A 72,089-nucleotide genomic window follows, 5' to 3' on the forward strand; every position below is an offset into this window, starting at 1 on the left:
TAAAGTGTCTCGATAGCCCTCTGAACTTGCATAAAATGTTCAGTTAATCCCTCGAACTTGCGCAAAATATAATCAATTGATCACTCGGTTGTAAAAAAATGAGTTAAATGCGGAAGATGTATGGTAGGCGTCTTAAAAAAAGTAAAATGATCAAAATCGTAGTATGCAGTTCTAATATAAAAGAAGACAAGTTTTATAGTTGAACAAGTAATAACTTCATTTTTAATCAAATTTTGAATTATGTAATAACATTCTAAGATGCGTGGAATACATTTTCCGCATTTAACTTACTTTTTTGCAACCGAGTGATCAATTGATTACATTTTACGCAAGTTCATGGAGCTAACTGAACATTTATTTCAATAGGTAAATGTCACACTAACATTTAAAACCAAGTGTCTAGTCCCTAAGCAATATTTTTTCTCATGGAAAAGAAAAAAAGGGATGGGCCTCCCGCAGTATCCAATCAAAAGAAGGGTAAATTACACGATGATCATAATTAACAAATTATTTATAACTGTGTCAGATTTTTAAACAAATTTATTTAAATGTCAAACAAATTTATTTAAATGTCATATTTGGTGGTTTTTTTAAAACTGTTTTTATTTCCTGCAACTGAATAACTGAAAATTTGACAAAAATAGAAATAAAATTATGATATTCTGATATTTTAAAATTTAAAATCATATAATGATAAAATACATAAAAGCGATTTTCATAATTGTAAATAGTTTTTAAAATATGAATTTCTGTGTAATTTTCCCTCAAAAGAAACTGCTGCCTGTAATTTGCTACTTCTGCACTAAATTTCTGCAGCTTCCTTTTTTTATTTTATTTTTTTTTAACTTTTTTACCTTTTCTTGAAAATAAAAATATTATATATAATTATTCGAAAAAAAAAATATTATATATAGTTGCACAATAATAAATTGGGTTCCTTACATGAAAATCACAAATGTTAATAATATTATTGTTTTATTAATGTTGGTGATTTAATTATTAATATATCAAAAAATATAAATCTTTATTTTGTAAATGTCAAGTAATTAGTTTAAATTATAAACTGACCGTGTAAAAAATAAAGGGAAATGCTTTGTAACTGCTAGTATTTCTAGAGTGATAAAATTCAAAATAATCATTGATAAAATGGTAGATATTTTTTAAAATTTGAATTTCTATGTAAATTTCCCTAATAAATTAGCATTCACATTTCTCACTTTCCAAATGTTGAATATAAATATCATCAATTCAATTCCCTTGCTACGGGTGGGTAAATTTGGGTTAACCGATTCATTAAGAAATTTTTTAACCTAATCTAATCTATCGGTTTTTAAGATATTAGGATTGAAACTGGTCCATCTATATTCAATTAGGTTTTTCAGTCAACGATTTTTAACCATTAGTTTAATTAAAAATAACGGTTTACTGTAATTTTTATCCAAACCGTCGGAAAATATTATGTTTTGAAAATTGAGCAAAAAAAAATTTATGTTGGAAAATAATTCCAATATTTGGCTATAACACCGAATAAGGATAAGTGATGGGTGACTACTATTTTAAAAATGGTAACAAGGAATTGAATATGATTCCAAAAGTTTAAAAATATGTTTTACTTTTTTAAAAGGGTAACTTTCTTCGTAATATTTCATGTTGACTAATTTAAAATTTTCCATTAACTTATTTTCCTAAACAAACACTGGAAAATAGCAGCAGTTGTTTGAATAAGAAGAAAGACGTGAAAGCAAGTCAAAAAATCAGGGAAAATATCTTACTGCATAATATTTTCCGACAAACAATTAGGACCTTAAAAATAATAACCAAAAGCAATTGTTAACCGTATTTTGATAAATGGATTTCTAAGTTTCTAAATAATAACATTAGATATAATATAAATAATAATATATACGGTTCGGTTAAGCGAAACCGTAAGTTTTTATATATTAAAAACCTAAACTCTTATTATAACCAAAAAAAACCTAAACTCTTATATAAATCTAAACCATAACTATCGATTCGGTTAACCGCCTTTTCCCACCCCTCTTGCTAGTTGTCCGGAAGCTCAAAACCAAATGACAGACCTCAGCTGAGACCACTACAATTTGGCAGCAGTTGCCATAGCTCTTTCTTTTACCATTGTCTTAACATACAACTCCCCTGCCCTATATGAGGATCGAACCTGCAAATATATCATCTTTTCTTGTGAGCAAATCACATCTTTCTTTTCTCCTCTTAACGGATTCACAAACAGGCTACCGTATCATGATCATATTATGTCATTTACATGTTCGACACTATGTTGCATGGATACAAAAACAGACGCGAAAACTGATAATGAAAACACTATTTCTAAAAAATAACCTTCAAAAAATAAACCACAATGTAATACAAGTGGTGGAATACAAGCATTAGGAGTTTGCATGTGTCAGATAATATGGAGTGGACCTTTAACTATCAGCTTGAGTTTTAGTTAAAGTGGTTCCATGACATGGTATCAGAGCCAGTGTGATCAAGTGGTCCAGGGTTGGGCCTGTGTTGTGCACGCTTCAAGTCCAGTGGGCATTCGCGCGTGTGGGGTTGTATCAAATATTAATATGGAGTGGACCTTTAACTATAAGCTCGAGCTTTTAGTTCAATTGGTTCCATGACAGCATGTATATCTAGTAGTAGGAGTAGCAATTCCTTACATGACAACACGATTTTGAAAACAATTCAACTGACAAAATCCAATTGACGCGATTACATTTATGTCGGGTAAATTACATCCATGGCCACTGAACTTTACCAATTTTCACGGTAAGGCCATTAAACTTCAAAATGCAACATTGAAAGCCACTGAACTTTACACTTTGTTACCCCATGGTCACTAAACTGCAATCAATGCCTCAACATGACCATTGACGGCCTCAAAATAAAACGTTTCAAGAATTAATGATATTCTAAACAACTTTAATTCTTGATATTTTGAGATCATTTACGTGTTGTTTGGTTAGGAGAGAAAGTAGATTTTTAGAGAGAGAAAGCTCCAAAAATGATGATTTTGGAAAGAAAAAAATGTGGGTTCATGGTAAATGTCGTTCTGAACGACTTTAGTTCTTGAATATTTTCATTTTGAGGTCTTTAAGGGTCATTTTGAGGAGTTAGTTAAAACTTAGTGGCCACGGATGTAACAAAGTGTAAAGTCAAATCTAACCTTAACGTTTTAAGGGAAGTACAAATTTAGCCTTAACATACATAAATTTATCCTTAAGTTTCCAAGCAAAATCAGTTTTAGTCCTACGTTAATTTTGAAAAGACTGGTTTGACTATTATTTAATAGTCAAGCTCTCAAACAAGTTTGTCGATATTTAATAGCAGTTTTGTACAGTTTTAATTGGTTATTTGTAACTATATTAGTAACACGGTAAATTTTTTAGACTTTTTGATAAAACAAATTGTGAGTAACTTATATGTGGCAAACTTAGTCATTAGAATTTAACAGGTTTTTTGGAATTCGTTAGCAAAACACTAAATATCTTAGACATAATTAAAGTTTGGAAGGTCCGATGCGACAGTTAAATAACAGTCAAACCAGTCAAGATTAATCTCACTTGAAACATTAGATTTAAATTTATACCATTTCGTACGTTAGAGTTAAATCTGTACTTTCCCTAAACGTTAGTTAGGTTAAATTTGGTCTTCCCGTTTAAATTTGGTCTTTATCCCCGAAACATAACATTATTTCAACATGATAACCCGAATGCTACCCCTGCTTTCTAGGGTTCACCTCACTCAAAGACATACACCTTAAAAATAAAATTATTTACACAGTTGAAAGCAAGCTTACCAGAGGTCCACTAGCCACATACTGGAACCCTATGGATTCTCCATATTCTTTCCAGAAAGCAAATTTTTCCGGTGTAACATACTCTTTCACAGTCAAGTGCAATGGGGTTGGCTGCAGAACACACAACCAATCTTACATTACTAATGATCACATAATCAATTTTAGCTAGTAAAATACACATAATAAGATAATCTCATGAACTCTGGTAGTACAGCTAGTAAAAAACACATAATAAGATAATCTCATGAACTCTGGTAGTACAGTTAGTCAGCTTAAGCAACGACAGAATCCACAAAGGTAACAGATTGGACCCTATCAAGCACTGGCAAGGGTGCGGGTGCGAGAGCGGTCGCAACATATGGAATTTTTAAAAAATGTGAGACACGTGTGCGGCTGGACACACTAATTTTTTATATATATTAATTATATAAGTATAAAATTTAAAAATCATAAATAACATTCAAAAGTTATGAAAAATCATAAATAACATTCATAAGTCTTTACGAACCATAAAAACATCCATAAAGTTTTTTATAAGTCATTACAAACCCTATAAAACATCCATAATAACAACTCAGAAAACCCATTGAGTCACACTAACTGAAATTAAAACAAAAACAACTATAAAAAGAGAACAAAACACACTGGAATTGAAAGAGAAAATAATTTTGGAATTGGAAGAGAAGAGAGGAAAGAAAATAAATTGAAGACGAGGGCAACAAACGGATTAGAAAAGAGCAAACAAGAAGGATGGAAACCACCATTTACAGAAGAAGATAGACTTAGTGTGATCGCGGAAGAAAGTTTATGTTTTTCAACATTTATTTTGTTTTATTTGGATTTTTGGCTTCTCGCAAAACTGATAGTCATAGATTTAGATTTGTTTTCTTTTTGTAAAAAGTGTCCCCAAAGTGTCCCGGAGTGTCTCCGAAGTGTTCCCACCGTGCCCCCATTTAAAAAAACAAGAAAAAGAACAGTGGACACTTTTTTGCTGTGTCCCCATGTCCGACACGGATACTCCGAACTCCTAGAAGTGTCGATGCTTCATATTGGAACAGACTAAGCTCTTCAAAACTAGAGCAATAATTCTGGAATGCGACGAGCTAATACAATTTTGAAAAACTTTAGAATACTACATAAGATAATTGGGACAGATTTGCACAGAAGCTACCTGTAAATATTGTCCGAGTGTCAAAATGTCTACATCTATTGCCCTTAAATCAGCCATAGCTTCCTTCAACTCATCATCTGTTTCTCCTAGACCCAACATGATGGAAGTTTTTGTTACCATTCCATTCTTGCTGAGCTTTGCATGTTTCAAAACTGATAAACTCTGTTCATACCTGCATTGTCAAGAGAAAATTTGGAATCACAACTGAGAACTATAAGCAACATTCTCAAGATCAAATTAGTAATCTGGCACATAGTTGTTAAAGGCGCACTAAGACGCTAAAGGGTCCTCGAGCCTAGGCTCAAGGCACAACGCAAGGCGCAGGAAAAAAAGATATACACTATTACTAGTTAAAGCATATCAATATCACTAATACTCTATTACGAGTTAAAGCATAAAAAAGGGCGGCCCGGTCGCATTACGCGTCCCCGCTGAGCGAGGGTCCGGGGAGGGGTCCCACCACAAGGGTGTATTGGGGGCAAGCCTTCCCTTGCCAATTTAATTGGCAAGAGGCCGCTCCTAAGACTCGAACCCGTGACCTCTGGTCACACGGCAACAACGTTTTTACCGTTGCGCCAAGGCTCGCCCTCTTACGAGTTAAAGCATAAACTAAAAAAAAAATATGACCACAAACAAGACAAAACCACATAAAAAAATTACACTAAATGTAAAAAACACCAAGTTAAGTTCATATTTCATAGCAGAGGGATCCAGGATTCGCTAAGAGAGGTGCTTATTGTGATTTATGGGTGCTAAAATTGATACTTTTTAGTGTTTTTACATAAGAAATTAAAGCCTTGTTCACAGTTTCGGCGTTTTCCAGCGACCAGTGGGTGCTCAAGTCCCCCTAAACCCTCCTGGATCCGTTCCTCCTTCATAGAGACATTAACATAAAACAGTAAAAAAAACCTAGTGAAAACAGTATATGTTACTATTCTTAGTTAGATCAAGGATTAAGATTAATATTTAGATTAGATTAGTGGTTGAGATTAATCAACCATTTGTTTTACACAAAACAGTACAAAAACAAAAACCCCAATGAAAATAATATATGTTACTGAGGCGCGCCTTGACTCAGGCTCCGAAGCCGAGGCAAGGCGCACAAGGCGAGAGCCTTTTAAACTGCACCTTGGCTTGTCCAATCAAGGCTCACTACCTTGCCCCTTGCGTAAGGCACGCCTTTAACAACTATGATCTGGCATATGACTAAAGGAGCTTTAATACTTGGTTCTTTCATGCAATGGTCTTGTTTTTAATGCAGATTTCTATGAATCAAATAAACACATTATTGAATACGAGTATTTTACAATCTAATTATGTAACATTTGGCCTAATTCATGAATTCAACTTGGTAAAATTCCACTAAGGTTCCCCTGATTTCAGCCTACCATAACATTTCAACTACGTTTTAGTTTAGATCCCAACATAACAAGCCATTAACAAAATATAAAACAATTTTAACTTCCAAAACGTGTTCCAACCAACAGCATGCTACTTACCCAGCTCTAGGGTCTCTAACAATCCGTTGAAGCCGTTTCACGGTTTCAATATTGTGGGCAAAGACATCTAATCCTGAATGTGCCAAAGTTTCTATAGCCTTTAGGTCACCCCGAAAATCAGAAGTCAAACATTCCACCATGATCTCAGGCTTGAGTTTCTGAAAGAGGAGTCAAAATCTGTTATGCATGCCGGAAAAGCCAAAAATTCTAAGAAACTGTGTACGGGACTCTAATTTTTTTATGTAAAAGATTAGCATCCATAAATCACGGTAAGCACCCCTATCAGTGAATCCTGTATTCATCACTGGTCATTCATGTCCCAATCTGTTCTGCAACTATCTCCATTACCCCTTGAGAACCGTAGAGTAACCGAAAAAAGTGCAATAAGAGAAAAACACACCTTCATAGCTTGAACAGTCTGAGCAAAATGTCCACTTCCACCATCAGGTATATCATCACGATCTACACTTGTTAAAACTATGTAATCCACCCTAATGAATTCAAAAAACACACATCTTAAAGGGAAATTGTACTCAATATAATGAAAATTAAAATAAATAAATAATCCAAATAGAGAATAGAGGTCAAAATAAATTCTCAAGATTGTGTTTGGTTCCATCTGTAAATTAAGGGGAACATTACTTCATAGATAAATTGGATGTTTCCACCGAATATCAGATTCCAGATGAAGCAAAATGCTATGAACTTTCTATGTGCAAAGTCATTTATCACAAAATCAAGGATGAAAACACCGAGGATTAACGGTTATGAACAGTCTAGGATAGCAAGAGATTAGAAGAATGATTCGAAAAGATAAGTTCTCGATGAGAGTAATTCAAAAAAATGTAAGAGTGAAACAAGTACCCCCAGCTTGCAATGGCTTCAGCAGTGTTGTAAGGCTCCATAGGATCAGGCGGAGCAGGATTTCTACTAGTTTTAACAGCACAAAATCTACAACCACGAGTACAAGTATCACCAAGAAGCATAATAGTAGCAGTAGAAATACCATCGCTGCCTCCATTCCAACACTCCCCAATATTAGGGCACTGAGCTTCTTCACAAACAGTATTGAGTTTCAATCGAGAGAGAGAGTTTTTAACCTCTTGAAACCTTTCCCCTTGAGGAGCTCTCTGCCTCAACCACTCAGGCTTCTTCACATTTGGATCTCTACCGGTGTACGGCCCCGTCATTCCACCTGGATATGGACCTTTCTTCGCCGTATCATCATTCCGTTCGGAACTGATTTCAGATTGACATCGAATTGATGAAGGAGAGACATAGTTGGATGAGAAACGGAAGGATTTGGGAATGGAGATTGAGAAGGAGATAGAGTGATTAGAGAGTGCTTGCTCCATTACTCTGTGACAGGGAAAAAAAAAATTGGATTGAATTGGAATTTACAGGGAAAGAATGGGTTTGAATCGGAGACTTTGAATTCTCCGCCTCTTCAAAGTTCAAACCATTTCTTGTTTGTTGGGTCGGGTGGTTGCAGCTGTTAAGGCTACGATAATCTGCTTCCGTTTGTATTACATTTGGCGGCAGCATCAAATGAAATTATTAGAAGTGCAATCAGTAATTTTCACATCTTAATGAGCGAGTGAATTTGCTCATTCACCATCACCGTTAGATCTAGGCTTATTAAATCTAAGTTTTAGGATACTTTGAATCTCCACCTTAGGATTCTAATAAGCCTAGATCTAATGGTGAACGAGTAAATTCTACATATTCATTAAGGTGCATGTGATCAAAACTGGAAGTGCAATTTACCACCCATTTTACAAGTTACTGTCTAGGACTGTAAATGAGCCAAGCCGCTCATGAGCGGTTCGGTGATCCGTTCGATAAAAGTTCGGTTCGATTCGATTTGTCAACAGCCCTTTACTGGCCCCGGTTCATAAATAAGCCGAGTTTGAGTAGACTAAAGCTTGATTCGAAAGCTCGCGAGCAGACTCGATTAGAACATCTATGAATAAGTTTTAGTTTTGTGTTAGTTCATAAATATTTAAACTTAATATTATTTCATTTTCTATTAGTTTACAAAGATAATAAATGAGTAATATACGAACTATTTATAAGCATTTTGTTTATTTATTCACGAACTTTGCTTATGAGTTTGTTTATATACACGATTAAAGAGCTATTTGCAACTAAACTTTGTAAATATAATTAACGATTTACTCACAAACAATTCGTGGTTAGATAATTTTCTTAATGAACCAAGTTCAAAGAGGATATTGGGCTCGAAGCTCGACTCAAGCTCGTTTATTTTCTAATGAGTTGAGCCGAGCTTGAGCAAACCAAAGCTCGGCTCGCGCTCAAACTCGTTAATTTTATAGCGAGCAGAACTTGAGCAGGCCAAAGCTCGGCTCGATTACAGCCCTAAATGAAATTATTAGCCTGTTTGTTTATGAAAAAATAAGGGTGTTTAAAAACCGAATCTAACTGAAATAACCGACCGTGTCGATGAATTTCGGTTTTTCGGTACAGTTTTTTGATCTATTAGATTTGGTTTTAGTTTTAGTTTATGAAATATATTGGTAATATCAATGGGTTCATTTTTTATGATAAAATAATCAAATTAATCGAACTGATCAAATAAATTATATAATACGTGGGGTCACAATATACGTGTCCAAATGTGAATTGGGAGTCCTCCGAGTGACATGGAAGACCGGATGCTTAATATAAGAACTCTTATATAAGCCATCTTTTTATGATTTGAATTTAATAAGTTATTTATAAATTATTATTTTTTTTAATCATATAAATTATTTATTAGTTACTTTTTTGTATAAATTATATCTAAATTATTTATTAATTACTTAAGTTATTTTTTTTCTCGATTTGAATTTACAAGTTACTTTTTTAATTTTGAGTTTTCAATAACCCTAGTTCATTTTATAATGAAATAATAACGTTAATTAGATAAGTTGATATAAAATAATTAGATTTAATAACTTAATATATAATAAATAAGTTGATACACAATAATTTATTAATTCTAAATAATAAGATATTATAATTATATAACATAAAACAAAAAAATTAAAAAAAATAAAAAATTATTTAGTATGTGTTGAAACCGAAAATCAAACCGAATCGAAACATTCAGTTCGGTTTATAAATATTATTCCGTTCGGTTCGGTTCTCATTTTAGGTGTTATTAGGTTTTCGGTTATTTCGATTTGATTTTTAAACTGAATCCACCGATGAACACCCATATGAAAAAATACGAGATAAGGTGCAAAAAATACTCTTAATATGCTAAAATACCCCTAACGTTTAAAATTGTACAATTTTACCCATAATATTAGCAGTTAAGAGCAATTTTACATCTAACGTTGACAGGTTGGATCAATTTCAGACATTATTATAAAACACGGATATTTTGTTCCTTATTTTGTACCAATTGCATATCGGGTTGTTTTAAAAAAAAAAATTTCATATTTTCTATGATTAAGAATTGAAGATTAATATTTTTAAGTTCGGTCAAATATTTGAGTTTTTTTTCCAACTCATACAAAATACAATATTTTTTTATTTTTTTTCACGTTTAATCATATGTTTGTGATCTGATACTAAAAAGTGATAAAATGATGTATATGTGAAGTGTAGATGACAAGATTCATGACTGAGAAGATAATTTGATGAATAATTTCTCCAATTGACTCAACTTGTCAATGTTAGGGTAAAATCGATCTTGGTTGCCAATGTTAAATGTAAAATTAAATTACACAATTTTAGACGTTAGAAGTAAAATTATTTCTATGTATAAAAAAATTGTAGCATTTTTACATCTTATCTCTTAAAAAAAAGTAAATCAACTAAAATTTAAAGTTAGTCAATAGAAAAAATATAAGTGAGAAAATTGTTTTACCAACAACAACAACAAAGTCTTAGTCCCAAAATGATTCGGGGTCGGCTAACATGAACCATCATATAAAACCGTGAAATCAAGTCGTATCAGCGACACAAATTCTCTCCCTCCACTCTGTCCTATCCACTACCATATTTTTCTCAATCCTCAATAAACTCATATCACTTTCGATCACCCTCCTCCACGTTTGCTTAGGTCTTCCCCTACCCCTCACCACTACATCCATTTGCCACTCTTCAGTCCTCCTAACCGGCGCATCAAGCGCTCTTCGTCTTACATGGCCAAACCACCTTAGTCGGTTTTTCCTCATTTTATTCTCAATAGATGTAACCCCTACTTTTGTCCTAATTATTTCATTACTCACCCGATCCTTTCTCGTATGACCACACATCCATCTCAACATACGCATCTCCGCCACCGACATCTTATGAATGTGACAGTGTTTCACTGTCCAACACTCCGTACCATATAACAATGCTGGTCTGATTGCCGTGCGGTAGAATTTTTCCTTCAATCTATTAGACATGCCGGGGTCACAAAGGAAACCCGTAGCACTCTTCCACTTTGCTCACCCAAATTTAATCCTATGAGTAACATCTCCATCTACTTCTCTATCCGTTTGGATAATAGATCTTAAATACCGGAAGCAATCCGATGCCTGAACAACTATCCCATCTAGGGTGATTGTCTTTGCCTCCTTACTCCTATCGCCGCTAAACTTACACTCCAAATATTCCGTCTTACTTCGGCTCAACTTAAAGCCTCTAGATTCTAAAGTTTGTCTCCATAGTTACAACTTCCCCTCCATAAAAAATTGTTTTACCATTAAAAAAATATATATATCTTTTGAAATTTTACTAAATTTTTTATTATTTTTTCCATTTTTCAGTATTATCTTACACAATATTATTTTTTTATTTATAAACAAACAGAGTATTATATTACATGTCAATTCACTCTTCCTGATGGGATTTGGGCCCTTGGGTTTTCTCTAGGCACAATTTATCCATTATGCATATTTTGAGTAGGGATGAGAAAAAAATTGATAATCGAACCAAAATTTTAGTTTGATTCGGTTATTTCTACTTTCTAGTTTGATTGGATTTAATTTGATATTCGGTTATTTTATAAAAAAAATATTGGTTTAATCGAAATGGAACCAAAGTTTATATATAAATAAAAAAAATTATAATCTTGTTTTCTATTTAATAAACCGAAATGTATATACAAGTATATTTGATTTTGAAATGTCAAATCAATGTTCAAAATGAAATTTAAATTTATAAGAAATATAATTATTATTTTTATAAATAAATATATCTTTTTGTATAGAAATTTATAAAACATTTAAATTTAAAAAATTATATATTTTTTATTATTCGATTAATAATCGAACCGAATCGAAAATTTTCCAGTCTAATAATCTTCACTTACTAATTCTATTTGAGTTGGTTCCTTATATTTCGATTTGGTTATCGAGAGTCGCTCACTCCTAATTTTGAGGATAATAGAAGCATTATACCCAAAACCGAAAGGAAACAAAAGTTAAACGATGATAGATACGTATCTCATTAAGAATTAAAATAGGCCTAATACATTACCGACTTCCTAAACTTGTTCATAAAAGTAGATTGGCCCCTTGAACTTTATTAGTGTCTCACCAGCTCCCTAAATTTGCTTATTTCATATCATCAACTCCCTAAACTTGTCCATAAAAATAGATTAGCTCTCTGAACTTCGCAAGTGTCTCACCAGCTTTCTAAACTTGCTTATTCCGTAACAGCTAAATATAAAAACCATAATAGTAACTTTCGATCTTTATCCATTCGATCTCTCAAACCTGCAACACTAACTCCTATAATAGGTTGAAAGGTAGGAGAAGAGAAAAAGTTACATCTCGAATAGATGAAAATATATTTTTAGAATTTAGGTTTAATAATTTTTTCTATTTAGTTGTTACGAAATAAGCAAATTTAGGGAGCTGGTGAGACACTTACAAAGTTTATGGAGCTAATCTATTTTTTTATTGACAATTTTAAAGAGCTGGTGATACGAAACAAGTAAATTTAGAGAGATAGTGAGACGCTAACAAAGTTCAGAAAACCAATCTACTTTATGGATAAGTTCAGGAGTTACTGATTTATTAGGCCATTAAAATACTATTATAATTTTGTTTTATTTCTTATAGTTGGATGACTATGGATATAATTAAGTGATAAAGAGAATAGCTTGATAAATTTAAATTAGGTTTAATTACAAATAACTACCCTATGGTTTGGCCGATTTGCGATGTGGTACCTGTGGTATTTTTTTTGCAAACACAATTTTGTGGTTGTCACCGTTAACAAAATCAAGGAAACGGTAGATTGACTGTTAAATCATAGGGGCACTTTCGGAAACAAATATTTTTGACCTTTTTTTGACTTTGTGGTTGACTTTTCTCTCTCTCCCTTTTGGAAACAAATATTTTTGACCTTTTTTTACTTTTTGGTTGACTTCTCTCTCTCTCTTCTTCTTCTTCTTCTTCTTCTTCTTCTTCTTCTTCTTCTTCTTCTTCTTCTTCTTCTTTATCGATTTCACCATGCCCACTTCTCATTCTTTGTCTTCTTCTTCTTCTTCTTCCTTTCTCTTCTTCTTCTTCCCCATTTCTTCTTCTTCTTCTTCCATGTTTCTTCTTCTTCTTCATTTTTTTTTGTAATTATAGATTTTAATTTTGGAAATTCCAGAATTATGGAATTTCCAAAATTCTGTAAATTTTAGGATTTAAATAAAAAAGAAGAGAGGAAGAAATGCTCATGTGCCACGTCAGCTTTTTAACAGAATTCCGACCATCTCCTTTATTTGTCTAATGGTGACAACCACAGGGTTGTGTTTGCAAAAAAACAACCACAGGTAGCACATCGCAAATCGGCCAAACCACAAAGTAGTTATTTGTAATTAACCCTTTAAATTATACTACTTTTAATAGTTTCAATACATTTTTTTTTTCATCCGAATGTTCAGATCGGCTTAAATGATGATGAATGGTTTGCAGATGCTTTTTTATGGATTTGAAATTACGAGAAGTATATATTTTCTTGTTCTTTTATGTTTTTAATGTCTTTTATAGTTATTTTTGCCCTTTGTAGTCGTTTTAGTGCCTTTATGATTCTTGTAAGGTTTCATTCCTTGTGTTTTTCTTGTTGTATTTGCTTGTTCATCTATTAAAGATATAAGTGTTTCTATAAAAAAAAAATACATTTTCTTTTTTACTTTCAATATATTTTCTTTTTTACGTTAATTTTGTTAGTTTGAAAATCTATATTCTTTATCGAAGTGCTTTTTCCGTTAGATCTACATCTATTAGACATACTTATTTCGTTTATACTTTTTTCGGTCTTAGCAATAGTGGAAAAATTTTATCTTGTCCGTAGATCTATAGATCCGCGTGGTTGCAAACAAAGAAAATATTTAGATCTAAATGCCCGAAAAAGCTTACATGATGAAAAATGGATTGTAATGGTTTTTCAACGGAATTCAATTTTTGAGAAAGATATCATTTAGATTTTGTTTTTTTTATTTGTATCTTTTATGGTTGTTAATGCTATTTATAGTCTTTTTTTCTGCTTGTATGGATGTGGAGCTTTTTTCCTTCTAATCTTCTTGACGTATTTGTTCTGTTTCTTGAATGAAATGATATATGGCTTTTTATATAAAAAAAATTGGCTTAATACATCATTTGCTCCCTGAACTTGTCCAAAATAGTTGATTGGTTCTCTGAACTTTCAAAGTGTCTCGATAGTCTCCTGAACTTGCATAAAATGTTCGGTTAGTCCTCTGAACTTGCGTAAAATGTAATCAATTAATCATTCGGTTGTGAAAAAATAAGTCAAATGCGGAAGATATGTTACACATGCCTTAGAATGTTATTACATACTTCACACAATAGATTAAAACATGTTAAAAAAGAATTTCTTACTTATTCAACTATAAAATATTTTCTTCTCTAATATTATAATCGCATACCCTAATCTTGGTCGTTTTACTTTTTTAAGATGCGTGCAACATATTTTCCGCATTTAACTTACTTTCTTACAACCGAATGATTAATTGATTACATTTTATGCAAGTTCAGGGGGCTAACTGAACATTTTATGTAAGTTCAAGGGACTATCGAGACACTTTGAAAGTCCAGGGGGACAATCAACCATTTTGGATAAATTCAGGAGGAAAATGATGTATTAAGCCAAAAAAATTTGTATACTTCAGCTTATCAACTATTATTATTGTTGCTCCTACTTGTTTAACTGTTAGTGAAATAAAAGAATACTTTTTAAAAAAAAAAATCATGTGGTTTTATATTTTTACAATTAAGTTCGCGTGGTAATTTGGGCTAGGCCTAATACACAAATAACCCCCTGAACTTGTTCAAATATTGCAACTTTCCCCTCCAACTTTCAATTGTAACAACTTACCCTCAAACTTGTCCAATTGTAAAACATAACCCCTCAAACTTGTTCAATTGTAAAACAGAACCCCAAATTGCTGACACGGACTACAATTGAAGAAACATGTGAAATACAAAAGCTGCAAACGCTCGTGGAATGTGATAATCATATCTTTAGACCCCAAAAAATTAGTATTTAAGTAACCAAATCCTCAATTCTTCAACTTCTTCTTCTTCTTTTTGTTATTACTATTCGTTTTTTAGTGATTTCTTGATTCAAAGTTTTGGGATATTATGTGGGTGAAAATGTGTTTATGTAAAGAAATAGCTCCATTGAAAATTTCATAGCGTGATACGAATTCGAGGAAACATTTTTACAGTTGCTTCAAGTACGGGGTAAAAAAATCCCAATTTGGGGTTATGTTTTATAATTGGACAAGTTTGAGGGGTTATATTTTACAATTGGACAAGTTTGAGGGGTAAGTTGTTACAATTGAAAGTTGAGGGGGGCAGTTGCAATATTTGGACAAGTTCAGGGGGTTATTTGTGTATTAGACCTTTGGGCTATGCTCCTCGCCATTAGCAAAATGATGATTGTTGGATGTCAACTATTGAATACCGCCCCCAAATTATAAAACAATAATTATAATTATAAACCCGAACAACAATAATTAAAATTATGAAAACAATTGATGTGTGACAATTCGAACCCCGAAAATGGATGATTACGAGTCAGAAACATTAAGATTTATATCTTTTTATCAAAGAACTCATGAAAATAATACATATTTTTCATGACAATTTTGCATTTTTCGTCACAAAAAATAGGAGAATTTTTCATTTTCGTCACATATTTACGATTTTACATATTTCAAAATTTGGCCTAAACGGATGCGGCATACCACCCGACCCATGGCGGGAACGGATGCGGCATCCGCTCCCGCCATGGATCGAACAGTATGCCGCATCCGTTTAAGCTAAATTTTGAATTTTCTCTCAAAAAAAAAATTCCCAAATTTAAAAAAAAAAATATGCCAAGGGCAAAATTGTCCAATGAATGCGGTGATAAGTAATTTGGGAACGGTAAATAGCAATACCCTTTTTGGATTGACAATATCGATTTACTGACGTGATAAGGTGGCAATCTTCTTTGTAAGAAGAAGAATAGAAGAGGGAAAAAAAGTAAAAAAAGATAGAGAATGAGAGGAAATAATTAAATATAAATTTTTTTATTTCTAATATTTGACATGTTAAAAATGAGAAATAAACTTTGTACGAATATATTTCTTGCCACATCAGCAAACTGATTGTGCCAATGGAAGTTTTTGCGATTTGGTAACGGCGAGGACCAGAATTACCATGCAACGCATTTTTTATTTTCCAAAATTACCATTTCTGAACTTTTCTTTCACTCTCCTAACCAAACAACAATTAAATGACCTCAAAACGAAAAAATCGAAGGATTAAAATTGCTTAGAATATAATTCATTCTTGAATTTTTTTATTTTGGTGTCATAAACGGTCATTTTGATGCGTTTAATGAAATTTAATGGAAATAGTGTTAGAAAGTTTAAAATTGAGCGAATTTTATTGGAAAATTACACCAATGGCCAATAAAATTTGTCCATTTTTACGGTATGACCATAGAACTTCAAAACGTAACTACATAAAAGCTACTAAATAAATTACATTCATGGTCGCAATGACCGTTGACCCACTTTTCAACTCCCTCTTCAACAGGTTAACTACTCTGTATTTCTTCTTCTTTCAGAATTTTATCTCAGCTAAATAAATATAAAAAAAACAATTGGGTAGAGAATTATGAGGCTTGTCTGATGGAGAGATTGTAAAACCCGCCATTTGTGGAGGAATCCGAGTCAAGGGAGGAGAGGAGCGTGTTAGAGTTTGTTTTGTAGATGTTGGGTGTGTAATTTATATTGTAATTAAAATACCATTGATGTGCTTCATCCGGACGAAAATTTGAAACTATTCTTGCAATTGAGATTTCATTCCTCTATGTAATCACAACCACAACCACTGGTAAGGCAAAATTGCAGTTGCATATCTATCGAGATGTTTTCAGTACTCATCTCGGAGAATTCTGAGGTTTGTCTGATGGAGAGATTGTAAAACACGCCGTTTATGGAGGAAACCTAGTCATGGGAGGAGAGGAGCGTGTCAAGGTTTGTTTTGTAGATGTTGGACTTGCAATTTGTAATGTCGTTAAAATACCATTGGGTGCTTCTTCCAGACAAATATTTGAAACTGTTCTTGCAATTGAGATTTCATTCCTCTATGTAATCACAACCACAACCACTGGTAAGGCAAAATTGCAGTTGCATATCTATCGAGATGTTTTCAGTACTCATCTCGGAGAATTCTGAGGTTTGTCTGATGGAGAGATTGTAAAACACGCCGTTTATGGAGGAAACCTAGTCATGGGAGGAGAGGAGCGTGTCGAGGTTTGTTTTGTAGATGTTGGACTTGCAATTTGTAATGTCGTTAAAATACCATTGGGTGCTTCTTCCAGACAAATATTTGAAACTGTTCTTGCAATTGAGATTTCATTCCTCTATGTAATCACAACCACAACCACTGGTAAGGCAAAATTGCAGTTGCATATTTATCAAGATGTTTTTAGTACTCATCTCGGACAATGTACTGTTGTTGTTTTCACTATTCAATATAGATATGCAATTGCAATTTTGCCTTACCAGTGAAAGTACTAGCGGTTGTGGTTGTGATTACATGGAGAAATGAAATCTCAATTGCAGGAATAGAGTGCAAATTTTTGCCCGGGCGAAGCACATCAATGATATTTTAACGGCAAAGGAAATTACACATCCATCATCTACAAAACAAAACTCGACACACTTCTCCCCTCTCGACTCTGATTCGGACTCTTCCACGCAGGTTTTACAATCTCTCCATCGAACAAGTCTCGAAATTCTCTACACAATTGTTCTTTATATTTTTTTAGAAGTGAGAGAAAAATACAAGCTTAATAGGCACCCAACCCCCTAAACTTGTAACTTTTTTTTCACCTGGCCCCTTCAACTTAGGGGACAACCTCTCAACCCCCTCAACTCTCCAAAAAGATTACATACAGCCCTTTACACCCCTATGTTCGGTCAAAATATTGACCCATATAGAAAACGCGCTTGACTATTGACCACACCAATACCACGTATCACTTTTTTATTAAATTTTTCCAAGTGATTTCACCTCGACGACCACTATCGCCAACCTCAGCACCTCGCTGCGACGACAAACAGCGACAACACCTCGCATACAATAATCACTTGGAAAAATTTAATAAAAAAAATGACACGTGGCATTGGTGTAGTCAACAGTCAAGCGCATTTTCTATACGGGTCAATATTTTGACTGAACATAAGGGTGTAAGAGGTTGTATGTGATGTTTTTGGAAAGTTGAGGGGGTTGAGAGGTTGTCCCCTAAGTTGAGGGGGCCAGGTGAAAAAAAGTTACAAGTTTAGGGGGTTGGGTATCTATTAAGCCAAAAATATATAGAGAGAAAGAGATGAAGTTGCGAAAGAAGGAATGTAAGGGTAAAATAGGGAGAGAGAGAAGTTAATCCGTTGAAGAAGGAGTCGAATGTCAAAAAGATGAGTCAATGATAATAATGACAATGGATGTAATTTAGTGTAAAGTTCAGTGATCATACCATGAAGATGGGTAAAGTTCAATAGTCATGGATATAACTTACCTGATTTTTATGTTATGTTTTGAAATAAGTAAAGTTCAGTGGGCATAAGTGTAATTTACCCTCAAATTGCATATAACCAAAATGCAGACAGACAGACATGTGAAATGAGTGCCCCAATAAAGTTATCATATAACTGCAATAAAGTTATCATATAACTGCAGCCTAAAGTATCCATAATTAGGGCTGTAAATGAGCCAAGTCGCTCATAAGCGGCTCGGTAGCCGGCTTGATAAAAGCTCGGCTCGATTTGTAAACGAACTACTCGTGAGGACGATTTACTGGCTCGGTTCATAAACGAGTCGACCTTGAACAGGTCAAAGCTCGCGAGCAGGCACGATTAGGGATGGCAACGGGTAGGGTACCCGCAGATAATGTCATTCCCAAACCCTTACCCTTTTATTTTTTAATTATCCGTACCCGTCCCATTTAATTCGCGGGTACCCGCACGTACCCTTACCCGTTAAGAATCAATAAATAAAATAAAAAATATTACAAATTTAACAAACTATAAATTTGATAAATCATCTATCTGAAAATTAAACAAATTGAGCATTAATTAATAAGAATAAAATAGCTTAGTGGTATCACTCAATTATTGAAAAATAAAAAATTGGGTTCAAATCTCACGTCTTACATATAAAAAACAATGATATTTATTAATATAAAAAAAAATTATGACGGGTAACGAGTACCCTATGAGGTATTCCCATACTCGTCCCATTACCCTAACGGGTAATGGTTTTGATCTCATACCCGTCTCATACCCTTTTATACAGGGTACGGGTAGTGCCGGGTACTCGCAGGTACACTACATGTTGCCATCCCTAAGCTCGATTAGAACATTTATAAACAAATTTTAGTTTTGTTTTAGTTCACAAATATCTAAACTTAATATCATTTCATTTGTTATTAGATGAGTTCGTTCACAAACATAATAAATGAGTAATAGACAAACTATTTGTAAGCATCTTGTTTATTTATTCACGAATCTGAACTTCTTTATGTACACAATTAAAGAGTTATTTGCGAGCAAACTTCACAAATATAATTAACGATTTACTCAGAAACAATTCATGGTTAGATAATTTTCTTAAGGGAAAAGTACAACAATAAACCTTGTGGTTACACCTGTTTTCGATCAACACCCATATGGTTTAAAAGTTTGTAAAATGGTACATTGAGGTTCATTCCATTAGCAAACACATACCAAATTGACTAACGGTGTTAAAATTCAAAGGGAAAAGAGTTAATTTGATCCTTATATTTATTTTATAAATTAACCTCCCTTATTATCTAATTATCACAAACAAACCCCAAAATAAAAAATAAAAATAAAATACACCATCTCTCTTTTATTTTTTATTTTTCTTTCTCTCTCTCCTCTTTGTTAATTTATCTCTCTAAAATCAATTGAATTTCCATCTCTTTCTAAATCTAACAAAGAGGGAAAATTAAATGTTGTTTGGTGAACTAGTAGTGCTAAAGTCTCCACAGTTCGAGAATCGGACAAAATTTAGGTTCTAAAAGATGTGTCAGGATTGCAGGTTCTAAAAGATGGGTAGATTATAGAGATATTTTATCATGATTTAAAATGTCCGATTCTCGAACTGTGGAGACTTTAGCACTACCCGTTCACCAAACAACATTTAATTTCTCCTCTTTGTTAGATTTAGAAAGAAATTGAAATTCAATTGATTTTAGAGAGATAAATTAACAAAGGGGAGGGAGAGAAAGAAGAAAGAAAAATAAAAAATTATAAAGAGATGGGGAAAATGGTGTATTTGATTTTTATTTTTTATTTTGGGGTTTGATTGTGATATAATTAAATAATAAGGGAGACTAATTTATAAAATAAATAAAGATAAGGACCAAATTAACTCTTTTCCCTTTGACTTTTAACACCGGTATGTGTTTGCTAACGAAATGAACCTCAATGTACCATTTTGCAAACTTTTAAATCACATGGGTGTTGATCGAAAATAGATGTAACCATAAGGTTTATTTTTGTATTTTTCCCTTTTCTTAATGAACCAAGTCTAAAGAGGATTTTGGACTCGAAACAATCTCGAAACTCGGCTCGAGCTCGTTGAGCAAGCCAAAGCTCAGCTCGGGCTCATTAATTTTATAGCAAGCTCGACTCGGGCTCGAGCTCGTTAATTTTATAGCGAGCCGAGCTTGAGCAGGTCAAAGCTCGACTCGTCTTGGCTTGATTACAACCCTGTCCATAATGAATAGATCAGCTCCTATGGTGCCTTCAATAATGTTATGCTACAAATTTTTCCAATTTTTATGACTGTTTTCATAGTCGGGCAGCTTAATACATCAGCCGTGAACTTGTCCAAAAAGCTTGATTAGCATCCTGAACTTTCATGATATCTCATTAACCCCTAAACTTATTTAAAGTGTCACGATTAAGTCCTTAAATGTATAAAAACGTCATAAAGATGTACAAAACAGAAAGTTAATTTGATTTAAAGACTTAGAATCACGAATTAGGCCTTTAGTTTTTAAGTTTTGAATTTTTTTACAGATTTAAACAAATTGCAATTTATATCACTTTAAACAAGTTAAGGGGGTGAACATAGTTATTAAAGGCGCAAGGCACACTAAGGTGCAAGGGGGGTCCTGGAGCCTTGGCGCAAGGCGCAACTTAAGGCGCGCGCCCGAGCGACTCGAGGCGCACACACAAAAAAAATATCATAAATTCATAATACTAGTCACAGATAATCACAAATAGTCAAATAACAACAATAAAACCATAAAATGCATGAGTTAAGTTCTAGTTAACTACTAAGGCATTAGTTAACTGTTACGATATGTGGAGTAAAAACTGTCGATCTTTGCCTATCCCGGCTTTTCTTTTATTTTTTGAACTTAAAAAACCCTAAAATACCCTAACCCTAAAATACCCTCAAAACCCTAAATACCCTCAACCCTAAGGTAGTTGAGGCGTGCCATGGTGCGCGCCTTGCGCCTGGCTTAAGGCGCACCAAGGCACGCGCCTGACTGACCGTGCCAGCCTTTGGGCTCTAGAGGCGTTAAGGCTGGAGCCTTAGCCGAGGCGCACCTTTAATTACTATGGGGGTGAATATGTCACTTTAAACAAATTCAGATGGTCAATAGATTATTTTAAGCAAGTTGAAGGGGCTAACAAGACATCATGTAAGTTCAGAAAGCCAACCAAGCTTTTTGACAAATTGGGGGAGTTTTGATGTATTAAGCCTAGTCGGGTACTCCCATTACATGTGCTTCAAAATTTCAATAAGATGAAAGTTAAAGTAACAAACAAGCTCTACGATGTATATATAGAGGCACAAGTAGCAAACATGGTTTTTATATCGACATCAAATCTGATAGGGTGTAAACGAGTCAAGCTGCTCATGAGCACTAAACTCTAAATCAAAAGCTCACGAGCAAATTCGATTATATGTTCATGAACAAGCTTATCAAACGGCTCGATTATAATGTTCATGAAAATACTTGTTGGTTCGAATTTTTTTTAAAAATAATACGTAGTATTTTTATAAGGGAGAAATATAAAACTACGTAGTCTTGTGTTAAAGAAATTTCAAATGAACAATTCACAAGTAAAGTTTATGAACAAAATTAACGAGCTGCTTCTGAACAAATAAATGAGCAGCTCGTGAAAACTTGAGCTCGCCAATTTTCTGACAAGCCGAACATGAACTAACCAAAGATCGGCTCGACTCAGAACGATTACAGCCCTAAAATACGAGAACCATCAAACAAATGTCATGTTAGCTAAGGTCATTTTCTTTGTTACTTAATTTCAGTATCAATCAGTTCAATAGCATTCAATTCAGTAACTTATTATAATTATTAGAACTATTATTATTTTTATACGCCTTTTATTTTAATTATTCCTATTTTTAAAGAATTATATTATTATTTCAGTAGAATTCAGTTAAGTTTTTTTCAATAAAAAAGAATAGAGCCTAACTACCTTCTAAAATTATCAAACTTCCACTATGCAAATGCTAAAGATACTGCAATGGATACATATTTTCTACATGATAAATTTAGTGAGTGAATTACTAAACCAAGCCACCATTTCCTACCTCTAGCCCCGTGAACAGACGGAAATACCCTTTGGACAATTTTCAAAAATCCCAAAACCTCTCGAACACCCTAAACTCTATTGGATCAAATCCGGACTAATTTCTCAACCAAACCATGGATCGTGACAGGGGCGGTAAAGGGAAAGCAAAAATGGTACGATTTACGGTTTTATTTTGTTGATTTGTGCTTCGTTTTTGAATCTGTGAGGGTTTTTGAGAAATTACAGAATTCAAATAGTTTACGAAATTTAGCAGTATAACCGTTGATTCACCTATTTTACTTCTCTGCAACTGGTTAACTTATCTATCCCCCTATTTTACCCCTTCTTCTTTCACAGTTTTATCTCTATGTTTTCTCTCTCTCTTCTCTGCTAAAAAAGATAAAAAGAACAATTGGCTATAGAATTTCGGAGCTTGTCTGACAGAAAGATTGTAAAACCCCTTACCGATGGAGGAGTCCAAATCGGAGTCCAGAGAGGAGAGCACCGAGGTTTATTTTATAGATGATGTAATTTCCTCTATCTCCAAAACACCATTGACGTGCTTCGTCCGGGTAAAAATTTGCACTCTATTCCTGCAATTCAGATTTCATTCCTCCATGTAATCACGACCAAAACCATTATACTTTCGCTAATAAGGCAGAATTGCAGTTGCATCACATATGCTTTCGTTGCTCAGCTCCAACAATGTACTGTTGCTGTTTTCACTATTCAAAAGTTGATCATATAGTGTGTTTCAGCAATCGTATTGCTAAAACATACTACATGATCAACGTATCGAGTAGTGAAAATAGCATCCGTACATTGTTGGAGCTGAGCAACGAAAACATCTTGACAAGTATGCAAATGCAATTTTGCCTTACTGGCAAAAGTACTAGTGGTTATGATTACATGTATGAATGAAATCTTAATTGTAGGAATAGAGTACAAATTTTCGTCCGAACGAAGCATATCAACAATGTTTTATGAACAAGCACGATTATAATGTTCATGAAAGGGCTTGTTGGTTCGATTATTTTTTTAATAATAATACTTCTATAAAGGTGGAAATGTAAGACTACGTAATTTTTTTTTTTTATCTTTAGTTTTGTGTTAAAGAAATTTCAAATAAACAATAATTAATGAGCAATTCATGAACAAAATTAATGATCGATTACAGTCCTAAAATCCGAAAACCATCGGGGTTAAAAACAAATGTCATGTTAGCTAACTAAATTTTAAAATTATCAAACTTCCACAATGCAAATGCTCAAGATAATGCACTGACTTTTTATGGAGTAAATTACACACATCACCACTGAACTTTGTCTGTTTTCATGTTATGACCACTGAACTTCAAAATGTAACATAAAAGCCACTAAATAAATTACATACATGGTCACTATTACAGTTGACCCGCCTTTTTTACTCTCCCTATTTTACCCTCGTTCCTTCAGAGCTTCATCTCTCTATGTTTTTTTCTCTCTGCTAAATAAATATAAAGAACAATTGGGTAGAGAATCATGCGGCTTGTCCGACAATGAGATTGTAAAACCCGCAGCCGGTGAAGGAGTCTGAATCAGAGTCGATAGAGGAAAAGAGAGCATCGAGGTTTATTTTGTAGATGTTGAATATGTAATTTCCTGTGTCCGTTAAAACACCATTAATGTACTCCGTCCAGGCGAAAGTTTGCACTCTATTCCCACAATTAAGATTTCATTCGTCCATGTAGTCACAACCACAATCACTAGTAAGGCAAAATTGCAGTTGCATACCTGTTAATATGCTTTCGTTGCTCAGCTCCAATCATGTACTACTGTTGTTTTCATATTCAATATGTTGATCATGCGTATTGAATAGTGAAAACATCAGCAATCAATTGTTGGAGCTGAGCAACAAAAACATCTCGACAGGTGTGCAACTAAAATAGAAGTACTAGTGGTTGTGGTTATGATTACATGGACGAATGAAATCTTAATTGTAGGAATAGAGTGCAAATTTTTGTTCGGACGAAGCACATCAATGGTGTTTTAACGACAGAGGAAATTACATATTCAACAACATCTGCAAAATAAACCTCGACGCTCTCCTCTCCTCTCTCGACTCTAACTCTGACTCTACCGACAGCGAGTTTTACAATCTCTCCGTCGGACAAGCCGCAGAATTCTCTACCCAGTTGTTCTTGATATTTTTTTAGAATAGAAGAGAGAGAATAAAAATAATAAAAATATAAAGAGAGAAAGAGATGAAGCTATGAAAGAAAAAGGAAGGGAGAGGTAAAATAGGAAGTGAGAGAAGTTAACCTATCGAAAAGGGGGTCAAATGTCAAAAAGGTAGGTCAACAATAATAGTGGCCACGAATGTAATTTAGTGTAAAGTTCATTGACTTTTATGTTACGTTTTGAAGTTCAATGGTCATACCGTGAAAATGGGCAAAATTCATTGGTCATGGGTGTAATTTCTCCAACTCTTATGTTACATTTTGAAGTTCAGCGACCATACTGAGTAAAGTTCAGTGGCCATGAGTGTAATATAATTGCAATCCTAATAAAACTAAATCACAAATTGAACTCTGATTAATAACCTAGTAGAGATAGAAAGTTTGAGTTTCTGACTCCATTTTTTTTTGCCTTGTTGTCAACTTGATAATGATGGATTGGAATTAGTTTGAGTTGATAACTTGATAAATAACAATGAGACTAGAGGAGAGTGAGTTTAGTAGTTAGTGTTGTTAAAGTTTTTGATGAACGATGATGAAGATCCGGCTCGAATAGAATCATATGATTTGAATCGCGAATCAGTAAAATTCTGTTATAATTTAGATTTGACCTATAGATATGGCTCAAAATAGAGCTTAATCAACTTGAATTGTACGAATAGAATCGTAAGATTCTAATAACAATGACACTGATAAATATTTTCTACTCGACAAATTTACAGAATTCAAATGATTTAGGAGATTTAGCAGTCTAATCCATCCAGGCAAAACTGACGTTATATTTGCTAGTTACTTCACAAATATGCAACATTGACAAGCAGATGCTAAAAGAGCACAGACATTTTATACTGCAAGATAGTTAACAATCTAGAACTCAGTAAATGTAAGTAATTACATTTTAATCATGATTAGTTCAAGCTACTTCTTTCTCTTGTGTACCTGTAAGGATGAAATTGGGGTACCCGTTCTCTTCTTCACAAATGCTCTGGTTCTGCTTTCTGGTTCCTCACTGCTATCGTCGTCGTCGTCATTTTTAAGGGATTCCTCGATACTTTTTGCCAACTTTCTTTTTCCGGCTTCCAATTTGGCATGCAACTTTCTTTCAATAGGATCATTAGAGGATCCACTAATTTTGGATTGGCGCACAACTTTCGCACCGAGGCCAAGCCTAGAAAAAATGCAGACACTCTTATGACAAGCTTAAGATTGCATAAATATAGCTATAAACTGGAGATTGAAATATGGTTATACTGACCTAGCAGGACGGCCCTCTGGTTCTGCTTCTGTTTGATCTTCCACAGTTTTACTCATATTATTAACCCACAGTTCAGCCTGTAAATCAGCATATTCAAACATAAATGAAATGGGAATTTATTAGAAAAACAGTCGGTCTCTTATTATCATTTAGGTAAGCAATGAAATAAATCATATTTAAGTAATCTAAGAATCTATGTTGCATGGAAACAGAAATGGATACCAGAAAACATTATTTCTAAAAAAATATAGCTAGGAACTGGTAATGAAAACGGAAACAGAAACGCAACATAGGTAAGAATTAGAAAGTAAAGGTAAAGAAAGTGATATACCAGTTTAAATGCCTTGTCCAATCTAACAATTTGAGAAGGTTTAGTTTTTTGCTGAGTCTCCATGCTCATTGTTACTTCTTTCACTGCCCAAAAGTTCCAAAGTACCATAGTTAACATATAGTCAGAAATGTAAGTGGCTAATTGTATTGAAAGAGGAAGAGAAAAAAAAACAAGTCAGTTATCCAAAGTTGTTTCAAAGTTACTACGCTAAATCTTATCAATAACTTCTATAATATTTGAGAAAATGAAATCATGATCAACTTGAATAATGAATTTCAGTCTTCACAGAAACCAACCATTCTATCACATGAAATAATACCCAGTAAGGGTTTTCAGATTTTACAGTCAAAACCCTCAAAAACTCAACCCCATTATAGTCAGGCATCAGCCCTTTTGGATACTGCACAGAGTCAAACTCAAAGACTAGCACTAAAGAAAGGCAAGACTCAACTTTTAAAATCTAACATCAGACTGAGGCTTTCAGGTCCATTTTTATTTATGCCTAACTACTTTCTTGTCAAGGATCGGGTGACTGATATATTAAACAAAACAAGCCTCTTTCAAGTGCTCATTTTCAGGTTCTTCGTGATCGCTTAAAGCTTGCATCTCGCCATTGGCTTGACGGGGTGTTTGAGATAATTATCAAACATTATCTCCTAACGGGGTGTTTGTTAGAAGGGATATAGGAGGTGGGATAGGGACAAAAAACACGAGATAAGTTATCCCGTGTTTGTTTGGGAGATAGAAGAGTAAGACAGATAAGGGATAAGCCTCTTATCCCTCAAATCCTATACCCAAGAGGAAGGTGGGATAAGCTCCTGCGATTTTAATAGGATGGAAAAATCCATCTTATCCCTCAAATTAATGTTATATAGTTTAAATAAGGTTAAAGTAGTAAACTGTATTATTTTATCCTATCCTTATCCCGCATACCAAACATTGAATAATAATTCTTGACTATCATATAGTCCCCGTAAAGAGTCTAGCATAAACACTACCACTATCCTAGTCTTTGGATTAGGATTCTAATTTCTCATATAATCCCTTTAGGACTATATCTCTTACACATATCTCAATTACTATTTCTCTCTGTTATTCTTCAATCTAACACATACCTCTTACAGCTTTTTATTTATTTATTTTATTAGTTGCAAATAAGATCTACGCAGGCATAAAGAAGCCTAAATTCGATAATAGGGCAGGGAAATTTATTTGATTTCGCAACCAAAATCGAAACAAAACGTAATTGAAAAATGACACTGAGCTTGAAAAGCTTTTGTCAATCAAAAAGCACAAGTCAATTACAACTAAGCTTTCCATTTGCCTATGACATAAAAATCATATATCTAATGGAAACGGATGCTAAGCTCACTCTATTCTTTCTCTATTAAAACTTAAAAACAGAGGCATAAATCTAATAATTTATTCTACCTGAGTGCTTTGTTCAATCTTGATGGTGAAGACAAGGAGGCGATGAACCGGAAACAACCGTGATAGGTTGATTGAAGGTCCGCTCTTGATCCTTTAAGACCGCAACTATTGAAGGGGGTCGTAGTAGAGGAGTGTCAAAGCTTGACAGCTATACTGAAGATGCAAATGGAGCTCCGGACTTCAAAACTGGAAATATCGGCGCCGGAGCTGAAGACAGGGAGTGGACGAGAAAATGAGGGACGATGGAGGTAGATCGAGAGAGAAGAAGCACAAATAGAATTAGGGATTTTTTCTATGGCGTACGAAATTGAAGAACCCTAAAAATTGGATTCAATTGTGAGGTAAAAATTGGAATATTTCTCAATATTTTTCTCCCAATTGTGTAAAATGGGAGACTATTTATAACATAAAATAGGTCTTTACCCATTAGGCCTTGTTTGGATGGAGGTATCTTAAAGTAAGTGAAGGTAAGTGAGGATAGCTAATTTTGTTTGTTTTGAGGTGTAATTGAATGTAATAGTAAGTGAGGGTAGGTGAGGTGAAATTTGGCTTATTTTCTTTAGATTTTTCTTTTCCAAAATTACCCTCTATATTTTATTTTAAAATAAGACATTGTTTGGATATAAAAGTAAGTTTATATATAACCTACCTTATCTTACTTTACTTTACCATCAAACCAAACATAATTACATTATTAAATCATCACTTACCCTACCTTCAATCCAAACACAATAAGTTATTTCATACACTTCACTTACCTTACCTTACATTACCTTACTTTAAAATACCTCCATCTAAACAAGACCTTAGTAAAAAAAAAAATCTAATTAGAACACAATCTTTATTTTTTAAAGATTTCCTTAATTTTTTTTTTTTTGAATGAGATTTCCTTAATTTTGATTAGGAAAATTTCCCTAATTATTAGGAAAATATTTCCTACTTTAATGGGCTCCCTTAAATCAAAGCATAAAGATCGTGAATGCCCAACTTGCGAAGAACAAATTTAAATCGTACATTGCTAAGATCTTGCTAAAAAGATCCGTCAATTACAACTTTGTAGAAACATAAAAAAAAACAATGAGACCATCAATATTTACATCTCGCACAAATTGATAATCAACTTCAGTGTATTTTGTCCTCTAATGAAACATAAGTTATGTGTTATATACAAAACGAATCGACTATACAATTGCATCTCCTTTTTATGTTGTACTCTAAGATCACCGAGCAACTATCTTAACCACTTCAATTCACAGGTGATGGTGGCCATATAATGATATTCAGCTTATGGTGAAGAACGAGAAATTGTATGTTGTTTCTACGTTTTCCAAGACACGAGGGAATAACCAAACAACACAAGCCATCCACTCAAAGAACACCCAGTAAAAGGACAACTGGCTTAGTCCGAATCACACCGGCCTTCAAGCTTTAGATCACTATCAGAACGCAACAGAAAACCTTGTCCTGGATTCTTCTTCAAATACCAAACAATATGGAGAGCTGCTTCCCAATGTTCTTCTCTCGAATGTTGCATAAACTAAGACAGAATATGTACTGCATAAGCTAGCATCAAGCGCCCTACAAACCTTCGATATTTCTCCACATCTTGTAACACCTTTTCATATGCTAAGGCTAATTTGTAATTATGCTCTATAGGGAATGATGCGGGCTTTGCTCCCAACAAGCCTGAATTTTTTTTTCTTATCAAGTAAGATATTCAAAATATATTTTCGTTGACACATAAAGATTCTTTATGCATTATGGGCTACCTTTAACCCCATGAAATATTTTAGTTACCCCAAATCTTTCATCTTGAATCATCTCCCCAAATATACTTTGAAATGAGTAAATGCTCCTTTGACATCCGGGGTGGGCTCTTGTGCCAGAAGATGTGATCTAATAGATGCATAAGTATTGTTAAGTAGGGGTGCACGTGGTCGGTTAACCAATCCATTAAAGGAAATTCGGTCGATTAACCATATTTTCGGTTTTTAGAAAATACTAACCGTACATCAGTGAATTAAATTCGGTTAACCACTAATCAGTTAACCAGTTATTTCAGTCGGTTAACCTTATATTTCGGTTTTAACTATTAATAAATAGACAATAAAAAAATAATAAGATAATTCAAATTTTAACAGATTAAGGCAAGAATTAAGGTAAGTATTATTTTCTAATTGAATTATATGAAAGATAATATTATTTTCTTGCCACGAAAAATCTGATTGTGTAGATAAAAAAAGGATTTCAAAGCAAGTCGAGCATCAAGCTAGCCAATCAATTACTCTTGAAAAGTTTAAGAAGTATATTTATTGTTGTGTCAAAGTACTAATTTGATACCGATTTATCTAAAAAAATTTCATTTTGCTCCTAATTTGTTCAAAATTTTATCATTTTGTTTCTAATTTATTATTTTATCACATTTAGCACCTAATCTATTTTAATTGATAAAATTTCACCCAATTTATATAAAGACTAACAGAATCGTTGTCTCATTGATAAATAATGATATTTTAACACTTGAATTTAATGGATTTTACTTTAGCATTTGTTTTCTTATTTTTTTTTAATCTAATTAATTATTTCCACATAATGTGGTAAAAACGTTTTAAGAAATATCACATAAGTTCATGTGTCAAAATATCATCTCGTGTTAAGGGGCTAAATACTAATTTAATCCTGTATTGTCCAACTAAAAGTTTCTAGAAAATCCTATAATATCCAATGTTGTGAAAACCGGACCGGCCAGTTCGACCGCGAACCGGTCAGGTGTCTGGTCCGATTGAGACTGGTTATTAGGAGACTGAATAAACCGGACTGAACCGTGTGAAGGAGGGATTCGAACCTAGACCATTAGCTATGACAATAAGCACCTTATCACTAAGCTAGCTTTCAACTTATGTTTAATAACAACACTATATACTTATATATTATACTAATACTAAAAGTTTAAAACTTAAAATATTATTTACTATTTATTTTTTTAATAAATATTATTAAAAATTTAATTGATCTTTACAATATAAACAAAATTTACTTGGTATTTAAATTTTAAATATACATAAAATAAAATTTAAAGCTCTTAATAAATTTAATAATTTAAATTAAATTAAAATATATATATTTATTTATTTATTATATCATCCGGTCCGACCAATCCGAGCCATCCGATCCGACCAAATGACCCGTGACCCAGTTACAAATCCAATTTGATGTCCAGTTCGGTTCTGATAACATTGATAATATCTCATTATTGTTATATGCATAGATTATAAACCTTTGACCATGCTCTCAGCACAATATCCCATAGGTTCAACAACACATAAATTCCGAACTAAACAGCAATTAGCATTGTTATATATACAGCATAACTGCAGTATTTAGCAAGAAATAAATTATAATTTAAATGATAAATGTACTATTTAATCTAATAATTATATATTTGTTTTTTTAAATTCAATTCGGTCGGTTAACTGAAACCAGTGGTTATTAGAATACCGAAATTGAAAACCGAAATTTCTAAAATTAAAAACCATACACTTGTCCATCGGTTTTGGTTAACATTCTTTTCGGTCTAATTTCGGTTTGGTTTTTCGGTTTTATGGTTTTTTGTGTGCACCCCTATTATCAAGGCCGATAAGAAAGTGATGCACATAATCTTTCTCCTTCGGTTTCTCTACTTGAGTCGCAATGTTACATTTGCAACCAAGGTTGTAAAAGACGGTAGACGCTAGTAGGACGGACAGGACCCTTACTGATTAATCGGGGATTAATCGGATTTGTATTTTTTGTATTTATTTATTTATTATTAAATAAAATATTATATAAATACAATTAATATATGAATTATACTATGTAAAAATAACAATAGAAAATATTTAGGATAGAAAAATATACATATTTAAATATTATTTACATTAATATCCTTAAAAAAATAACAAATAGATCAATAAAATAACATTTATAATAAAATGTGTCAAAGTAAAATAAAATTAATATTCTTAAAAATACATTTGATAGTTTAAGGTTTTTTTTAGTTTTTTTGTTATTTAATATTTTTTTTAAAATTAAAAAAATTGACATAAAATTTAAAGGCCAGTTTTTCAAAAAAGCCGTCTAGAACCGCCTAGAAGGTCAAAAATCGGTCAACCGATTTATACCGCGATTAGTAGAAATCGGAACGGTGTTCTAAAATCGCCGCCTAAACGGATTTTTAGAACACTGTTTGCAACCCCCATACTTGCAAATAGGAACTTTGACATATTTTACCAATTCTTTCCATATTTTGGATAAACGACCAAAATAAGTAGACACAGATTCAATTTTATCTTGATTGCATTCACCCAAGGTCAACTTTCAATTGACAAATATGAGTTCCCCTCACCACACAAACCTTTTTTTAAGGTTTTTCCGCATCAATTGAGCATCATCATAGTCCCCGAGAGTTAGGTGTGGACAAATAAACCGATCAAACCGGTAACTGAACCGAAAATCGGTAATCCGAATCGAAAAAATCGGTTAACCGAACCAGCGGTTTCAGTTTAGAGTTGAAAAATAAAATAGTTTCGGTTTTGGTTTCGGTTTCAGTTCAAAATATTAAAAAACCGATGGTTTTCGGTTAACCGAAACATTTACATATATTTATATATATTTTTTATGTTATATATTATATCAAACCAAAACCCTAAATCTAACATGGTATGTATATAATAGAGTAAAATAAACTGTCTCTGGAATGTGGAAAACACCCCCAAGTTCTCTTTTTTCACGTTTTGGGTGCCTCTGTTTGTAGTCCGGTGAAGCTTCCTCGTTTGGATTTTCTTTTCTTCCTAATTATTTTACAGAGATATGGGTTTCCACTTCTAATCATGCATTTTTTTTTGGGGGATTTTCACTTATTTAACGAAATTGATTTAATAATTAAATCAAGTGACTAGTTTAGTTGATGGTTTTTTTTACAATGTGAACTTATGGTTAACCATTAATTTTGCTTAATCATTTTAACCATTTTGAAAAAACAATGGTTAAATGGTTAAAAACCGATAACCGAAAAACCTAACCGAAAATATTGGTTAACCATTAGTACGGTTAACCGATGTTAATGGACCAGTTTCGGTTTTAATAAATTAAAAACCGATAGTTTCGGTTCGGTTAATAAAATAATCTAATATATCGGTTAACCGAACCGTGCCTACCCCTATCAAGAGTAGAACGTACGGATGAGTCAAGAGTGTTACTGATCCACAATACCAATATGGAGTGAATTGCATCCCAAGTTTATCTTTAGGCTTAATGCATCATTTGCACCCTGAACTTGTCCAAAATGGTTGATTGGCTCTCTGAACTTTCAAACTGTCCTGAACTTGTATAAAATATTCAGTTAGCCCCCTGAACTTGCATAAAATGTAGACTTAATGCTTCTCCAGCCTCCTTAACTTATCCAAATTGATCATTTTACCCCTCCAACTCATTGAATGTCCTATTTACCTCATTAACTCCATAAAAATAGTATTTCTCATCCACTTAACTTGTCTAAATTGGTCATTTTTGTTGGTCCCGTGTGATTAGTTTCAAGGGGGGGTTGGGAACTAATATAACTTTTTCATTAATTATTTATACTGACTTAACAGTTTTGGTAAGTTTGTCAACTCAGCTTTGGTCAGCTTGGCCGAATTTATCGTAAGACAGCTTTAGTCAGATATTGACTAGAACTGTTTTACTTGTGAGTTGAGAATTGACACTCACAGAGGTCAGCTTTCAACTTAGCACTCTAATTTACTCAGAGTCAGCTTAATCAGTTTAGATGCTGAGTAAATTTACCATACAACACATACAGATATATATATATATATATATATATATATATATATAGAGAGAGAGAGAGAGAGTTAGAGATTACTCAGTATCACTTATCCTGGTTCGGCCTCTCTGCCTACGTCCAGTCCCCCAGAGTCATCCGGGCTTTTAGAATCCAATACTGAGCTCTTTAAAGGTAGAGCACAAACCGTTTACAAGGCAGTTGAATATGAAAGAGTATCTTCCTCTATTCGTCTACTCAACTCCTACTGAATGTTATAACCGAACACCCAGATTTTCTCTACCACTAAGTACTCAACACCGAGCACTCAGCATCGCTCTCAATATTACAATTGATAAGAACTTGTTCCCTTTCAAACAAAGAACACTTTAGATGATTACAAACAATCAATCTAGCATTTACACAAAGAATGGAAGTTTGGTGTAAGATCGTTTTCTTGTTTTTGAGTGCTTTGGATTTGTATCTTTCTCACTTCTAATTTTCTGTAAGTCGGCAATCTTCCAAATGAAACCTTTGTCCCTTTTATAGTTGAAATGTAGGAAACAAATCATTTGAAATTGATTTGTCCGTTGAGTCCAAAACGGCTCTTTTAGGGGACAAATCTCTGGTCAGCTTCAGATGTGCAGGCCAATCCTGAATCCTGAATTCTTCAGACGTCAGGCTTGTCTTCTTCCTGCAGACTTTGTCTTTTTGCGGCAGTTCGTCTTTTAGCCACAGACAGTTGACCCATTCATTTTGGAAATTGGCTTTTGCGTAATCCCGAGATTTCTATTATTGGCGCAGAGGGTTGGCAGTCTTTGTCTTCTAGCCAACGGACTTTTCATGCTGTCCTGAAGATAACTCAGTTTGACTTCGTTATCCACTGCCTTTGATTGTTTGTCAGATTTCATACCGAGTTCTTCTTTACTCAGCTTCCAAGGTCAGCTTCGTTCTGTAAGACTTCGTTCTGAAGCAGACATTTCTTCTTTCATGCTGAGTTCCGTTTTACTCAGCTTCTCAGATCATCTTCATTCTTGCCCTGTTGTTCTGAAGATAACTTATCTTTTTGATGCTGAGTTGCTCTTTACTCAGCTTATGCTGTGTCTTCATTCTGACTTCGTCCTGTCTTAATTTTATTTCCTTTTGCATCTATATTTATACTCAATATTGAACAAACGGATTAGTACAATTAAATCAAAGCACTTAAATTTAATTGTCTCTTAATCATGGATGATTTTGTCAAATCAAAATCTTGTGGAAAGGTGTTTCAACAAACTCCCCCATTTTGATGTTGGCAAAATACATAATTATGGAACTCAATTTTGAAATTTCCCATGATTGATTTATTTTTCATATTCCTGGCATTGCTCCCCCGTAAGGGTTGCATCTTTTAACTTAACTCTAAACCTTCCAAGATTTAATTGAGAGAAATTAAAGATATTTGTACTGACTAAGTTCAATCCTAGACCTTCTAAGATCTAATAGGTCAGTTTTCAGAAATGGTCCTTTTTAGAAACATTTTATTACTTCAGTTTACTTATGTGTGAAGATGTATACTGAGTATGTTTCATTATGATTTGTTTGTTCAATTTGGACAGATCAGTATATGTTGGGGTTTAGTGTCCTATAGTCAATTGTTGCAGGATACAAACTTAATGTAAATGAATTGTTCTTTATATCATTTGTTTTAATGAGATATATGTTTTATAACTATATAAAGGCAATCCCTTTTAAGCACTAAATAAAGTCTAATAAAAGGAAATCCGTAAGTTTGTTTAAAGTGATTATAAAGTGTTCATACAAGCATGAAGTGAGACAAAACTTTATAATAAACTAATAAACTTAAAACCACCCCAAGTCAAGTGATATATTTAGGATTGATATATCACGGTTGAGACTTGTATGTAACAATGTCTTCTGTCCGACAGAAAGCTGATCTCACAAGCTTCATATATATAGATATCTGGACAGTTACATAGATCCGGTGAAACGTTGTTCATTAGGATTGGGGATCCGATTTGAGATAACAGGATGGGTAGATTCATCCTTGTCAACTGTTCATCTCATTGGTATTAATAGGTATAACTAATCCTCAGACTCAAAGGAATGTTAATTGGTCATCCTGAATTACTAAATGTGAGACTTTGATCATGTGGTCCCACGATCCTTAACAGAGATGACTCTGGGGTGTGAACTGCAAAGGTTGGGTGTCACAGGAAGTAATTTCAGGGTAGTTATACATTGGATTGAGCATTTATCACTCCCGATTAATGGGAGATACATCCAAGGATCGCTTGTGGAAGACTTGACTCTAAACCCTTGCAAGGTGATAGCTTAAGAGTAGAAATACAGATTTCACTTAACCTATCTTTTTGAGTTGACTCGGGCAATAACAAGTAAAACGAACGTCTCGCTATATGTGACTTGACATTACCCATAGTCATAAGATTCAGTTCAAGGATGTAGTTGATAAAGGATCGTATTATACCGTAACTAATACGGAAGGGTTAACGACAGAATCAACCTGTCTTCTTAACGGACTCTGGGGGAATGATTACGGACTTGCCAATAACATACTCTGTACATCATTCCGTTATGCAAGGGATTAAATATAATTCTTGAAGAAATTAATTTAATAGGTTGCATACGACCAGAAGTAGTAAGGACCTAATGGATCACACATAAGACTTGGAACCAAAAGAGAGATGGATATGATTAATAGATAGAAGCCCAATTGAGCCCAGTAAGGCCCAAATACAAGGAGGGGGCTGAAATTTATATGTATTAGTAAGGAATTAATTTTATTCCATTAATCCTAATTTGATTAGGATTATGAATTAAATTAATTAAGAGATAATTTAATTAGGAGTTTTAATTAGATTAATATTCTCCTATTATTATCCAATTAGGTTATTTATTATTATCCTAAATATATTAGATATATAGTGAGATAATAATTACGAATCCTTTTCCGAATTGGATTCCTATTAAGTAACCTATTCCTATCTAACTAGGATTTAGATACAAGCTAATATATATACCCCTCCTCCTAATGAATTTCGACTAAGCCTATACCCTCCCCTCTTGGTGATTTTCGAAATACTCCTTTAGAGAGAGAAAGTGAATTCGCATCCCCTAGTTCGTGGACAATAATTCATACGGCTTCCATCGATTGATTAATTTTCATTCATCTCCTTTTCTCTTTGATCTTGTGTTGGTTAATTAGAGGCAATCTATTTTGGTTGCATCTCATAAGGGTTGATTCTAACTTAATCTCACCGTGTTCACGAAAGAAGGAAAAACAATCAAAAGGGAGAAATTCGTTTTTTCTTCGCCTACATTAGGTCAGTTCACTATTTCGCGGATTCCCGGAGATTGAACCGTCGGATCGTCGTGATTTTTGGACAGTAGCTTCTAGACATATTCTTCCACGTTTCCACCGAAGGGATTGTCGTTCGGAGGTCTAGAAGGTCTGTTTCGGATAAGGGCAGATTGGTAAACAGTTTACATCTCCTTTGAAGTTGTGGGCACTTCGTTTGCAACGGTAGATTGATCATCGAAAGGTATTTCTTCTTACCCCTCTTTATATGAAATAACGATTAACGGATCCTATGGTTAAAAGGAAGTAGGCTAAAATTTTTATATTTCCGCTGCTATACCTTAGCCTTAATTTCCTTCAGTGGTATCAGAGCCATCGTTAAATCCGTTATTTCATATATGAAAATTTAGAAGTTTTTCAATAGGATTGAATAAATATTTATGGTTAGGATTAATTAAACAAATTGTTTGATTAATTAATTCTAAAGATAAATAAATTTTAGTTAATTGTTAATTAAAATTGATTATGCGTATGTTCCTAATTATTTCGGTTGATAATCATTATAACAAAATCTATTAGTTTTATAGTTAGGTTAATAAAATTAGTTTTATTAATTCTAAATGATAAAACGGAAATCTATTGTAGTTTTTCCTATTTCTGAAAATCATTTTTAAAACCGTTTTAAAATCTGATATATATATATATATATATATATATATGTTTCGGAAATTAATAATTTTCTGTTTTGATTATCGAATGAAAATTCGTTTAAAAGTTTGTTTTTACCAAGTTGTAAATCAAAGTGTTAAATGAATTGAAATCAAAATAATTGGGACATACATAATCGACGTTTTATATGGTTATATTAATCTAAGGGTTAATATAAAGATACGAAACGATAAGATGTAAAATTGGATGAAAGTTAATTTGATGAGTTAATATGATTAACCTAAATATTACATAAGACGGTTATGTAATCAACCAATTAAATTTATTTAATTGAGTCTTTGCATGTTTGGAGTTATGGACATATTTGGACCCTCTTTTAGTCTTTTGGTATTTTTGAAATAGGGCCTGCGCGTCCTGCCTTTCTACTATCTATTGTAATTTCTCCTCTCATCTAATTCCCTTCAATTCAGTTGAAGTTTTCTTATAGTAGTATAGAAATTAATATGTAATTTCAAGGTGCCATGGAGAAGACGGAGGACCTAAAGAGAAATATGTAAGAGTTAGTATTTCCTTAGGTTTGGCCTTTTTATTCCGTCTCTGGCTCGATGGAATAATTTAGATGATATGTCCATAACGCCAATGTATGTGAATGTATGTATGTCTGGTGTATGCTAAAGCAAATCAAGACTAAGTTAGATTATGAGACTTAAATAAAAATCCCTCATTAAAAAGTTAAGTAAATAAGCAAGTTATTAAAATCGGTTGCCCCTCCCTAATATTATAATTCAGCCGGCAGTATTGGGGGCCTTTGGGTTGTTGGCTAAAGTCAAGCTCGGGGTCTTATGGTAACACCTGGATTATCGAAAATCGTTCTTTCATGAATATGGGGTAGTACTTAAATTAGATTATGATAATTGGATGAGCAAACTCATGTTGTCATAAACTAATGGGCAAGATGGTTGGGATTAATGTGAATGATATATTAGTTACTAATGTGGTTAGTAACCCAATAACCTAGGAATCACATTCGAGATGTGATTGATTGCATGAATCTACCTAACGAATGAGACTAGCTTGTTGGCTAAAGTCAAGGCGAAATCTCAGGAGTTAGGATCCTAGCTCACTAAAGGATTTGAGAAATTCTTCGAATTAATATGGAGGGTTATTAATTTGGCAAAATAGTGGGAGCAATCTGAAATAAATTAAAAGGCCTATAATTTTAGATTGTTATACTTTAAAGCAAATGAATAACATACGTTTACTCTTTCTCACTCTCAGTTTAATTAAACACTCTTAAAATCATGACTAACACCAATCTGCAAAATACATTTACCGATAATAAGTTGAATAGTTCAAACTTCACCGACTGGTATCGCAACCTCAAAATTGTTTTGAAGTTCGATAAAATAGGGTATGTATTTGATACATCGATACCCCCTATCCCTGAGGATGATGCTCCCAATCGATGCTTATCAGAAGTACAAGGCTGATGACGATCATGCGACATCATACTTGCATCGATGACATCGGAATTACAAAGGCAACTATGCCTGTTCCATCATCATGCACCTAAAGGAACTGTTTGGGAAACAGACTAGGTGCGAATGCTATGAGATATCCAAGTTGCTATATCGTTGCAAGATGCAAGAGGGCACATCTGAAATGACACATTGTGTCAAGATGATTGGCTACATTACCAAATTTTCTAGTATTGGATTCGCGATGGATAACGAACTAAGTGTAGACTTAATTCTTCAATCCTTCCCAAAGAGTTATTCATAGTTCATCATGAACTATCAGATGAATGACTTGCAAACCTCTCTTGAAGAGCTTGCAAATATGCTCAAGTCAGTTGAGCCCAATATGAAGAAAGACAAGGCAATACCGGCTATTGTCATAGAGGGATCAAACAAGTGGAAAGGGAATTCTCCCAATCCTAAACATCCCAAGAAAGGTAAGAAAGCCATGCCCACTAAAGTTAAGGGAAAGGAAGTGAAGAAGCCTAAAAGAAAGTGCCACTATTATGGTGACGTGGGGCATTGGAAGAGAAATTGTTCTTTGTACCGAGCTACCCTCCAGAAGGGAAAAGCCGGTACTCCAACATATGGTATGTTCTGTAAAGAACAAATATTGCAATTTTTATAGAGATTCGATTTTCTATTTCTCAGGAATATCACAAAATGGGATTTATGTGTTGATTTCTGTTTTTCACAATTGATACCAAAAGACATAAGCTAGATAATTCAACTTACTTATGGCATTGTCATATAAACAAGAGACGCATGCTAAAGCTACATTCAGATGGGCTTATAGATCCAATCGATTTCGAATCATTGGAAACATGCGAATCATGTTTAAAAGGTAAAATGACAAAGACACCCTTTAGCAATAAAGGTGAGCGTGTATCAGACACTCTAGGACTCATTCATTCAGATGTATGCGGCCTTATGTCAGTCCAAGCAAGAGGAGGATTCAGATACTTCATAAGCTTCATAGATGACCATACTCGATATGGTTACATCTACTTGATGATGCACAAATTAGAAGCTTTTGACAAGTTCAAATGCTTCAAGAATGAAGTGGAAAATCAATTAGGAAAGAAAATAAAGACGCTTCGATCCGATCGAGGTGGCGAATATCTTTCAGATGATTTTCTGAATTATCTAACTGAATATGGGATATGCTCACAATGGACACCTTCCTATACACCACAACACAATGGTGTATCCGAGAGGAGAAACCGTACCCTATTAGATATGGTACGATCCATGATGAGCATGGCCTTACTTCCAAAGTCATTTTGGGGCTATGCCTTATAAACTGCCCTCTTCACCCTGAATCGAGTACCAACTAAATCCGCTAGTTCCACACCATATGAATTGTTCGTTGGTAGGAAACCTGTGTTCTCATTTATGAGAGTATGGGGTTGTTCAGCATATGTCAAACGCATAGCGTCCGACAAATTAGATTCTAAATCTGATAAATGTTTCTTCATTGGATATCTCAAAGAAACCATGGGGTATTACTTCTATCATCCAGATGATCAGAAAGTAATAGTATCCAGATACGCAACCTTCTTAGAGAAAGAGTTTCTCGAAGAAACACAAAAGGGAAGCGTGATTGAACTCGACGAAGTTCAAGAGGAAGAAACGTCGACTGAAACAACAGAAGCGGTTGAGGTACCCGAAGAAGTCCCATTAGATGAGACTCCAGTGGCACCTATTCGTAGATCACGAAGAGTTCGTGAACTCCTAGTTAGATATGGTTTTCTAGTGGGAGATGATGACGAGATTCCCGTGTTAGACGACGAACCCGAAAACTACGAAGAGGCTCTTACTAGTCCAGATTCTAAAGCATGGATTGAGGCCATGGATTCTGAAATGGATTCCATGTATACTAACCAAGTTTGGACTTTGGTTGATCCACCCGAAGGGATAAAACCCATAGGGTGCAGATGGATCTTCAAAAAGAAGACTGACATGGATGGAAAGGTTAGCACCTACAAGGCTAGGTTGGTAGCGAAAGGATATCGTCAGAAACAAGGTGTTGATTATGATGAAACCTTCTCTCCCGTCGCTATGTCCAAATCAATCAGAATCATGCTTGCAATTGCCGCTCATTTTGATTATGAGATTTGGCAAATGGATGTGAAAACAGCTTTCCTAAACGGAAACCTGCATGAGGATGTATACATGATGCAACCTGAAGGTTTCATATCAAAGGATGCAAATAAAGTTTGCAAACTTTAGAGATCCATTTATGGACTCAAGCAAGCATCTAGAAGCTGGAACAAGCGTTTTGACGAAACCATAAAACAATTTGGTTTCGAACAAAATTGCGAAGAAGCTTGCATTTACAAGAAAGCAAGTGGGAGCTCTATAGCATTTCTCATACTATATGTGGATGATATACTGTTAATGGGAAATGACATTGCTCTATTAGAGTCATTGAAAATATGGTTATCCGGTAACTTCTCAATGAAAGACCTTGGTGAAGCAGCCTATATACTTGGTATAAAGATCTACAGGGATAGATCGCGTAGACTGTTTGGTCTTTCACAGGCTACATACATTGAAAAGGTGCTAAATCGGTTTAGCATGCTTGAATCAAAACGAGGTAACTTACCCATGGTACATGGAGTAAAGTTAAACAATCATCAATGTCCTAAAACTGATGATGACAAACGACGCATGGCTGTAGTCCCGTACGCCAGCGCGATCGGTTCGATTATGTATGCTATGCTATGCACTAGACCTGATGTAGCATTCGCGTTATCTGTAACGAGTCGTTACCAAGGGAATCCGGGAGACGAGCATTGGATTGCCGTCAAAAACATTCTTAAGTACTTGAGAAGGACTAAAGATATGTTCCTAGTGTACGAAGAAGGAGATCTGAAAATTGAAGGATTTTCAGACGCTAGTCATCTCACAGATGAGAATGATTTTAAATCCCAATCAGGATACCTGTTTATCTTGAATGGGGGCGCGGTCAGTTGGAAAAGTTTCAAGCAGGGAAGCGTAGCTTTCTCTACGACCGAGTCAGAGTACATCGCTGCTGCGGAAGGAGCAAAGGAAGCAGTTTGGATTAGAAAGTTCATTACAGAACTAGGTGTGGTGCCTGACATTGTCAATCCCATTACTCTGTACTGTGATAACAATGGAGCCATTGCGCAAGCAAAGGAACCACGGTCTCATAATGCATCCAAGCACTACCTAAAGCGATACCACATCATTAGAGAGATTATGGCTAGAGGAGATGTGAGAATAGAAAGAGTACCTACAGAGGACAACGTTGCAGATCCTTTGACAAAGCCTTTAACCCAAAAAGTACATGATCGTCATTTAACTTCTACTGGGATAAGTTTTAGAAACAATTGGCTTTAGTCCAAGTGGGAGTATGTTGGGGTTTAGTGTCCTATAGTCAATTGTTGCAGGATACAAACTTAATGTAAATGAATTGTTCTTTATATCATTTGTTTTAATGAGATATATGTTTTATAACTATATAAAGGCAATCCCTTTTAAGCACTAAATAAAGTCTAATAAAAGGAAATCCGTAAGTTTGTTTAAAGTGATTATAAAGTGTTCATACAAGCATGAAGTGAGACAAAACTTTATAATAAACTTAAAACCACCCCAAGTCAAGTGATATATTTAGGATTGATATATCACGGTTGAGACTTGTATGTAACAATGTCTTCTGTCCGATAGAAAGCTGATCTCACAAGCTTCATATATATAGATATCTGGACAGTTACATAGATCCGGTGAAACGTTGTTCATTAGGATTGGGGATCCGATTTGAGATAACAGGATGGGTAGATTCATCCATGTCAACTGTTCATCTCATTGGTATTAATAGGTATAACTAATCCTCAGACTCAAAGGAATGTTAATTGGTCATCCTGAATTACTGAATGTGAGACTTTGATCCTGTGGTTCCACGATCCTTAACAGAGATGACTCTGGGGTGTGAACTGCAAAGGTTGGGTGTCACAGGAAGTAATTTCAGGGTAGTTATACATTGGATTGAGCATTTATCACTCCTGATTAATGGGAGATACATCCAAGGATCGCTTGTGGAAGACTTGACTCTAAACCCTTGCAAGGTGATAGCTTAAGAGTAGAAATACAGATTTCACTTAACCTATCTTTTTGAGTTGACTCGGCCAATAACAAGTAAAACGAACGCCTCGCTATATGTGACTTGACATTACCCATAGTCATAAGATTCAGTTCAAGGATGTAGTTGATAAATGATCGTATTATACCGTAACTAATACGAAAGGGTTAACGACAGAATCAACCTGTCTTCTTAACGGACTCTGGGGGAATGATTACGGACTTGCCAATAACATACTCTGTACATCATTCCGTTATGCAAGGGATTAAATATAATTCTTGAAGAAATTAATTTAATAGGTTGTATACGGCCAGAAGTAGTAAGGACCTAATGGATCACACATAAGACTTGGAACCAAAAGAGAGATGGATATGATTAATAGATGGAAGCCCAATTGAGCCCAGTAAGGCCCAAATACAAGGAGGGGGCCAAAATTTATATGTATTAGTAAGGAATTAATTTTATTCCATTAATCCTAATTTGATTAGGATTATGAATTAAATTAATTAAGAGATAATTTAATTAGGAGTTTTAATTAGATTAATATTCTCCTATTATTATCCAATTAGGTTATTTATTATTATCCTAAATATATTAGATATATAGTGAGATAATAATTACGAATCCTTTTCCGAATTGGATTCCTATTAAGTAACCTATTCCTATCTAACTAGGGTTTAGATACATGCTAATATATATACCCCTCCCCCTAATGAATTTCGACTAAGCCCTAAGCCTTCCCCCTTTGTGATTTTCAAAATTGCTTAGAGAGAGAGAGAAAAGAATTCTATTCCCAAGTTCGTGAACAAGAATTCATACGGCATTCCATCGATTGATTAATCTTATTCATCCCTCTTTCTCTTTGATCTTGTGTTGGTTTATTAGAGGCAATCTATTTTGGTTGCATCTCATAAGGGTTGATTCTAACTTAATCTCACCGTGTTCACGAAAGAAGGAAAAACAATCAAAAGGGAGAAATTCGTTTTTCTTCGCCTACATCAGGTCAGTTCACTATTTCGAGGATTTCCGGAGATTGAACCGTCAGATCGTCGCGATTTTTGGACAATAGCTTCTAGACATATTCTTCCACATTTCCACCGAAGGGATTGTCGTTCGGAGGTCTGGAAGGTCTGTTTCGGATAGGGGCAGATTGGTAAACTGTTTACATCTCCTTTGAAGTTGTGGGCACTTCGTTTGCAACGGTAGATTGATCATCGAAAGGTATTTCTTCTTATCCCTCTTTATATGAAATAACGATTAACGGATCCTATGGTTAAAAGGAAGTAGGCTAAAATTTTTATATTTCCGCTGCTATACCTTAGCCTTAATTTTCTTCAGTGGTATCAGAGCCATCGTTAAATCCGTTATTTCATATATGAAAATATAGAAGTTTTCAATAGGATTGAATAAATATTTATGGTTAGGATTAATTGACAAATAGTATTGATTGATTAATTCTAAAAGATAAATAAAGTTTTGATTAATTGTTAATTAAAACTGATTATGCTTATGTTCCTAATTATTTCGGTTGATAATCATTATAACAAAATCTATTAGTTTTATAGTTAGGTTGATAAAATTAGTTTTATTAATTCTAAATGATAAAACGGAAATCTATTGTAGATTATCCTATTTCTGAAAACCGTTTTAAAATTGTTTTAGAATGTTTTCAGAAATTAATAGTTTTCTGTTTTGATTATCGAATGAATAATTCGTTTAAATGTTTGTTTTTACCAATATGTAAATCAAAGTGTTAAATGAATTAAAATCAAAATAAATGGGACGAGCATAATCAACGTTTTATATGGTTATATTAATCTAAGGATTAATATAAAGATACAAAACGATTAGAAGTAAAATTTGATGAAAGTTAATTTGACGAGTTAATGTGATTAACCTAAATATTACATAAGCTGATTATGTAATCAACCAATTAAATTTATTTAATTGAGTCTATGCATTTTGGAGTTATGGACATATTTGGACCCTCTTTTAGTCTTTTGGTATTTTTGAAATAGGGCCTGCGCGTCCTGCCTTTCTACTATCTATTGTAATTTCTCCTCTCATCTGATTCCCTTCAATTCAATTGAAGTTTTCTTATAGTAGTATAGAAATTAATATGTAATTTCAAGGCGCCATGGAGAAGACGGAGGACCTAAAGAGAAATATGTAATAGTTGGTATTTCCTTAGGTTTGGCCCTTTTATTCCGTCTCTGGCTCGACGGAATAATTTAGATGATATGTCCATAACGCCAATGTATGTATGTATGTGTGTCTGATGTATGCTAAAGCAAATCAAGACTAAGTTAGATTATGAGACTTAAATAAAAATCCCTCCTTAAAAAGTTAAGTAAATAAGCAAGTTATTAAAATCGGTTGCCCCTCCCTAATATTATAATTCAGCCGGCAGTACTGGGGGCCTTTGGGTTGTTGGCTAAAGTCAAGCTCGGGGTCTTATGGTAACACCTGGATTATCGAAAATCGTTCTTTCATGAATATGGGGTAGTACTTAAATTAGATTATGATAATTGGATGAGCAAACTCATGTTGTCATAAACTAATGGGCAAGATGGTTGGGATTAATATGAATGACATATTAGTTACTAATGTGGTTAGTAACCCAATAACCTAGGAATCACATTCGAGATGTGATTGATTGCATGAATCTACCTAACGAATGGGACTAGCTTGTTGGCTAAAGTCAAGGCGAAATCTCAGGAGTTAGGATCCTAGCTCACTAAAAAATTTGTGAAATTCTTCGAATTAATATGGAGGTTTATTAATTTGGCAAAATAGTGGGAGCAATCTGAAATAAATTAAAAGGCCTATAATTTTAGATTGTTATACTTTAAAACAAATGAATAACATACGTCTACTCTTTCTCACTCTCAAGTTTAATTAAACACTCTTAAAATCATGACTAACACCAATCTGCAAAATATACTTACCGATAACAAGTTGAATAGTTCAAAATTCACCGACTGGTTTCGTAACCTCAAAATCGTTTTGAAGTTCGATAAAAATAGGGTATGTATTTGATACATCGATACCCCCTATCCCTGAGGATGATGCTCCCAATCGATGCTTATCAGAAGTACAAGGCTGATGATGATCATGCGACATCATACTTGCATCGATGACATCAGAATTACAAAGGCAACTATGCATGTTCCATCATCATGCACCTAAAGGAATTGTTTGGGAAACAGACCAGGTGCGAACGCTACGAGATATCCAAGATTCTATATCGTAGTAGGATGCAAGAGGGCACATCTGTCATGACACATTGTGTCAAGATGATTGGCTACATTACCAAATTTTCTAGTATTGGATTCGCGATGGATAACGAACTAAGTGTAGACTTAATTCTTCAATCCCTCCCAAAGAGTTATTCATAGTTCATCATGAACTATCAGATGAATGACTTGCAACCTCTCCTGAAGAGCTTGGAAATATGCTCAAGTCAGTTGAGCCCAATATGAAGAAAGACAAGGCAATACCGGCTATTGTCATAGAGGGATCAAACAAGTGGAAAGGGAATTCTCCCAATCCTAAACATCCCAAGAAAGGTAAGAAAGTCATGCCCACTAAAGTTAAGGGAAAGGAAGTGAAGAAGCCTAAAAGAAAGTGCCACTATTATGGTGACGTGGGGCATTGGAAGAGAAATTGTTCTTTGTACCGAGCTACCCTCCAGAAGGGAAAAGCCGGTACTCCAACATATGGTATGTTCTGTAAAGAACAAACATTGCAATTTTTATAGAGATTCGATTTTCTATTTTTCAGGAATATCACAAAATGGGATTTATGTGTTAGATTTCTGTTTTCGCAATTGATACCAAAAGACATAAGCTAGATAATTCAACTTGCTTGTGGGATTGTCATATAAACAAGAGACGCATACTAAAAGCTACATTCAGATGGGCTTATAGATCCAATCGATTCCGAATCATTGGAAACATGCGAATCGTATTTAAAAGGTAAGATGACAAAGACACCCTTTAGCAATAAAGGTGAGCGTGTATCAGACACTCTAGGACTCATTCATTCAGATGTATGTGGTCCTATGTCAGTCCAAGCAAGAGGAGGATTCAGATACTTCATTAGCTTCATAGATGATCATACTCGCTATGGTTATATCTACTTGATGAGGCACAAATCAGAAGCCTTTGACAAGTTCAAATGCTTCAAGAATGAAGTGGAAAATCAATTAGGAAAGAAAATAAAAACACTTTGATCTGATCGAGGTGGCGAATATCTTTCTGATGATTTTCTGAATTATCTAACTGAATGTGGGATATGCTCACAATGGACACTTCCCTATACACCACAACACAATGGTGTATCCGAGAGGAGAAACCGTACCCTATTAGATATGGTATGATCTATGATGAGCATGGCCTTACTTCCAAAGACGTTCTGGGGCTATGCCTTAGAAACTGCCCTCTTCACCCTGAACCGAGTACCAACTAAATCCGCTGTTTCCACACCATATGAATTGTTCGTTGGTAAGAAACCCGTGTTCTCGTTCATGAGAGTATGGGGTTGTTCAGCATATGTCAAACGTGTTGCGTCCGACAAATTAGATTCTAAATCTGATAAATGTTTCTTCATTGGATATCCCAGGGAAACCATAGGGTATTACTTCTATCATCTAGATGATCAGAAAGTAATAGTATCCAAACACGCAACCTTCTTAGGGAAAGAGTTTCTCGAAGAAACACAAAAGGGAAGCGTGATTGAACTCGACGAAGTTCAAGAGGAAGAAACAACGACTGAAACAACAGAAGCGGTTGAGGTACCCGAAGAAGTCCCATTAGATGAGACTCCAGTGGCACCTATTCGTAGATCACGAAGAGTTCGTGAACTCCCAGTTAGATATGGTTTTCTAGTGGGAGATGATGACGAGGTTCCCGTGTTAGACGACGAACCCGAAAACTACGAAGAGGCTCTTACTAGTCCAGATTCTAAAGCATGGCTTGAAGCCATGGATTCTGAAATGGATTCCATGTATACTAACCAAGTTTGGACTTTGGTTGATCCACCCGAAGGGATAAAACCCATAGGGTGCAGATGGATCTTCAAAAAGAAGACTGACATGGATGGAAAGGTTAGCACCTACAAGGCTAGGTTGGTAGCGAAAGGATATCGTCAAAAACAAGGTGTTGATTATAACGAAACCTTCTCTCCCGTTGCTATGTCCAAATCAATCAGAATCATGCTTGCAATTGCCGCTCATTTTGATTATGAGATTTGGCAAATGGATGTGAAAACAGCTTTCCTAAACGGAAACCTGCTTGAGGATGTATACATGATGCAACTTGAAGGTTTCATATCAAAGGATGCAAATAAAGTTTGCAAACTTCAGAGATCCATTTATGGACTCAAGCAAGCATCTAGAAGCTGGACCAAGCGTTTTTGACGAAACCATAAAACAATTTGGTTTCGAACAAAATTGCGAAGAAGCTTGCATTTACAAGAAAGCAAGTGGGAGCTCTATAGCATTTCTCATACTATATGTGGACGATATACTGTTAATGGGAAATGACATTGCTCTTTTACAGTCAGTGAAAATATGGTTATCCGGTAACTTCTCAATGAAAGACCTCGGTGAAGCAGCCTATATACTTGGTATAAAGATCTATAGGGATAGATCACGTAGACTGCTTGGTCTTTCACAGGCTACATACATTGAAAATGTGCTAAATCGGTTTAGCATGCTTGAATCGAAACGAGGTAACTTACCCATGGTACATGGAGTAAAGTTAAATAATCATCAATGTCCTAAAACTGATGATGACAAACGACGCATGGTTGTAGTCCCGTACGCCAGCGCGATCGGTTCGATTATGTATGCTATGCTATGCACTAGACCCGACGTAGCATTCGCGTTATCTGTAACGAGTCGTTACCAAGGGAATCCGGGAGACGAGCACTAGATTGCCGTCAAGAACATTCTTAAGTACTTGAGAAGAACTAAAGATATGTTTCTAGTGTACAGAGAAGGAGATCTGAAAATACAAGGATTTTCAGACGCTAGTCATCTCACAGATGAGAATGATTTTAAATCCCAATCAGGATACCTGTTTATCCTAAATGGGGGCGCGGTCAGTTGGAAAAGTTCCAAGCAGGGAAGCGTAGCTTTCTCTACGACCGAGTCAGAGTACATCGCTGCTGCGGAAGCAGCAAAGGAAGCAGTTTGGATTAGAAAGTTCATTACAGAACTAGGTGTGGTGCCTGACATTGTCAATCCCATTACTCTGTACTGTGATAACAATGGAGCCATTGCGCAAGCAAAGGAACCACGGTCTCATAATGCATCCAAGCACTACCTAAAGCGATACCACATCATTAGAGAGATTGTGGCTAGAGGAGATGTGAGAATAGAAAGAGTACCTACAAAGGACAACGTTGCAGATCCGTTGACAAAGCCTTTAACCCAGAAAGTACATGATCGTCATTTAACTTCTACTGGGATAAGTTTTAGAAACAATTGGCTTTAGTCCAAGTGGGAGTATGTTGGGGTTTTGTGTCCTATAGTCAATTGTTGCAGGATACAAACTTATTGTAAATGAATTGTTCTTTATATCATTTGTTTTAATGAGATATATATTTTATAACTATATAAAGGCAATCCCTTTTAAGCACTAAATAAAGTCTAAAAAAAGGAAATCCGTAAGTTTGTTTAAAGTGATTATAAAGTGTTCATACAAGCATGAAGTGAGACAAAACTTTATAATAAACTAATAAACTTAAAACCACCCCAAGTCAAGTGATATATTTAGGATTGATATATCACAGTTGAGACTTGTATGTAACAATGTCTTCTGTCCGACAGAAAGCTGATCTCACAAGCTTCACATATATAGATATCTGGACAGTTACATAGATCCGGTGAAACGTTGTTCATTGGGATTGGGGATCCGACTTGAGATAACAGGATGGGTAGATTCATCCTTGTCAACTGTTCATCTCATTGGTATTAATAGGTATAACTAATCCTCAGACTCAAAGGAATGTTAATTGGTCATCCTGAATTACTGAATGTGAGACTTTGATCCTGTGGTCCCACGATCCTTAACAGAGATGACTCTGGGGTGTGAACTGCAAAGGTTGGGTGTCACAGGAAGTAATTTCAGGGTAGTTATACATTGGATTGAGCATTTATCACTCCTGATTAATGGGAGATACATCCAAGGATCGCTTGTGGAAGACTCGACTGTAAACCCTTGCAAGGTGATAGCTTAAGAGTAGAAATTTGGATTTCACTTAACCTATCTTTTTGAGTTGACTCGGCCAATAACAAGTAAAACGAACGTCTCGCTATATGTGACTTGACATTACCCATATTCATAAGATTCAGTTCAAGGATGTAGTTGATAAAGGATCGTATTATACCGTAACTAATACGGAAGGGTTAACGACAGAATCAACCTGTCTTCTTAACGGACTCTGGGGGAATGATTACGGACTTGCCAATAACATACTCTATACATCATTCCGTTATGCAAGGGATTAAATATAATTCTTGAAGAAATTAATTTAATAGGTTGCATACGGTCAGAAGTAGTAAGGACCTAATGGATCACACATAAGACTTGGAACCAAAAGAGAGATGGATATGATTAATAGATGGAAGCCCAATTGAGCCCAGTAAGGCCCAAATACAAGGAGGGGGCCGAAATTTATATGTATTAGTAAGGAATTAATTTTATTCCATTAATCCTAATTTGATTAGGATTATGAATTAAATTAATTAAGAGATAATATAATTAGGAGTTTTAATTAGATTAATATTCTCCTATTATTATCCAATTAGGTTAATTATTATTATCCTAAATATATTAGATATATAGTGAGATAATAATTACGAATCCTTTTCCGAATTGGATTCCTATTAAGTAATCTATTCCTATCTAACTAGGGTTTAGATACAAGCTAATATATATACCCCTCCCCATGTGAATTTCGACCAAGCCCTAAGCCTTCCCCCTTTGTGATTTTCGAAATTGCTTAGAGAGAGAGAGAGAAAAGAATTCTATTCCCAAGTTCGTGAACAAGAATTCATACGGCATTCCATCGATTGATTAATCTTATTCATCCCTCTTTCTCTTTGATCTTATGTTGGTTTATTAGAGGCAATCTATTTTGGTTGCATCTCATAAGGGTTGATTCTAACTTAATCTCACCGTGTTCACGAAAGAAGGAAAAACAATCAAAAGGGAGAAATTCGTTTTTCTTCGCCTACATCAGGTCAGTTCACTATTTCGAGGATTCCCGGAGATTGAACCATCAGATCGTCGCGATTTTTGGACAGTAGCTTCTAGACATATTTTTCCACGTTTCCACCGAAGGGATTGTCGTTCGGAGGTCTGGAAGGTCTGTTTCGGATAGGGGCAGATTGGTAAACTGTTTACATCTCCTTTGAAGTTGTGGGCACTTCGTTTGCAACGGTAGATTGATCATCGAAAGGTATTTCTTCTTATCCCTCTTTATATGAAATAACGATTAACGGATCCTATGGTTAAAAGGAAGTAGGCTAAAAATTTTATATTTTCGATGCTATACCTTAGCCTTAATTTCCTTCAAGGTCAGAGGTCAACTTGGAGAAATATTGATGTAGCTTAGCAGAAGTGGTATACTCAAGATGAACCGAAGATCCAATGTTGGCCAGATCTGTGGTCAGCTTAGCAAAGTGATCCTTAAGCTCAGTAGAGGTAGCATACCCTGGATTGACTTCAGAGAGACTCTGAGTTTTGCCTTCAAGTGAATTCATGTGGTTTACCATCATGAGTACTAGTTCAGTCAGCTTGGCAATTTGGTCTTGCTTGGGTTGCTGTGTCTGAACCGTGGTCATAACACTTATGATATCTTTGAGACTCCGGATTTCGTTTAGAAGCTGAGTGATGGATGAAATTTGGGAGGACTCATTATTCACAGACCCAGCGGCATCTGTATGAATAGGATTCAAATCCTGAAGAAGAGACTGAGCAGAGGCAATGATTCTACGCCCAGACTCAGTAGCACTCAGATAGGCCAATGTGCCAGCAGGATTTGACTCAGAAGTAGGAATTGAAGTTGAGCTTGATGGTGGTGGAGTTGGCTGCTTATCAGATTGATTTGGTTAGTCAATGGTTGGACCTTGAGGTAGCTCAGTTCGAGGAGCTGAGTGCTCAACATCTTGTGTATTTTGAGTTTGCGGTGAAGGACTTACAGAGATATTGACTTGCTCGATATGAAGTGGAAGTTGAGCAGTTTGTTCCATAGCTTGCTCTCCATCTTGAGCATCTTGTACTTCGAGCTTTTGCTCGGCAGAATTTAGATTTTCTAGAGTCTTGGCTTGTTCCTCAGTACGAGTAACAGAGGCTTGATTTTCCCCAGATTCCTTAGGAGGAGACTGAGTATTTTTGGAAAAGTATCTGAACTGGATATCAGACAGATCAGAGATTGGGTCCCGAAGCGGAGAATCACCTAACAGATCAATAAAAGGTGCTTTGTAGGCTTTCTTCTTTAGCCTTCTGAATGTCTTAGCTTGAAGGGGTGGAGAGTCAGCTTGAATATCCTCACTTGAGTCAGAAGAGGAGTTGTCTCTGAGCTCAGCATTGATCTCATCTTTGGCAATGTCATGTTCGGTGAGCTCAACATTCACTATTTGAAGTGCCATACTTGGATTCTCTTCTTGCTCAGCATTTTCCTCATTCTGTGTTTGCTCAGCATGCTCTTCTTCCTCAATATCAGGCTGAGCGTCATCATGTATCTGTTCTTCCTGTTCTTGCTCAATAGGGGTTTGCTCAAGATCAATCCCAAGACTTTTGACGAAGTGTGACTTTGGAGGGACAACCCAGTCGAGCGGGTCAGCTTCAACAATTTTCAATGCAGAGTTTCTTCTTTTCTTCTGCAAAGGTTGTTCTAGAGTTTCTTCACTTTCTTCTTCAGGCTCATCTTGCCCTTTTCATTTCTTTGCTGACCTAGGTGTTTGGTCAGCATCAACTTTCTTCCCTTTAGAGACAGCTCGTGTCTTCCTTGGGACAACATCAATATCCTTTGAGCATGTTTCAAGTGCTTTTCTCTTCTTCTTTGTCTTTGTTGGCGCAGCAGACTCATCAACAACTTTCTTTCCTTTCTTTGGTTCCTCTTCCTGTTCAGCATCATTTTCTTCTTCATCTTCCTCAACATCTTCAGTCCCCTTCAAAGGCTGATTGAATTTTAACCCTAACAGCAGAGTTGCTGTAATTTCATTTCCCAAACTCTGAGTTTCATTGATCGTTTCTATTTTCTGGTCTTCGAGGATTTTAGTGATTAGGGAGCCCAGTCTGAGTTTCTTACCTCCTCGTTGAAGTGCTCCGACTAGAAATACTGGCATGTTGAGTGGGTTGTAGATTAGCATGTGCCATATGAAGCACTGCTCGAAATTGGAGGCCGACGATACTGAGCTGAGTTTTAGGAAGATGAAGTTGGTCAATAAGTAATGAGCCATCTTTTGATTTTTCCCCATACATGTGCTGGGTATCTCTCCTTTGTGATTCTCTGGTTTGCAGAATCCTTTGACATGGTCAAGCGTTTCTTTGGTTGTCCTAAACTCTTTTCCTTCTTCTGGCAGGTTGAGTAAGGTTACTAGGTAAGATGGGGTGATTGTAATCTTGTGACCCTTGACGGAAGTTTCCAGGTAGTCAGCATCTTCTTCGTCAACATGAAGATTGGAATAGAATTCCCTAACTAACCTAGGATAGGTTTTCCCAGGGAGAGAGAAGAGTCCCACCCATTCATTCTTCTCAATCCACTCACAGAAGGGTTTTTCTGCGGTGATGAAGCTGGAAGAGAACCATTTACATTTCAGAACTTCCAGATTGCTGACTTTCTTGTGGACCTTGACCATAGTCCTTTTCTTGGGCTTCTTTGACGAGCTTGTTGGGTCAGCTTGAGGGTTTTTGTTTGGATTTTGGTTAGGCTGAGGAGATTTTGGATTTTCATCGGTGTGATGTTTGCCTGAATCACCACCGGAGACATTCTGAGGGTTCGACATTTTCTTCTCAGATATTTTTGAGGGATTTTGAAATTCAGAAAGAGAGAAGGATTTGGAATGCCAAAGGATTTAAGCGTAAGGATGATTAAGTGGGAAATCTTCCACTACTTATAGAGATTTGAATCAATCCTATTTGTTGGACTAGTCGTTTTTCCTTGGGATATTCAACCGACAGAGATTCTGTCACTTATGACACGTTCGGCGCATGGGTTTTCCCATTATTGCTTACGTTATCCTAGGTGCTATTTATTACACGTGTTAGCTTTTAATGGTGCAAGTGGGTTTAATTTAGTTTTGCTAGAATTCGGAGCATCTGTGGTACTGAGTACCTAGTTCTATGTAGATGAAATTCTTCTTTTAGTAACTTAGCATAGGATAATCACTTCAACATGTATATTAGCTCAGCATAGAGTGATTTTCTATATTTTAAGCTCAGTATGTAGTAGTTACTAATTTTGAATTAACTCATCATGGCAATCACTCAACGTTCAAATTTTCACATAGAATTATTGAAGAGGATTAGACATGCCGATAGCTTCCCTTAGTATGTTGAATTGTTCACGAGCCAATGTCTTGGTGAAGATATCTGCAAGCTGTTCATCTGTTGGCACATAGATCAGCTTGATCTCACCCTTTAGTACGTGATCTCTAATGAAGTGATGCCTTATGCTGACATGCTTTATCCTGCTGTGTTGGATTGGATTCTTGGACAGATCAATGGCACTTTTGTTGTCACATTTGACCTCTATTGTTTCAGTTTTTACTCCATAATCCTCAAGCTATTGCTTTATCCATAGGACTTGGGCAACACAGCTTCCAGCAGCTACGTACTCAGCTTCAGTTGTAGACAAGGCAACTGATGACTGCTTCTTGCTGAACCATGATACTAGACAGCTTCTAAGAAAATGACATCCTCCCGAAGTACTTTTACGTTCTAGTTTATCTCGTCCATAGTCAGCATCAGTATATCCAATGAGTGTGAAGTCATTTGAGGTTGGATACCATAAACCTGCATCAACTGAGCTCTGCAAATATCTAAAGATTCTTTTTACAGCAATTAAGTGAGATTCCCTGGGGTCAGATTGATATCTTGCACAATAACATACTGAGTACTGAATATCAGGTCTACTAGCCGTGAGATAAAGTAAGGAGCCTATCATGCCTCGATAAAGTTTACTATCTATTGACTTACTTTTCTCATCTTTGCATAGGACAGTATCAGTACCCATAGGGGTTGATATGGGTTTGCAATCTTCCATATCGAACTTCTTTAACATCTCTTTGGTGTACTTGGACTAGCTTATGAAGATGCCATTCTTACCTTGCTTAATTTGAAGTCCAAGGAAGAAGTTGAGTTCACCCATCATGGACATCTCGAACTCAGTTTGCATCTGTTTGATAAATTCTTTACACAAGGATTCATCAGTAGCACCAAATATTATATCATCCACATAGATTTGTGCAAGTAGGGTATGTTTACCCTTTTTCTTAATGAATAAGGTTGTGTCAGCTTTTCCTCTGACATAATTCCTGGTCAGCAGGAAGTTGGTCAACCTCTCATACCAAGCTCTTGGAGCTTGCTTCAGGCCATACATGGCCTTCTTGAGTTTATAAACGTGGTTTGAAAATTTTGGATCTTCAAACCCAGGAGGTTGGTTAACATATACCTCTTCGTTTATAAAGCCATTAAGAAATGCACTTTTAACATCCATTTGATATAATTTAAAGTTCATAAAACTGGCATAGGCACATAATATACGTATAGCTTCTAGCCTAGCAACTGGTGCAAAAGTTTCACCATAGTCAATACCCTCTTGCTGACTATAGCCTTGAGCTACAAGTCGAGCTTTGTTTCTGACTACGTTTCCATGCTCATCTAGTTTGTTTCTAAAGACCCACTTAGTTCCTATGGGCTTTTGATTCCTAGGCTTAGGCACTAAATCCCATACCTCATTCCTGGTGAATTGATCAAGCTCTTCTTGCATAGCATTGATCCAATATTCATCGTGCTCAGCATCAGTGAAATTCTTTGGCTCATGCATTGAGACGAAGGCGACATTGCTGAGGAACTTCCTAAGTTGATCTCTTGTCATCAACTTGTTGTCAGCAGCATCAAGAATGGATTTCTCTGAGTGTCCTTTTGGAATTTTTATTTCCTTGGGTAATGTTGAGTTGTTTGGAACAGGTGTTTCTATAATCTCTACAGGAATAGATTGGTCAGCAAATGTAATTTCAACTTCTTGCTTACCTCTAGTTAGCCCTTGTATTGATGACACAGAGGCTTCTGGTTGATCAGCGGAAGCTGAGCTTGGTTCATCTTCTTTGAGCTGAGCTAACTTTCCTGCAGGGTCAGCTTCATCGAACTCAATATGTACAGACTCTTCTACAACCTGAGTTCTTTTATTATAGACTCTATATGCTTTACTGTTTGTTGAGTACCCTAAAAAGATTGCTTCGTCAGCTTTGGGGTCAAATTTAGCTAGATTGTATTTCGTGTTGAGTATATAACATTTACACCCAAAGGCACGAAAGTAGCCAATGTTGGGCTTTCGTCCTTTCCAAAGTTCATATGGGGTTTTCTTAAGAATAGGTCTAACTAGAGCCCTATTGAGAATATAGCATGCTGTGTGGACAGCTTCACCCCAGAAATACTTTGGAAGCCTATTTTCATTCAGCATGGTTCTAGCAATTTCAACAATTGTTCTGTTCTTCCTTTCAACAACCCCATTCTGTTGAGGTGTTCTAGGAGCAGAGAAATTATGGTCAATATCACTGGTTTCACAGAATTCATCAAACTGCTGGTTTTTGAATTCTCCACCATTGTCGCTTCTAATATGAGCTACTCTTAGGTCTTTGTCAATTTCAAGCTTTTTAATCAATGTGGTAAACATCTCAAAGGTTTCATCCTTGCTACTCAGCAAGATGATCCAAGTATACCGAGAGAAATCATCTACAATGACCAAGGAAAATTTCTTACCTCCCAAGCTGAGTGGCTAGATAGGTCCGAAAAGATCCAAGTGTAGTAATTCCAATGGTCTCTTGGTTGAGACGATGTTTTTACTTTGAAATGACTTCTTAGTTTGTTTGCCTTGCTGACAAGCTTTACACAATTGATCTTTCTCAAATTTGAGTTTGGGCAACCCCTCAACTAGTTGCTTTCTAGCTAATTTGGCAAGGAGGTCCATGCTGACATGCCCAAGTCTTCTATGCCATAGCCAGGAGTTATCCTCTTTAGACACTAAGCATATGTTTTTAGAAAACTGTTTTTCTAAATTTAGCATGTATACATTGTCTACACGAGGGGCAGTTAAAATCAATTCATTTGTATTTCCCTCGAGTATTTGACACTTAGTATCATCAAATACAACCTTTCTGCCGCTCTTGCAAAGCTGAGCTACACTCAGCAGATTGTATTTGAGACCTTTGACTAAGGAGACTGACTCAATAGTTGGGTTACCTCCGATAGTACCTGAGCCGACTATCTTACCCTTCTTATTGTCTCCAAAGCTTACATTACCTCCTCGTTTAAGCTCTAGTGTGATGAATTGTGTTTCATCACCCGTCATGTGCCTTGAGCATGCGCTGTCTATGTACCAAAGTTTTGACTTCTTCACGCATGTCAAGCTGACCTGCATTTTAAACTATTCATCTTTAGGTACCCAATTCTTTTTGGGTCCTTTCTTGTTAGTATAAACAGGTGCAAAGTCATATTTTAGTTTGTGACGGCATACTTTTATAGTGTGGCCATTTTTACCACAGAAGTCACAATAACTTACCCTTTGAGGGTGATGCTGAGTGTGGTCAGTATTGTTATGCTGAGCATGCCAACATACCTTAGTGGTATGTCCTTTTCTTCCGCAGAAGTCACATTGGACAATCCGCTTGTTGAACCAACACACATCTTTTGTGTGTCCCTTTTCCCGCAACAGTCACACTGGGTGAACTGTTTATGCTGACTAGTACTTGCGTACTCGGCATGGGATTTATTTTTATTTGAGCCTTTTACTTGACTCTGTAGGGTTGTAACATCCTTTCTAAGTTTCTTTGACTCAGATTGGACCTCCGTGACAAACTTATGCATTATTTGAATGTTGCTATGTAAATCTGAATTGTCTTGGAGGAGATATCTGAGGTCACTCAGCTTGACCTCTTCAATCTCGTCACACCGCCTGCTGAGTGATTTGATTTTCTTGTTACACTTCTTAGTTAGTGTATATAAATCACCCAGGGCATTTACCATTTCGTTTCTAAGCAAAAGTAAGGATGTTACCTCATTGTTGTGTTCCTCCTGGTCAGTTTCATCAGAGAGGTCAGCTTGCCCAGATTGAGAGTGATCAGCATCATCGGCCATGAAGCATATGTTTGCCGTTTCATTTGCATCAGCTTCGGATGATGTTGACTCATCACTGTCACTCCATGTTGCTACCATTGCTTTCTTGTTTCCCTTTTTATCTTTTTTGAGGTTTGGGCAGCTTGACTTGATGTGCCCAGTTTGGTGGCACTCAAAGCATGTGACAGATTTGGAGCTGTCCTTCTTATATTTGTCACTGGACTCAGCTTTGTACCTATCACCTCTTTTGTATGGCCGTCTGCTGTTTCTGTCATTTCTTCTGAACAGCTTCTTCATCTTTCTAGTGAACATAGCCATTTCCTCATCATCAGTTGACTCAGCTTCTGTTGAGTCAGCTTTCATCACTAGTGATTTCTGCTTCTTATCTTCGGATTTTTCTTTAGCTTCAAAGTTTTTCATGGAGATCTCATGGGTCAGCAAGGATCCGATCAGCTCATCATATTTGTAGGTAGTCAAGTCCTGAGCTTCTTCTACAGCTGTTTTCTTTGCTTGCCAGCTCTTAGGCAAACTTCTCAGGATTTTCTTCACCTGTTCCTCTTCAGTGAAATTCTTTCCAAGTCTTTTGAGCTCATTTATGATGTTTGTAAATCTTGAGTTCATTCCTGAGATGTCTTCATTCTCGTTCATCTCGAACAGCTCGTAGAGTCTCATATGCTGATTGACTTTGGACTCCTTAACCTTACTCGTGCCTTCATAGGTCACTTCCAGCTTCTTCCAAATCTCCTGTGCTGACTCACAACCTGAAATCTTATTGTATTCTGCAGCATCTAAATCACAGTGAAGCATATTTATAGCCGAAGCATTATTTTGTAATTTTTTAAGGTCATCCTCTGTCCACTCAGCTTCGCTCTTAACAACTTTCTCATTGTTAACAGTTTTATATGGCACGTATGGCCCTTGAACAATTGCAAGCCATGCACTCATGTTTGTGGCTTGGATAAAGTTCTTCATCCTATTCTTCCAGAAAGTATAATTAGATCCAAAGAATAGAGGAGGCCGACTAATAGATAATCCCTCGGGGAGTATTTGTGTTGTTTGGTTCCCTGGAAGGAAACGAGTGCTGTTCTCAGCTATTTATGGGGATCCGCTCAAGATAGTTATATCTTAGAGTAGTGAGCTTAGGCTCTGATACCACTTGTTGGTCCCGTGTGATTAGTTCCAAGGGGGGGTTAGGAACTAATATAACTTTTTCGTTAATTATTTATGCTGACTTAACAGTTTTGGTAAGTTTGTCAACTCAGCTTTGGTCAGCTTGGCTGAATTTATCATAAGACAGCTTTAGTCAGATATTGACTAGAACTGTTTTACTTGTGAGTTGAGAATTGACACTCACAGAGGTCAGCTTTCAACTTAGCACTCTAATTTACTCAGAGTCAGCTTAATCAGTTTAGATGCTGAGTAAATTTACCATACAACACATACAGATATATATATATATAGAGTTAGAGATTACTCAGTATCACTTATCCTGGTTCGGCCTCTCTGCCTACGTCCAGTCCCCCAGAGTCATCCGGGCTTTTAGAATCCAATACTGAGCTCTTTAAAGGTAGAGCACAAACCGTTTACAAGGCAGTTGAATATGAAAGAGTATCTTCCTCTATTCGTCTACTCAACTCCTACTGAATGTTATAACCGAACACCCAGATTTTCTCTACCACTAAGTACTCAACACCGAGCACTCAGCATCGCTCTCAATATTACAATTGATAAGAACTTGTTCCCTTTCAAACAAAGAACACTTTAGATGATTACAAACAATCAATCTAGCATTTACACAAAGAATGGAAGTTTGGTGTAAGATCGTTTTCTTGTTTTTGAGTGCTTTGGATTTGTATCTTTCTCACTTCTAATTTTCTGTAAGTCGGCAATCTTCCAAATGAAACCTTTGTCCCTTTGATAGTTGAAATGTAGGAAACAAATCATTTGAAATTGATTTGTCCGTTGAGTCCAAAACAGCTCTTTTAGGGGACCAATCTCTGGTCAGCTTCAGATGTGCAGGCCAATCCTGAATCCTGAATTCTTCAGACGTCAGGCTTGTCTTCTTCCTGCAGACTTTGTCTTTTTGCGGCAGTTCGTCTTTTAGCCACGGACAATTGACCCATTCATCTTGGAAATTGGCTTTTGCGTAATCCCGAGATTTCTACTATTGGCGCAAAGGGTTGGCAGTCTTTGTCTTCTAGCCAACGGACTTTTCATGCTGTCCTGAAGATAACTCAGTTTAACTTCGTTATCCACTGCCTTTGATTGTTTGTCAGATTTCATACTGAGTTCTTCTTTACTCAGCTTCCAAGGTCAGCTTCGTTCTGTAAGACTTCGTTCTGAAGCAGACATTTCTTCTTTTATGCTGAGTTCCGTTTTACTCAGCTTCTCAGATCATCTTCATTCTTGGCCTGTTGTTCTGAGGATAACTTATCTTTTTGATGCTGAGTTGCTCTTTACTCAGCTTATGCCGTGTCTTCATTCTGACTTCGTCCTGTCTTAATTTTATTTCCTTTTGCATTTATATTTATACTCAATATTGAACAAACGGATTAGTACAATTAAATCAAAGCACTTAAATTTAATTGTCTCTTAATCATGGATGATTTTGTCAAATCAAAATCTTGTGGAAAGGTGTTTCAACAATTTTACCCCTCCTCAACTCATCGAATGTCCTATTTACCCCCTTAACTCCATAAAAGTGGTATTTCTCACCCCTTATGATCTTATTTACCCCCTTAACTCCATAAAAATGGTATTTCTTACCCATTTATAGTGCAAAATTAATAGGACTTATTCAAATGAGTTTGAAAATATTTTTTTTTAATATCAACTTTTTATTTTGTTTTAATTTGATAATTATATTGATCCTTCATGTGTTTATTACAATAATATTGTATTACAATAATTAGATAATCAAAATTTAACTAGCCAAAAAAGTTGAAAAGAGAAAGAATGAATAAAAGATACAAATAACAAGAACACTAATATAAACAAGTTCAAGACATTATATATAGGGATAAGGTATCAAAATAGGTCTATGGTTTTTGGGGAAGTATCAATTTAGGTTCCACGTACAAAATCTCATAAATATAGGTTTAACGTTTAAAAAAGCTTATCAATTTAGGCATTAATAACGGATTGTAAGGGGTGAAAAATACCACTTTTATGTAGTTAAAAGGGTAAATAGGACATTCTATGAGTTGAGGGGTTAAATGGACAAGTTGAGGGGGTGAGAAATACCACTTTTATGGAGTTAAGGGGGTAAATAGGACATTCGATAAGTTGAGAGGGTAAAATGACCAATTTGGACAAGTTAAGGGGGTTGGGTGAGGATTAGGCCTAAAATGTAATCAATTAATCACTCGGTGGTAAAAAAAAGTAAGTTAAATACGGAAGATATGTTGCACGCATCTTAAAAAAGTAAAACGACCAAGATCGGGATATGCGATTATAATATTAGAAAAGAAAATGTTTTATAGTTGAATAAGTAAGAAATTCTTTTTTAACATGTTTTAATATATTTTGTGAAATATGTAATAACATTTTAAGGCACGTGTAACATATCTTCCGAATTTGACTTACTTTTTTTATAACTGAGTGATTAATTGATTACATTTTATGCAAGTTCAGGGGGATAACTGAACATTTTCTGCAAGTTCAGGAGACTATCGAGACACTTTAAAAGTTCATGGGGCCAATCAACTATTTTGGACAAGTTCAGGAGCAAATGATATATTAAACCTTATCTTTATCTGTAGGCTTCCCAATCATCCAATCAATGAAACCATATTTTATTTTTGCCTTTAATGAGGTACGAACCGCCCTCGCCAATTCTCACCACGAAGTTGAATCAGTGTAATAATATTCCATAGACCATTGCTTGATCCGAGATAGTACGTCGTGTCCATTACCCGAATAAAAATTACTCTCTCTGGTTTATATTATTTCTCACAATTAACCAAATCACACATTAAAAAATGGCTCGTATTAAATTTATAGAAAATAGGTTAAAATACTTTATATATCTCTTCATTAATAATGCTATTTTTCCATAACATTCACTTAGAGTCTGTTTGGTTCGGATATTAGCTAATAAATATTGTTGTTGTTAGCCATTTGAAGTTGCCGTAAACTGTTAGTTGTTGTTGTTAGTTGTTTAATTATTAGTTTTTGGTAAAATTATATTGAAATATTGTAGTTAGTATGTAAAATGACTAATATGGGCATGTTTTAAATTCATTAAAAAATAAATTATAAAATAAAAAGGCATTAGATAAATTAATAAAAATATTCTAAATAAATTTTTTAACACAACAAAACTTTATTTTTTTTGATAATGATGTTATAGAAATAGAAATATATTTTGTAAAAATAAAAAGAATAATTTTGTCAATAGCAAATAATAACAAACAGATGTTCATGAAAAGCTCCAAAAAAAAGCTTTTCATTAACAGCTCCAAAACACTGCAGTTTCCGTAAAAAATGTTAAACGTTGTTGTTATATAAACCTAATCAAACGTTATATTTCTTGGGGTTTGGAGTGAAACGCTAGACGCTCTTCCGAAAAACTGAAATAAACACCCCTTAAATTATACCACTTTTTATATCTTGAAAATTTAAAATGCTAAATTCATTAATAGGGATAAAATAAGAAAATCTTGCATTAAAAATCTAAAATGAGATTACATGAACACAATGAAGTATTAGATATTATATGAAGTAGACCTTTAATTATCAGTTTCTTTTAGTTCAATTGGTTACATGACATGGTATCCGAGCTTTTTAAACCGGTCGAGAGTTCGAATCATGGCAAGCTGTGTCGTACAATTTAACTCCAACATACAAACTAACACTATTTTAATTTCAACCTTTGTCTAACTGCATCCCAAAAATTCAACCGCCCCTTAAACTTTCAAAGTCTCTAATTATTTGTCTTTTTGACTTGTGGCGAGCACTTTGACATGTGGTGAGCGTTTCTCATATTTTTTGTATCCAACAAATTGTATTAAAAAAATATAGAATTATTTAATACAATTGAATAAAAATAAGGAGATATTTGAATTTTATCTCAATAAAATCACTCCGGCGACTTTAAGAAAAATACCGGAAAAGTGACGTGGGTGGCTGTCACATTAGCAGTAGACAACTTTTATCGTTGAGCGAAATGACATGTGGATGACATTTAGCTCTAAAAAAATACTGGAAAGGTGATGAGGTGGCCGTCACATTAACAATAGTCAACTTTCACCATTGAGCGAAAGGACACGTGGATGACATCTAGCTACCACCTAGTTGACTAAAACGACACATGTCAGCCAAGTGGCAACCACATATCATTTCGATCCGTATTAAAAGTTGATTAGTCCTTACGTGAAAGTTATATTATATTTCCGATGTCTTATTTGCTTTTGAAGACACCGAAGTGGCTTTGTTGAGAAAGAATTCAAAGTTAGATGATTTTATTGAGACAAATTGAAGTTGAATGACAATTTTGAGACAAGCATGAAACTTCAACGACCAACAGTGCCTTTAACCCAAAATAAAATTACAATTATTACTTACAAAACACAACTCGAACCTCGTCACATTAATAATAGTCAACTTTCACCATTGAGCGAAAGGACACATGGATGACATCTAGCTACCACCTAGTTGACTAAAACGACACATGTCAGCCAAGTGGCAACCACGTATCATTTCGATCCGTATTAAAAGTTGATTAGTCCTTACGTGAAAGTTATATTATATTTCCGATGTCTTATTTGCTTTTGAAGACACCGAAGTGGCTTTGTTGAGACAGAATTCAAAGTTAGATGATTTTATTGAGACAAATTGAAGTTTGATAACCCGCGAAACGGGTTATATTCATTTCGCAAGCCCAGCCCATATTAAAGCCCCATGGGCTAAGATTGGACGGGACCCGAATGAAGGAAGCGGGCGCAGCGAGTAAACCGCCCCGAATTCCTAAACGGAGCGCCAAGACTCCCACTCAGAACCACGTTCGTTGCCATGAAAACCACGAAAGGGACATGGCCTAAAAAGGGGTAACCGCCCTCAGAACGTGGCCCACTAAGGAGTAACCGCCCTCGGCGGTTACCCAAAAAACACATATAAAAGGCCCTAAGAATAAGGGAGGAGGTACGTTCCCATTTTTTTCCACAAAGCTATTGCTAAATTATAGACTCATTCTGACAAAAACTGACTTGATCGTCGGAGAGTTTTCTCGGAGATCCTGTCTCCGGTTTTGTTTTGCAGGTAACTCCGGCAAAGGATATCAAAGCGGATCCAGCAAGTTATCATTGGTGCGGTGAACGTGGACCTTTTTTACCAATATTTGGTTAAAGGTACACGAAGAACATGTCAGAACCATCACGAACGACCGGCGTTACCACTAGATCAACCAGTATGAACTCCAGGGGACCACGGATTGCGAATTCGCAACCTGCAAGTGCACAGCCTGTGGTGCCTAGCTCATCGGGTCCTTCGGGACAATTGAGTCCCTTATTGGAAGTCCAAGTGCAAGCTGAGATGGAAATGTCCAATAGTGATTTTGTGCAAATGGCAGGACAAGTCTTGGCTTCGAACATGAGCCAGGCGGCTGGAGATCGAATGATTAATTTACTAACGGCCCTCGCCGAACACAATACCGCCGTGGCGGCTGCTCCTCAAGAACCTGTGGTTATCTCAACGCAATCACCGACTATTCCTATCATACCTGTCCTTCCGCAGCCATCTCAGGAGCCCAATCAAGTGGGCCAGAGTAGTCGCACAAACCCACACAGCCACCCGAGCAACTACTCGCACCCAGATCTCATTACGATGATACATCCGACCTGGCAGCCATCCCAACCGTTGCCAGGAGTACAAGGCACTCTTCCGCAACAGCAAGTGGAACCTTTTCCTCACAGACATTCAGAGTTGATGACTCCTGGGCGGGAGCACACATGGAACTTTGATCCTATAACGGGACAGCGGTTAGTCCCCCAACAGGCACACGTCTCAACACCGATGGGCGGGTGGATGCCACCCAGAATTCACCAGCAGCGGATGGAAGAAGTCCGGCGAATACCTGATATTGACTTAGAAGATCAATTACGAAGCATGATGGAGCGAATGGGGTACTCGCCTAGGCCGAGAGCAGAGGTCCAGAGCGATTCACCTTTTGCCCCTTCGTTGCGGGAATTCATTCCAGATCACAGAATCAAAGCACCTGCCATACCAAAATACTATGGGGATCCAAATTCTGACCCTGGGGCTCATGTCAGGAACTACCGAGAGTTAATGGATGTTGCAGGGGCAAGCGAAAGCATAATTTGCAGGTTATTCTCGACAACTTTGGGCGGTGCGGCATCTGATTGGTTTCGATCTTTACCGGCAGAATCTATTCACAATTGGCAACAATATAGTCGGGATTTCTGTGCGAAGTTCGTGGGCTGTAAAGCGGCAGATGTGACAGATAGACGGCTGAAGGAGATCAAACAGAGAAACTATAATTCCCTAAGGGAATTTGTTGTCGCCTTTAACGATATCCTGGTGCGATTGCAGAACCCGGATATCGTGAGTATTCGCAACATCATGGCGGATGGAACCACAGATTGGAGCATGCGGGAAGAAATCATCAGTAACAAACCACGCACTGTAGCCGAGCTCATGAAGATAGCAAAGGAATTCATGGAAGTGGATGATGTCAACAGGGAACATAGGGCCCAAACTCGGCGAGAAAGAGATGCCGCAAGAACCACTTCGGACAGTCGGCGTCAGACCCAGTCCAAAAGTAATTTTGTTCGAAGAGGTGATCGTCCCTTTCAAGGTGGAGGACATCACACACCACTAAACACGACTCGCCAAGAGGTGTTACTTTGGATCGAAAAGTAGACCTGGCAATTATCGTGTTCGAGTCGTGTTCGTGTCGTGTCATTTCGGGTTCGTTTCAAAAAGAGTAAACCCAAACCCAACCCAAAAACTTTCGTGTCAAAGTCGTGTTAACCTGTTCGGGTTAGTGTCGATTTCGTGTCGTGTTTTCGGGTTACATGTAATTTTTTTATGCATATATATTAATAATAACTCTTAAAAATATAAGAAGATATGATACTGTTTTTAAACATTTTATATCATTTTTAGATTAGTATGTAAACAATAATTATCGAAAAGTTCGATAATATCATATTAGAGGGTCATGTAATGTGTTTATAACAATTTAGGAAATTCAAATTAATATTTGTAATTAATAATTATAATTTTATTATCTTTATTAATAAAGTGACATAAAAAAACATGAGAGAATATAACAATAATTTTCAATATCCGTGTCATTTCGTGTCATTTTCGGGTTCACATATCAACACTAACCCAACCCAAAAATTAGCGTGTCAGTTTCGTGTCAACCCAAAAATGACCCATTACCTATTAAGCTCAACACTAACACTAAAAATCCGTGTCGTGTTCGTGTCGTGTAATCGGGTCGTGTGTCATTTTGCCACCTCTATCGAAAAGAGCCCCTTGAAGAAGGATGTGCGGTTCCCCGAGGTGAAAGGCCGAACCAGTTTGGGGCGCTATCCCAGTAAGTATTGCAGGTTCCACAGGTTGAATGGCCATGATACAGATGATTGCTACGAACTGAAGAAGGAAATAGAAAAACTGATCGAGAGAGGCAAGCTGAGTCAATTTGTAAGAAAAGAAACAGCTGATGAGAAAACAACGCTCCCGCATGAGGGAGAAACACGGCCAGAAAAGAAGCAGAAGAAAGGGGTGATAAACGTGATAGCAGGCGGAATCTACGAGCCTCCAACAAAAAGAACTCGCCGTGAACGGCGAAAGAGCAACACACATAGGGGGGATGCCCTCAATTACTCCTTTGCGAGAATCACGGAGCCACATGTGGATGCCCTAGTGATCACGATGGCCGTTGAAGGATGGGACGTCAAGCGGGTCCTTATCGACACAGGCAGTTCTTGCAACGTCATTACCCAGACAGCATTCAACAAGTTGGGAATCAACGACGAGCGGGTGGAACACACCTTCATGGATGTAACTGGTTTTGGGGGTCAATCCTCCCAAACAAGTGGGCAGGTGGTGTTGGAGGCAGAAATGGGCGATAAGAATCTAAATGGCGAGGTGATTTAGAATTCGCAATTGTTGATCTCCCACTGGCCTACAACATAATTCTGGGACGGCCATTCCTGTCGGAGACGGAGTCGCTCATCTCAATGAAGCATTTGACGTTACATTTGCCAACACACCAAGGGCGAGTCATAGTTGAAGGTGATCAACTTGTATCTCAACAGGCCTATACATTATCACTTGAACCAAAACCGGAAGAGGGGGATAAAGTCGAAGAGAAGCTGCCGGTGGAAGCATTGGGAGAAACGGAACTATTCGCCATCTCGAATGACAAGAACGTGCGAATAGCGGCTGGACTCTCAGAAGAAACAAAGAAAGCCATTACCGAGGTATTGACCCAATGTGAGTCGGCATTTGCCGCCCCGAATGAAGTGCTAAAAGGAATAAGCCCAAACGTAGTAACCCATCGGTTGAATGTAGACAAAGGGGCAACCCCAGTGCGGCAAAAGAAGAGGGGACATGCTCCTGAGCGGCAAAAGGCGATTGAAAAAGCAGTGGCGGACTTGCTAAGGTCGGATGCGATTCGAGAAGTCACCTATCCGGAATGGCTAGCCAATGTGGTGCTAGTCAAAAAGCCAAATGGAACATACAGAATGTGCGTCGACTTCAAAGATCTGAACAAGGCATGTCCGAAGGATATGTATCCGCTTCCTAACATTGATATATTGGTAGATGGAACTGCAGGATATGAAGCCTTATCATTCACCGATGTGAAATCCAGTTACCATCAGATACCCATGGAGAAGGCGGATGAAATCAAAACATCATTCATAACTCACCAGGCGACTTATTGCTTCAAGGTGATGCCCTTCGGATTGAAAAACGCGGGAGCAACATACCAGAGGATGATGAATAAGATATTTTCAGACAAATCCGGCGAGAACTTCTCGATCTATGTTGATGACATGATCATCAAAAGAAAGAAAATCCAAGACCACCCGCGGGATATCAAAGAAATCCTAGAAGTGTTGATCAAATATGGCCTCAAATTGAACCCAGAGAAATGCACATTCGGAGCAAGAGCGGGAAAGTTCCTGGGTTTCATTGTTAGCGGCAAAGGGGTTGAGGCGAATCCTGAGAAGGTTAAAGTAGTAATGGAGATGAAGACGCCAAGGAACATAAGGGAAGTACAGAGACTGAACGGGCGGTTGGTGGCATTAGGGCGATTCATATCATGCTCAGCTAGGCGATGTCTACCTTTCTACAATGCCATCAAAAAATCCAAGTCCTTTGAATGGACGCCGGATTGTCAAGAAGCATTTAAGGGGATAAAGCGATTACTATGTTATCCGCCCTTAATGAGTAGGCCGGAAGACGGAGAAGATTTGTTTCTTTATGTATCCGTCACCAGCATGGCGATATGCACTGTGATGGTGCGAGAAGAAGAAGGGCAACAATATCCAGTGTACTACGTGAGCAAAGTCCTGAAGGATGCAGAACTCCGGTATTCGAAGTTGGACAAAATGGCCCTCGCAGTGATAACCACGGCGGCTAGATTGAAACCATACTTTCAGGCGCATACTATCATTGTGAGAACTGGCATCCCAATGCGAAAGGTACTGCAGAAACCTGACGCATCCGGCCGGTTGATGGAATGGTCAATTCGCCTGGGCGAATTCGATATCCGCTATGAAGGAAGACCAGCGCTAAAGAGCCAAGTGCTCGCCGACTTCGTGAACGAATTCACCTGGGATGATGATGAATGTCCAAAGGCACAAAAAGAAGAGTGGAGCATGTACACAGATGGGGCCTTATCTGCAGACGGAGCTGGGCTAGGAGTCGTCATCAAGGGCCCGGAGGTTATTCGCCTGTGCTATGCAGCAAAATTAACTTTCAAAACTACCAATAATGCCACAGAGTATGAAGCAATGATATGCGGATTGAAGTTGCTCAATGAACTCACCCCAGAAAGAGTGGTAATCTACAGCGATTCCAAACTCATGATAAACCAGATCACAAAAAATTATCTGGTGAAACAGGAGGAGCTCGTAAAATACCATCAGGTAGTCGGCCGATTGACACAAGAGTTAACACACAAGGGAGTCGTTTGGGAGATGGTGCATGTTCCGCGAGGCCAAAATGCAAAAGCTGACGAATTGGCAAAGGCAGTGGCAAGTAGAGAACCATGGAGTCAAAAAGCATGCAGCTTGGAAATAAAATCGGCACCAGCATTCGAGGTTGATCAGATTATGATCATTGAGGAACTGGAAGACGATGAAGATTGGCGGATGCCAATCCGTCAATATCTGGAGCAGGGAGATTTGCCGGTTGATAAGAGCTTGGCCAGAAAAATAATTGGGCAGTCGGCACGATACTCAATGCGGGATGGAACTTTGTATCGGAAATCGTACACATGTCCATGGTTGAAATGCGTTAGTCGCAATGAAGAAGACTATGTGCTGCGAGAACTACACGAAGGAATTTGTGGCGCGCATGAAGCTTCGGCGGCATTGGCAAGAAAGGTCAAACTGCTGGGATACTACTGGCCCAAGGTGGTGGAAGATTCCCAGAAGATGGTTGCGGAATGTCACAACTGTCAAATCCATGCGAATGAAAAGCATGTTCCCGGAGCTGAACAAATCACTATAATGATGGCATGGCCATTCGCAACATGGGGAATTGATATAGTGGGTCCATTCCCAGAAACAACAAAGAAAAGGAAGTATTTAATAGTCGCAGTGGACCACTTCAGCAAATGGGTAGAAGCGGAGGCAGTAACCGCACAAACATCTGAGCGAATGATCGAGTTCTTACGAGAGAACATTATCATGCGATTTGGGATCCCGCAGAAGCTTATAATCGACAATGGCACCCAGTTCAACTGTGCCAAGTTCAAAACATACTGCGAAAGCATGGGAATCAAGAATCATTTTTCTTCTGTAAACCATCCCCAATCAAATGGTATGACAGAAGTTACCAACAGGGCCATGGTTCAAGGCATCAAGAAGCGGCTAGGTGACAAAAAAACAGGTTGGGCGGATGAGATACCCCATATGTTGTGGGCATGCAGAACCTCTGTAAAGGCAGCAACAGGCGAAACACCTTTCTCCCTAGTTTATGGAGCCGAAGCAGTCCTACCTGTTGAAATCAAGTCGCCCACAGATCGAACAATTTATTATTGCGACACACAAAATCCTATCAACATCAGAGATGCTTTGGATTCTGTGGAGGAACGAAGAGAGAAAGCTTACATGCGAATGGCAATGTACCACAATAGAATCAAGAAATACCATGACAGAAGAATGCGAAAAGTAATAATCAACGAAAACGACTTGGTCTTGAAAAAAGCGGATAAAATACAATCCAGAGATGGCAAAGGCAAGCTGGGCATCAACTGGATCGGACCATACAAAGTATCCAAGAAGCTGGGACCAGCCACTTTTGAAATAGAAGAAATGAGCGGAAAGAAGCTCCCGCACACCTGGAATCTAGAGAATCTACGCCTATATAGAAAGGCCGAGTAGTTCGAGGAAATGACGAGTACTCTTTTTCCTTTTATGAGTTTTTTCCCACTGGGTTTTCTGATAAAAGGTTTTAATGAGGCTTCGATCCCGCACAATTGGTGTACATATGTAATAAACTTTTTCTCGTCATCAATAAAAGTTATTACATTCACTCAGTATGTTACAACAAAATGCGGATTCTTTACAAAAACACATAAATGTGTTGCCTCTTAAAGAAAGGCGGATGCATGATTACGCATCACTCGCAAAAAACCTTAGGGTTAAAATCAAAAACACATAAATGTGTTGCCTGTTAAAGAAAGGCGGATGCATGATTACGCATCACTCGCAAAAAACCTTAGGGTTAAAATCAAAAACACATAAATGTGTTGCCTGTTAAAGAAAGGCGGATGCATGATTACGCATCACTCGCAAAACCTTATGATCAAAACTTATGACTATTTTCGAAAGAAGAATTATAAGTTAAGGCATAAAATTAAGCGAATAAACGAGTACTCAAAATTGCAAAAAGGGTCTGGCCACCCTAGCTATGAAGAAACACAAATATGGAGTCGGCAAAAAGACAAAGGGCACATATAAAGGGCAAAAAAGTGACAATCACACACATATGAAAAGCAACAACCGAAAGAAAATATATATATCAGAACGGTTTGTTACATGGTTTTTACATACAAAAGTCCAAATATAAGTTAAGCTATGCTACAGCTTCCTCTCCTTCGCCCCTAATGCCCTCCTGGACTGCGGCGACTCCCTCATCTCCTCCGATAGGAGGATCTACTTCAAGCGAATCCTCAACCCTTGAATCGGTAACCGCTTCAGTAACCTCTTCGGCGAGAGGTACCTCTTGCACAGGCTGAGAAACGGCTTGGGGTGCCTCTCCTTCCGCGGGCTGAATAGGGATCTCGCAGCCAATCGGAGGATCCTGAAGAC

The 72,089-nt window shown here is 36.2% G+C and overlaps 2 protein-coding genes across 2 annotated transcripts; both read right to left on the minus strand.

Moving 5' to 3' along the window:
• Positions 1–1,811: 1,811 nt before the first annotated feature.
• LOC136224483 (lipoyl synthase, chloroplastic) lies at positions 1,812–7,980 on the minus strand. Its single transcript, XM_066012830.1, has 6 exons — positions 7,358–7,980; positions 6,894–6,984; positions 6,494–6,651; positions 4,995–5,166; positions 3,824–3,934; positions 1,812–2,176 (listed from the first exon to the last, which is right to left on the minus strand). The coding sequence occupies exons 1-6, from the start codon at positions 7,846–7,848 to the stop codon at positions 2,093–2,095; spliced, it is 1,107 nt and encodes a 368-aa protein (XP_065868902.1). The 5' UTR covers positions 7,849–7,980; the 3' UTR covers positions 1,812–2,092.
• A 17,490-nt stretch (positions 7,981–25,470) lies between these two features.
• On the minus strand, positions 25,471–28,179 carry LOC136223212 (uncharacterized). The gene is made up of 4 exons (XM_066011098.1): positions 27,816–28,179; positions 26,385–26,467; positions 26,054–26,130; positions 25,471–25,966 (listed from the first exon to the last, which is right to left on the minus strand). Exons 2-4 carry the CDS (start codon positions 26,451–26,453, stop codon positions 25,717–25,719), a joined length of 396 nt encoding a protein of 131 aa, XP_065867170.1. The 5' UTR covers positions 26,454–26,467; positions 27,816–28,179; the 3' UTR covers positions 25,471–25,716.
• Positions 28,180–72,089: the final 43,910 nt, after the last annotated feature.

The sequence above is a fragment of the Euphorbia lathyris genome, chromosome 3, assembly GCF_963576675.1.
Source record: "Euphorbia lathyris chromosome 3, ddEupLath1.1, whole genome shotgun sequence".
Classification (NCBI taxonomy): Eukaryota; Viridiplantae; Streptophyta; class Magnoliopsida; order Malpighiales; family Euphorbiaceae; genus Euphorbia; species Euphorbia lathyris.

What these genes read in the sequence shown, in the direction of transcription:
- LOC136223212 (XM_066011098.1), bottom strand. Translation starts at nt 26,453, where the DNA reads ATGAGCATGGAGACTCAGCAAAAAACTAAACCTTCTCAAATTGTTAGA. An exon ending in TGGACAAGGCATTTAAACTG is followed by an intron (nt 26,131 to 26,384) that starts GTATATCACTTT and finishes GCTGATTTACAG; the next exon opens with GCTGAACTGTGGGTTAATAA. An exon ending in CCAGAGGGCCGTCCTGCTAG is followed by an intron (nt 25,967 to 26,053) that starts GTCAGTATAACC and finishes CATTTTTTCTAG; the next exon opens with GCTTGGCCTCGGTGCGAAAG.
- LOC136224483 (XM_066012830.1), bottom strand. Translation starts at nt 7,848, where the DNA reads ATGGAGCAAGCACTCTCTAATCACTCTATCTCCTTCTCAATCTCCATT. An exon ending in AGACTGTTCAAGCTATGAAG is followed by an intron (nt 6,652 to 6,893) that starts GTGTGTTTTTCT and finishes CTCCTCTTTCAG; the next exon opens with AAACTCAAGCCTGAGATCAT. An exon ending in CACTCGGACAATATTTACAG is followed by an intron (nt 3,935 to 4,994) that starts GTAGCTTCTGTG and finishes TGTGTTCTGCAG; the next exon opens with CCAACCCCATTGCACTTGAC.